At 40.1% G+C, this 72,089-nt stretch overlaps 1 protein-coding gene across 1 annotated transcript; it reads right to left on the minus strand.

The window, feature by feature from the left end:
- Positions 1-2,959: 2,959 nt before the first annotated feature.
- On the minus strand, positions 2,960-27,746 carry tle3a (TLE family member 3, transcriptional corepressor a). Its single transcript, XM_079446498.1, has 21 exons — positions 27,370-27,746; positions 26,772-26,930; positions 26,149-26,249; positions 25,273-25,336; positions 23,710-23,754; positions 18,059-18,121; positions 17,799-17,903; positions 12,562-12,763; positions 12,069-12,076; positions 9,703-9,825; positions 9,560-9,610; positions 9,267-9,419; positions 8,510-8,639; positions 8,030-8,193; positions 6,779-6,852; positions 6,290-6,539; positions 5,848-6,095; positions 5,598-5,745; positions 5,107-5,257; positions 4,811-4,887; positions 2,960-4,395 (listed from the first exon to the last, which is right to left on the minus strand). The coding sequence occupies exons 2-21, from the start codon at positions 26,793-26,795 to the stop codon at positions 4,288-4,290; spliced, it is 2,289 nt and encodes a 762-aa protein (XP_079302624.1). The 5' UTR covers positions 26,796-26,930; positions 27,370-27,746; the 3' UTR covers positions 2,960-4,287.
- Between the last annotated feature and the right edge of the window lie 44,343 nt (positions 27,747-72,089).

The following is a 72,089-nucleotide window of genomic DNA, read 5'->3' on the forward strand; positions in this document are numbered from 1 at the left end:
TTTAACCCCCAGCTGGGCCTAAAACCTCAACATTTGTGTGAGAATGTAATTACCGTGTAGGCTTAATATGCGCCATAAAAGCACTCTTGTGCGCGTTTTAATCTCGACATCAAAGTGAGTGAGTGCCGGTACCTTCTCACAGCAAACGTATCGTACAAATCTCATTAAAGACAACATCTAATTACTGCCTGGAATTCAATGCTTGCGTGGAAGGAATACAAAGCCCAAGTCTGACAGCCCGGCCTCAAAATACCTCATCTTTTATAGCCACACTGTGTGACTGATCAAGGCATATTAGCCCCATGTCAAGAGGATGGAAAGGACCATCATATGACTACAGTGACAGGCCAGCAGTTAGAGATAAACATTCAGGAATGCAGGCTATTCACTAGAACATCAAGGTGTCTGTGGAATGCCGCTTTTCTAGACCACACGATCCAGGAAAAGGAACGAGGAAAAGTTGGCTGATAACTACACTGCAAATTCTCGACTATGACATTTAGCTCATCCTTCCAGCCTTCCAAAAAAGGAAGCAACAGTGCCGTGCTTTCGGACATCAACATTCTGAACACAGGAGGAATAATCCAATTGAATCCACACTAATCCAAATGAACACAGCGTGCGTTGCTGTGGTTATCCAGGGCAGGGAGAAAGGGGAAGGGAGATGCCTGCACTGCAGCTTATCAACTGTCAGTGGTTTGCTGCTGTAACAGGCAGTGTTATCAGGGTCAGCCCTGCTCGGGGATTGGAGGGCCCTACTGTGTCGAGTAAACACAGAAACCTGTCCTCATGCTTATGTGTCCCAGGAGAGAAAGAGAGAGAGAGGGATGGAGAGGGGGGAAAGAGCGAGGAGGTGGCAGACGGGAGAGAAATGGAGGAAGGGAGATTGAAAAGCAGAGAAAAGGTATCTGTCTCCATGGCAACCACAGTCGTCGTCCCCCCACCCTTTTTCCCACTCTGCAGAGAACTCTGGTGGTCTTTGTGTAACGCGATTCCACTAGAATGCACTGTGTGGATTAGTGCAGAGCAGTGCCCGCAGGGCTCAGACAGGGCCACAGTAAAGACATTATTACCCAGATCAAACGCTGTAATCACAGCACCGAGGGGGCTTTCACATCCACGCCAGATAAAGCCAAAGCCTGGCAATGCTCAGGTGATTAGGCCATTATTACAGTCTTTCAGCCCCGTGCCAGAATCTTGCCAGTTGAAACATCGTCCCGTCTCCACTGGCTACAAGAGAAGGTAACTTCCAGCCAGTAGAAGCACGTTGCCGATGATCCATATCCATAAATGCTGTAAAAAACTGTAAAGGTCACTGCACACTGAGTCAGAAATTTTCGGCCGAAATTCACACGTTAAAAAATAAATACGACCTCACGTTGTGTCAATCACGTTTGCGCACTGCCTCTGAAACTTTGTCCGTCAAAAAAAAGTTTGGATCAGGTTTGATTTTCTGCGTTTTTACATCCGTAGCATGCATTTTGATAGGAAAGGATAGGGAACACGAAAAACGCATGCGAAAATTTCGGCCTCATTGTGTAATGACCTTAAGCTCAGAAACAATGTTTGAGGAGCAAAGGCTTCAAAACCACAAAACGGGCAGGAAAAATCCAGTTTGGCATTGGCAATCATGTAACTAGTGAGGCTGGAAAAGAAGAGGCCTACTTCATTTAAGAAGGGATTAATTCCAGAATAAGAGGTTTGTCGATTAGACACCGAAACTTTGTCCCAAAACCTAGCAAGGTAGCTTGCTGACTACACAAGCAGCATCTTATCTAGAGTGGAACCTGAAGTGACTGATTGGAAACACGCTACTGTTTAAAAGTTTGGGCCAGTAAGTCAAATTGTTTTTTTTAAAGATATTAATACTTTTATACAGTAAAATGCATTAAATTTATCAAAATTTAATGCCGTTCCTCAAAAAAATCAAACATGTTCCATTCAGGTAACATCAAAGATTCTTAAAAAAATAAAATTAAAAAAATTATCACGGTTCCCACAAACATAAGAAGCATAAGCACAAATTGTAAATATTTTAATATATATATAAACTGACCATTAAAAACATTGACAATTTAAATTGATATAAATAAAAAATATTGGCCACAATAAAGTATATTAGGTTTTTGAAACTGCAATTTCTGTACCTCACCTTGAAATTCTGCCAACAGAAGCAGCTCACTTGTTTTTGAAACAACTTGAGTTTAAACCAGGCAAAAGTATTGAAAACGGATGTTCTCTCTCATGCATCAATCAGATGAAAGCCCCTGCTACAAAGATCAAGCCTCTCTTGAAACCAAGATCACAGATCTCTGAAGCCTTACCTGATTTCATTGTCAATAAGAAATACAAGATGTAAATGAAAAGCCGTCTCAATCTCCAGCAGATCTGTTGAAAACACGAAAAGGGACGGAAACTACTGACAGCCCATCCACTCGTCCAGTGTCAGGCACTCACAGGGAGCAAAAGCTTTCATCCCTGTACGGCCCCTCAACCTCTTGATTGAGAGGAAGAAAGTTCCAGAAGAGCACGGGGGTTGCTATATAGATGCAGTCAGGAAATGCACACTTGTGCCTATGTGTGTGTGGGGCATTACAGAGAGGGAACAGAACAGAGGAAAGCGGAGCGAGCTTTTCAGAGCCAAAACCATCCATCTCTGCTTTTATAGTCTTACAAAAACATCACTAAAGAGGCGAGGGGATGGAATTCTCAAAGAGAGCCATTCGCTATACAGAGAAACAGACAGAAAATAAGGGCTGGAGAGGGCATTCATCTCAGCTGACCGCCTAATAAAAGTGCTCCACTACCAACAGAACATTCAGAGAGAGGCCAAAGAGCAGGGTTTGCATCATGCTTCCCTTCAAGTGCCTTGAAGTTCAGCTCTCCATTGATGCACCATTACAATAACCACTGAACAGGCCAAATGTCAGAGACTAGTATACAACACTGAGACATTCTTAAATATTTCATTTTTTACAAAAACAGTTTATTGAATTATCAACAACTGTACATATCTTCAGTGACAACACAGTTTGCTACATACTTTGGTGTGTGTTTTGAGACATGTCCATTTCTTGCAGCTCTTTTCTCATTTTTGGGGAGGGAAATACTAACAGTGTGATACTATAAACGAGCTGGACAGTAAGTAAATGCCTGTGCGTTAGGCTAGAGAGTTACAGTCCGGCAGACTCTGTCCTTCCTGTATATGGAACACTATGCACACAAAACACAGTGTATGTCACTTGGGACTCAGGACGGGGGGATAACCAATTGATCCAAATTCCAATTCTTCCACTACAAGACAAAATGTCATGTCCTGGTCATACAACAGCACAATGAAGTCACAGGTTCGAGTAGTCCTCTACTGATCGGTAAATATCAAAATCCAGGTCCTTGTGCCCGAATGAGGTCTCTGTTCTCGCAGGAAGGTGGAGTGGCCAGTCAGTGAGTTTGTTTGGGAACTGATCCGCCCCTCCCTGTGGAGCCTCGACTGCAGTCTCTGGTGCCTTGCATGGGGTTTAAGCCACTCAAAAAAAATCCACAGGACATTTTACAAAAACGCCTCTGTAATGCGATTTAGCGAAACAAAATTTTCGGGAGGGAGGGAAAAAAGTAAATTAGATTTCCATAAAAGTTCAGCTTGGAAAATGAACTTCTCAAAGGTGGTGGTGGTGGTGGTGGGGAATAGAATATCCTCATAGAAAAAAAGTCTTAATCTAATTTCCAAACCTCGAAGGGGAAACGAAGCATCAACGAGAGAATGAGAGCAAGAGAGAGAAAGAGAACCATCACAAGTGCAACAGGACACCAAAATATAAATCTATAAAAGGCATTTTAATACTCCATTATGTACACTTTTCACATACCCTCCACACAGATGAAGTTTCAGAACGAAGCGCTGCTTCACGATGCATTATGGAACGTTCTCACTGCATAGTGAGGAAAAAAAATAGAACCAAAATCCAACAAAGGAAGATTTGAAAAAAATAAAATAAAATTACAGCAAGGAAGGAAACATTGAGTGTTCTCTAGTGCCATATGAACTGGGCCGAGTGTGTGGGGTCTGTAGGGCTGCGCATTTGTGTCCTAGTCCAGGTCACCCCAGCGTCCACTCTTCCACGTCTGTGGTCAGTCAGTTAAAAGTCAGTGAGTGTGGGTCAGACAGTCAGACAGACAGACAAGGGCTGTTCCTGTCTGTTTGACTAGGAGAGTCACTGGAGTGAGAAATTTTGTGTCCCCACTTCCTCCTCCAGAGGCCTGAGCTGCTCCAGTCTGTTACCTCTCAGTCTAGTAGATCACTTCATACACCGTGGCCTTCTTGTCTCCAGAGCCTGTGACAATGTACTTGTCATCGGCTGATATGTCACAGCTCAGGACTGAGGACGATTCCTTTGACTGCAAGGAGAAAAAAAAGCCATAATAAATCTGGAGAAGTAAAAAGATTTGAATTTTAACTTCAAAAGGCCCTGCATAAAACTATTCCGACATCGTCTATTACTCAAAGAAAATGCTGACAGCTGTATACATAACCCCCCCCCACCCCCACCAAACGATGCATTAGCATCCATGCCAAGCCCCTTCAGTCATAAACACTTGAAGGGTTATCATTATTTACTCTTAAGCTGGTAGATGCGAGCTACACGCACGGACCCACATCCGCACTAAGTGGTCAGGACCCAGCGTTAATGACATACTCCAGCCCATTTCCGCTGATCGAGGCCCGGCCTGTCAGCCAGCGGTCACTGTGCCCTTTCTACTGACTCAGGCAGCCCACACATTTCCTGCAGACAGTCTGTATTGATCTCTGTACCTGGAATATGCTGGCGCCGTAGGGAGTCCTCCATGCATTCAACAGATTGTCCTTCCCAGTGCTCACGAACCATTTACCTTGTCAAGGGAAATCAAACGTAATTAGAGCTCCGTTCAGAGTACAGGAGATTTGCACAGAAAGCCAAATAAAAGACAGCCTAGCAGAAAAGGACAGTCAAGGTTCTGTCGATTGTTGTGCTGTATAGAAGCGCTGGCATATAACTTAAAGAAAAGCTCTAGTGGAGATATGTGTAGAGTGCCTACATTCAGTGCATGAAGCTTGAATCAGTCACTTACCACAATAGGCAAACTTGAGAGAGAGAACGCAGCTCTCGTGAAGGTGCAGCTGGTACTTGTCAGGTTTGGTGTGGTGGAGCACCTCCACATTGCTGCTTTCCATGCCGACAGCCAGCCACTCGCCCGTAGGACAGTAGCCCAGAGAGAAGATCTGCGTTTGGGGGAACAGACACAAGTTGAGCACCACTGCTTTTCACTCAAGTCAGTATGAAATGAAAATTCACCATTTGTTTTCTTAATACATGTTATATATCTTATCGTGAACGATTCATCCATGTATATATGTTGTGAAACTGACAGGCTGATCTATGGTGCTCCATTTTGGAATGCAATGGTCAAATCTTAAACTCCAGTCAACAACTGATGCATCTAACCCAAGTCCCTACATTTTTTTTTTTTCAATAATCTGATAACGCAGAAGAAGAGGAGATCTGTCGCTACTTCCATTTCCTAAAGCTCCATCATGGAAAGTCCTTGTGCTGTGGCCTAACCTGAGATGTGAAGTCATGCTGTTGGAGTTGCCGCCCCTCTCTCAGGTCCCAAGAGCGGACAGTGTTGTCAAGGCCACCTGTCCAGAGCTTGGTGCCATCATGAGAGATGTCAATGCAGCTGGCACCATCTGTGTGGCCTTGGAATTGCCTGCAAATCACAAAAAACGGGTTTATACAATGGCCCTGTTTTAAATCTTAAAGATATACAAGAAAATGCAGTTCATAAGAGAAAATCTTTAAAAAGGCCCACCTGACGAGGGTCTGGTTGTGGAGGTCCCAAACGGCGATGTTTCCATCGCTACAGCAGGAGAAGCACACCTTGGCATCAGGGCTGATGGCTAGCGCATAGCAGGCCGGTGCGGAGGAGGTCAGCTCGGCTTTGATGCGGGGTGTCTGGGAGGCAAGATCCCAAATGGTCAGAGTGCTGGCCTCCCCTCCGACGATAAGAGTGCGGCCATCAGGCAACAGCTTACAGGACCGAATATAGTTGTCCCTGTTCTGTAGATGGATAAAAAAAAAAACAATTAGAGAAAATATTCCAAAAATCTGGACTTCCAACATTATACTAACAAATTGTTACTTTTTAGAAGCAACTAAAAAGGGGCTAGTTGTATGTAGAGTATTATTACTACAATAAAAACAATAGTTATAGTATGATGATTATAGTATTATAGTATGATTTTAGCCCTTACCAGGCAGTCTAGTTGAGACACTGGACTCTTGCTTCCAGGCTGACTGATGTCCCAGATCTTAACACAGCCCTTGCCACCGGTGTATACATGGCGGGTGGGATTGCTTATAGTCACAGCACACACCACCTCTCCATGACTGAGTGTGTTAATCTGACGGGCGTGGCGTGGGATCCCCGGACCAATGAGAGCGTCTGGAGGGAAGGGTACAGGCTGCATCTGTCCATCAGCACTGACGTGAAAAGAGTAGGCTCTGAGAGAGAGAGAGACCTCTTTAGTAATCTAGTAGTCAACAGCGCACTGATTGAAGTGGGTTAATTAAATCAATTACAGCAATATGAGTAAGTAGTCTGAAATGAGGTATTAAGAGGTGGAAAAGGTTGTGCTCTTAAGCACTCTCGCGGAACTGTAAGATAAATAGTGTGGGGAAAGAGACCGGTCTAGTGCGGCTATGAGTTAGTCACGATCATTTAATCTTTGTTGGACACTTACGGTTTTCCTCCAGAGATTGAGGTGAGGCTGGCAGGGAGTCCGGGAGCTCTCATATGAGGATGCTCGAAACCTGCCTACAGAAACAAACAAAACATGCAGCATTAGAGCAGTGATCTGTATTAAAACACACATTACAAACACCACAAGCATAAATTACACATTATAACCTGTGCATAGATTAACCCTATGTAAACCATACAACAGTTGTGTGGAAAAAATTATCATTGTTTTTCAAATAATTTGATTAAGTTCATAGGGCCAGTGAGAGTGATACACTTTTGAATCTAGTTCAAAGAGCTACTTCTGGCTTCAGAAGCCGAATGTGCCATTTTGATCATTTTTTATTAACTTACATTTTTTGAAGCTTAAAAGCCTCAGTCCCCACTCATTGTTTATGCAAAAAAAACAAACATCCAATACAATTTTCACCTAGGCCTTTCACAGGTTTGGAACAACATAAGGGTAAGTAAATGAGGACAGATTTAGATTTTTGTAGGGTGAACTATTCCTTTAACTTGACTAGAACAATGTAGGTTATACCGCAAAACTGAACATGCAACCACAGAGGAATGATTCGTGCCCTGCTCCTTCATTTAACCGAAAGGATGAAGCAATCAGACGGCAGGCAGTCAGGTAGCCTGAGAGCCCAGTCAATTTAACGCTCATTTCACACCCAGTCACACACACTACACATCATCCCACGCTCTCCCTCCACTCTCAGGTTGGGGGCTTTGGGTGAAAGAGAGAGATTAAAATCAAGCACAAAAATAAAAAGAAATGAGGGGAAGAAATTGGGAGAGAAAGGTAAGGTGAGGCCTGCTTTGGAGTAGAGGTTAGGAATCTTTAGGCAGCTCAGTATTTGATTCCATTTTGTTTCAGGGAGTCACAATCTGATTTTAAAAAAGAATTCTCAATACATCTCAGTTTTTCAACTACAGCACAGCAGCACAAATCTTTGGGGAGTTAAGGTGGCCCATTGCCAAATATCATGTATAAAAAATATGCCTGCTCTGACCCGCCAATCAAGTAGAATAAGCAGATAAAATAACTAGTTCTGCTTTTGTTTTGTGCAGTACTTCCATATTAAAGTAACCATAAATGTTGTTTTTGAAAACCATATTGATGATCAATTCAAAAATCCAATTATGAATGCTTCCAGAATGATCCAGGATCATGATGTATCCATAAATGTTTTTTTCTGCACCCCCACTTTGAAGGTGCCTATTCACATATATACACACAAATTCTCACCATGGGTGAGCGTCCGTAGGCAGCAGCAGCGGCCACACTCATCTGAGGAGAGATGTGAAGGCCGGCATAGACTCCAGGGCTGGTCAGAGAACCATTCATCTCATGGTGGCTCATCATGGCAAAGGGAGTTGGGTAAGAGAGGGGGGTGCGCAGAGCAGGAGCGGCTGCAGACACAGACACACAGCCAATCATAAATCAGCATCAGTCAATCACAGGGAAAGGAGCTGAACTTGGGAGCAGGGAGATAAATCTCAATCAAAGACCTGCCTACACTGAGCTGCTTCAAAGATGAATTTTATGAAAGCTGCTTTAAGCTCTGTTAAAAAGGCAAGCCTGCAAATGTGCTGAAGCTTTGGATTATTTCCATATGCAAAGTACTCTCTTTTGCTTACAATATTGGCTGTATTTGCAGTTTATGCTTGCAGGAGGTGATGGTATAGAGTGAAACAACATCTCTGCGGACGCTGATTATGAACTCACCAAGAGCTTCCATTGGAGGCTTGCCTAGGATGGGCCGCAGCCCAGGGGTGGTGCTGGTACCCGGGGTGGGGGCATCGTTACGAGGCGTGGGGGTGTTGGACTTGAGACCAGGCGTGGAGGATTTGTCATTCTGCAGATGGGAGAGAAGAGAGGGAGGAGGAGAAAGAGAGATGGAGAAAACAGAGTTAAAATCCCCCAAACAAGGCAGCATCCAGGCAGAAGATTTAAGTGCCGGCAGAACCTAATCCAATCCAATTCTGACAAACTCACTACTCCTACGAAACCATAAACCCTGCTATTTATCCCCAAACCCATTACTGCTACAATGGAGATGAGGCTCGTTTTATTCTTCCCTCGCTTCTCCCTCTAATCTTTTTTTTGATGCAGAGGCCCAGAATGGTTAAACGCATTGAGTTATTAGCAGGGAAGACACGACTGATCCAGCTATGGGAATACATTTACAGATGTATTTAAAGCCGAGGCTGGGAAACAGACATTCACTCCTGAGCCATTAAAGAGAGTGGAAGATCACAGGGCGTTCAAGCTTCCCAAGCTGCCCCCTCCCATCAAAACCTTTTCCTCAAACATATCCTATAATTCTGCTTCAGTGGCACAGACCCAGATTCTATCAAATCTTAAATGCAGCTCCGCCGATTACAGTAGCAAAATCCGGATATATAGAGCTGATACACGTAAATGCAGCATTCGGTATTAAACGTAGCCTGTGTGTGTGTGAGAGTGAGAGAGAGAGCCATACATGGCCGTGCTCCTTGTTTTTAGAGGAGGGGGTGCTGCCGGACGAGGCCACAGAGGCGGGGCTGTTGGGCGTATCCTTCTTTGCTGGGCGGGGCTTATCTATGCCATTCTCAGGAGGGGAGTGGGCAGGGCTGCCTCTGGGTGTGGCAGGGTCCTAGAGCACAAAAATATAACAGAAAGGAGTTAAATATCGCAAAATAACATATGTAAGCTATAACTGAATACATTTTAGTTGAAATTAATTTTACATTCAATTTCTAATAATTTAGTTGCGACATAAAAAGCGTTTCTTACTTCATTGGAAACATCAACCACCAGATCATCACTTTTGTCTCCATCACTGTCCTGAAAACACAACGAGCCCACTAGTTAGTATCCCTTTTTGGGATTGTGTTACAGAAGAATCCTATATTACAAGTTCATGTCACATTACTCACATATCGGCTCATGCTGTCCTTGTCTTCCACTTTGCGTTTCTTGGAGTCCAAGCTATAATCAGAGGAGCCGCGGTGTTTCTCGCTGGTTGTGCGCAGGCTGTCTGATGGAGAAATCGAGTTGTTCTGAGGAGGAGAAAGAAGGGAAATATTAAAGTGTGCCAACAGACTGCAGGTTTTACCCCAACTCATTCATCAATACAAGCAGATCTATGGGTAGTTTTAACTGTGTTTTGTTCCACAAGACCTCAAATTGCTTTGAAAATATCCTGTAAGCCCCATCAACTCCTTTCAACACAAGATATTTATATCCAAACCTGATTACAGTTTATTTCTGGTGACAAATGAATTATTTGAGTTCAGAGTCAAAAACAATTACCATTACAATGACAGGTACTTCACAGCTGTCGGATCTGAAGGAGATCCAAGCTGAGAAGTCAACCGCAAGAAAAAAAAAAAAAAAAAAAACTTATCACTCCAAACCCACACTCTTAAAAAGCCAAAAACAATTGATCCATTCCAGCTATCCAACTCAAAAACCCAAAACTGGCCTAACATAATACAGTGAGACTTGCCAAGCCGTATCTAACAACCCACAGTAGACTAAACACAGAAAAATGTGCTGGCTGCACTACAGAGTAGACACAGTTAACCAGACCAAAGAGGGACTTGTTTTCACTGCCCCACCACTCTCCCTTCCTTCCCCCGCCTCACTCTCTCCATCCTCTAAAAGAGGCAACAAACAGCTTCAGGAAGACATGAGCAACACGTTAGCGTCAAACAACAGCCTATTATCTGTGAGAAGTCCGACTCGGTCTGTGTATGTGGAAGCATGTAATAGTCATTGATTCCTGTTTGGACATCACCCAGTCCCTTCCCTCAGCACTTTGCGGGTCTGAGGTCCCGGTAGACGATGACTACAGGGCGGATGAACGTAAAAAGGGACTTATATCCGCAGGAAATGGTGGGCGACTCGGTCTGCGGCCACTGTCGATACTCACAATAAAGCATTGTAAAAGTATTTCATGAATTCATAGTATTTAGCAAGCATACTCCATATGCAACAGGACTTTGAGTGCTCTCTGGGCACTTTCTCAAAACAATCCCACTCCTAGAGCTTTACTCATCGCGTCCCAAGAGCCTTCACTCAGTGTGAGGCAACAAGATTCACAGAGGGAAAATGCGGCCAGATCACTGGAAGCGTAAAAAGAAACTAAGCTGAGAAGATGAAGTAGCAGACTGGGCCGAACGCCCAATAGTCTCTGTCTCTCTCGCTCTCGTTGCATGATGTCTGACCTTCTAAAGAGATGCTTAGCGTGACTCATTAAGGAGAGTCACCAGCGTGCTATCAGATGACCTTAGACGACGGGCAGCAGCGAATACACAACAGCGACTGGACAGCTAACCGCCAGAGGAGCTCCCCTTCTTTCAGACATGACTGCACCCATTCAGGCCTCGCCGGGCCAGCAGAAACCCAATCTCACGGCCACAATCAGCCATCAGAGAGATTTAAGCCCCGTCGAATAAATGCCTTTTACAAGGGCATGGAGATGAGAGGGAGGAAAACAATTCCTGCGCTTGTGCTCATACATATTTATTGCGCTAGCAAAAGAGAGCGTAGAGGGGCGGTAAACAAGTGGAGATAGCGGAGGGGTGGGTAGGACGGCAGAGGGATAAAATAAATCCCACAAAGGAGGGAGGGAGTCGACGTCGTCTTTAATTGTGATGAAATTATAGAGCCGCGCTAATCTGTGCGCTGTAATACGAGTCATTTCCCATCTGCGGAGAGATGTGAGTGCTTATTTCATAAAAAGCTTGTTTCTCTATTAGTCATTTTAATGAACGCAGATTACCATTTCGTGCACGAGTTGCGTGTGCTTCAGGATGAAGGATCTTACTTGACATTTACATTAATGGAAATTTTCTTAGGCATGAAATGGGCCAAGAGGTGCTTTTCACCCAGTAAAACCAAGACATGTTTGCTCCGTTTCAAAACCTAGTGAGCCGCCTACGGAGGCAATATTAAGGCATCATTTAAGGTGCGCTCCTGACATGAAGGCTGTTCAAAACACTATGCAATTTAATTACGTTGCTTCATAAGGCACTCAATTCTAAGCCAAATACTAAATAAAACCAAAATGGTGGACAAACTGAGAAAAACGTGTATTAAATGTAGAGTCATATCTCGTTCAATACAGAAAAGTATTATCATTACATTACCCAATGTTTAGCAACATGCTTACTCCAAACAACTGTATCAAATCTCCCATGCAGAGTTGCTGTCTATGTAGGCAGCTAACTAGGTTTTGGAACAGAACTATTAAGAGGAAGAGGACAACAACTGAGACAACAGGAAACATGATACTCACCGTGCTCTCTGTAGTCAGCAGACCCCGGTTGGTGTTGAAAGACAGGCAGAACGGCAAGACAAAAGAGACATGAACAAAACTCAGTTACCCTGACCGGCTGACAATCAGAGTTAAGTGTAGATTTCATCAGCAGGTAGAATATGTTATGTACACAATACAGCTAGCAAACCATTAGCATGCGTCCTTTATTAACCTTGCCGATTCATTCAAGCCACAGAAAGCGTCATGTGTATGTTCCATCACTTTATACACTCTCAGTTCTTTTCTGAAAATAGGCTACATCCTTAAATGGCAAGCCACGAGAGTAGCGTACTCTCATAAAGCAAACCTAAGGTCAATAATGTCAACAGTCTATAAGAGCTGTAGTAATAAAGAACAGCGGGGGGTGTTATGATGCAAGCGTTTGATTCACACAAAAGGTCTATATGGCTGAGCGACTAATGGTCCACTCTCTTGGCTTTAAATGGGAGCAGTGTGTGTGTGTGCTCCTTACCTCGGTGCTCTAGGTCATGGTGGTTTTTTTCATCCTTCACTGGCAAGTGTGGCTGACTTCCCAGGGCTCCCAGAGCCAGCAGGCCCGAGCCAGTGCCGGTGACCGGCGGGATTCCTGGTGGCTGAAGGCCAGAAGGGTGGGGAGGTAAAGCCACGGGGCCGTGGGCAGCGTGAGAGAGGTGCTGGGCCTGGAGCTGCTGCTGCTGTGGAGAGACATACAACGAGTGGGCCAGAGGGAAAAAAGTAGAGAAATCCATGCCACAAACTAAACACACAGCTTCTGGGCGTCTAATTCAGAAGCACAGGTGGGGGTACAGAGATATTTATACCCTCACGTACATGCAAGTCATATTTGAGGATCCTGCAAACAAAACAGTCTTTGTTGCTTGGATCTTAACCAGAAAATATAAAATCTTGGAGTGTTGTGGATCTAGTCGGTTTAAATTACAGGTTTCCTGCTCAACTGTAACAAACTCTGTGGAATATCATACAAAAAGCATGCAAATTCACTCATTAAGTAATAAAACTCTCACACTCACACACTCTCCAAAGGAGAGTCGTCAAGCCCTATTTAAGATACAGTTTAAAGACAGCAGGCATTGGAATGCTGTCAGCTCATTGGCTTAACACCACCTACTCCTTAGCCCCATCAAAACGCTGGACAGCTATATTTACTCCCCTCACATTTGGGTCTGGTTATTACACAAAGTATGAGTCACTTGAGAAAACCAAATCTTAAACACCACTCCAACAGCAGCTGGGCTCAGCTTTTGTGTGTGCGTGAGCGTGTTGAGCGGCGGCGGCCAAAAGCAAGGGGTCCTGTTTTGGCATGCGTTCAAGCCTCCAATACCTCCATCAATATTTGAAAAGCTTGGAGGAAACTGATGAGAGTTAAAAACCACTCAGCATGGGAAGCGAGCAGCTTAAAGCAAGGTTAAATAATACTTAGCAGAGCCACCAGTAAAGAGGGAAAAAAAACAAAAAACAAATCCCAGCCTCCACAATTTATTAGCATCCACAGTAGGGCTGCTCGATTATGGCAAAAACCATAATCACGATTATTTTGGTCAATATTGTAATCACGATTATTTAACATGATTATGAGTGGTCCATATGACCAAAACTTCATATGATTTATTTAAAGAGTGATACATATCAAATATATATATCCTGTATAAGGTTGCTATAACATCTACATTATAGAGACCAGCAAAATTTCACAATTCTCAATACCACAGCAGAGTATTAGGGTAATTAATATTAGTAACAAACAAACAAAAAGTACTCAAAATTACTGAAAATAATTGAACTGTCAGTAATAAAAAAGCAAAGGACAAATAGGTTACAATAGAATAAAAAGATACAAATGGAACAATCTGTGCTTTTTTTAAATGCAAGTCTCAAGTAGTTAACAGCCAATGAATAATCAAAAATAAAATAAAAAAAGCATAGTCTTCGCTGTAAGAATTAAACTTTCTTTGTTTCTTATTAAAGCTACAAAAGTCCTTCACTCAAGAGCAGTGTGATTTTGAATTTGTCTTTTGTTGTTTGATTTATATTAAGGACAACAGTCGCAGCAGGAATATAGCCCGCTGTCACTTTTAGAGCCGCGCGGATCCAATTTACTGTTGCACGTGTATTTTCATTCTCAACTCTTTATGTTCATTACATGACCGACAAAGGTTTAAATGAATAATCACTAAGCGCCGCATTTTAACAAATTTTTGCGTGTATCTGACCATTTATGCGTGCAGCTTGACCTAAAGTTGACATTACATGTTCTGTTCGTCTCTGAGCGCATGACAGAAATCCTCCTGAGGAACAGCGCAAGTTCTCTTTCACGCTTTTAAAAACGAATAAATCTAATATAATCAAGCAAATCCCATTTAGCAAAAGCAACGTAACATGATTTTACTGATTTGCACGTGAAATTGGTCTTTTATGGAGGAATGAAAGCACACCGCTGGAAAGGGAGGCGGAATGGGGCGCAATAATCGTTTTATCTTGAATATTGTAATTTTCATAATCGTTGGGAGGCCGAAATCGAAACCGTTTTTCGATTAATTGCACAGCCCTAGTCCACAGGAAGAATGAATTATTCAAATGCAAATGGCTGTTAGAGCACACACCGCCCAACTTTTCAGACCTCACAAGTCAATCAGTTACCCTTTACGATCACTCTTCCAGAATCCTGACATGTTTTCTTCCCGCTTGACGTGGAAAGGGTAGGTGTTATTGGCTCTGTACGGCGATCACGGTGGTACAACCTTTCAGAATTATCAGCAGGTCATTAATGCCATGCCATAAGTAAATATCAATACTAAAGGCTTATTTATAAGTCTGGAATGCTCCAAAAGCTTGTCCTTTCCAATGGGTAAATCATTATTAAGATGTCCATCACAGGCCCTTATTCGGGGTGAGTATAATTGCTAACAGCTTTGTGGATTATTTGCACAGCTGGCTGTATATTGAGACTCGGGGCCTTTGAGATTGGCAGGAGAGCGAATGGTATATAGAAGAGCTCCGCTCGGGATTTGAACCTGCAACCTTACCCTCCCCAACACAACAGAGCTGCCAAGCCAATTATGAGCTGTGCCTCAGAGTGTGGATCTGTGAGGAGATGTGATAAGGGAGTGTGTGTACTGAGGCACTGAGCGTGGGTGGTGGGCGCATGTTCTTGAAGAGAGAGTGAAAGGGCAAGAGAAAAGGAGAGAGATAGTGAGACAAGAGTGGAAGTGAGTGATTGTAAGACAGAAACAGTGTTGGTGCTAGGGTGTTCGTGTGGATTTGTCAGGAAGTGAAATGAACTGCTAGTAAAAAAAAATAAAAATAAAAAAAAAATAAAAGAGAGGATGGTATTAGTGTGTGTGGCTTCAGAGATGACGACTGACCACATGGGAAATTAAAGAAGCCGTTGATTCATGGGGGAGAACCCTCCCTGCTCATTCCAGCTAATGAGCCACTGATGTGTAATATGCATGGACAATAAGAGAACCCTCATTAGAGACCTGGCCATGAAGACAAGAAAATAAAGAAATAAAATGTCTCCAGTAATTTAATATTCCTGCATAAAGACCGTCTCAACTGGTGCTAATCTCTCCCTCTTACAGCAAAACACTGAACGCAGGCCTTGTGTGAACAATTAACAATGGACATATAAAAAAAGATAAGTGGCTAAATCAGACAAGCGCCTGCTTCTAGTCTCAGGTGTGTATGTTAAGCAACCCCATCCTGAGTTTATTGCTGTAACCATGCAACATGCAGGCATGAGGGAATTCAAAAACATAAAGCCCCATGATTCGCCCTCTTGGCCACAAACACACTTAATTGGGCCCACAGCACAAGCAGGGGCAGTCTTAATAGAGATCTATCAATACATCCACAGCAGACGACATGCAGTAAAACAGGCTTCCCACTGGACTAGGTTGGGCAATATAAAATCATATCTCCATGTTTGTTTGTTTTTCAATTTTTAGAAATTAAACAAACATACCACCAAAGATAATATCATGTATATTAAACAGTCAATCAAAGACGCTATTAAAAGTCACAAGACAAAAAGGGACCACAAATTAGTCTAATGACATGCTCTATAGGAAACTTAATGAAGAAATAAAACGCACATTAAAATCAACAAGATATTCACTGAGGCTTAGTTTTATATTGCCAGCAAATAAATATTCTATACCACTAAAAGCTCCAAACCCAACCACAGCCTATAAACTTGTCATAACCAGAACAGTCCAAACAGAACTGGGAGTTAAGTATGTGGAGAAAGAAATGCTGAAATGCTGAGCTGCCGGAGGAGGCCATCTTAAGACCTCTGATCAAAGTCATAGCACAGCATAAAAAAAGCCGCTGCCCTAGATGCATCCTATTACCGGCCCTGAGGTTCATCAATAAGAGATGCTGGTGGTTTCTGCTCTGAGAGTGTATGTGTGTGTGTGTGTGTGTGTGTAGCTCACATCTCACCTATGCCTTATACTATTTATGAGGACTCTGGCACCTGCGTGAGTGCACACACTGCCTACTGTGTGAATTACAAATGTCCACCTACTCAAAGAAAAACAAAAAACAAACAAAAAAAACTCAGACAAGCAAGTATCTTTTCTGCTTTTCAACTTGTAAATGGCTCCTAAAAGAATAAGAGCCATTAAAGTTGGTCTGCTGTAACATAACATCAAATCTATCAGACGGTGATCCTTCCTGAAGATAACGTGGCATTTAAGAGTGACCGCATGACTGCCCCATTCAGACCTGATTCCAGGAATTATCTCTGAGTGAGTGTCAATGCTCAGGATCTAATTGAATTCCGATATCAGACAACACAAACTCAACCTTAAACCTTCACCTCACCATTATCAGATTCTTCAGCAATTCTTAAGAAGATGAATCAAAGCAGGCTCAACATCTGTAATCAGATCAGAGCTAGTCTTACTACTGGATACACAGAGGTCAGATTTCTTTTTCCCTACATATTGATAGGGATCCAGGTCAATTGCCACTGATCAATAAGTGACTGTTAGAAGGCAGATGTGGGTGTTTTTTTGGAAAGGAATAGCTGTAGTAGCTCAGGGATGTGTGTGCAAGATCCTATTTGTCTTTAATTCCCAGCACAATCCAGGTCAGCGAAAGAGCAATGAGCCTCTCCTGTAAAACCTGATCTAATTAAAGGTATCCAGGCTCTAAAGAGAGCACTGAACAGCTTCTAGATGCAGACTCAGGGGACTGAGGATGCGAAGCACACTCATGCCACATATAGAGGAGACTAAATAAAGCTTGGTCAACAGCATCCGGCTGCACATTAGATAAACACTAATGTGGCTATGGGCCAAGAGGTAAATGAAAGCAATGAAATACTAATCAGAGAGTCTGTCACCAATAATCATTATCCATCACTTTAATGGACTAGGTTGTTAGCCGTTCTCTTTTTGAATTGGTTTGTGAAATATTGCAAATTTGGTAAATGACAATGTTTATGGCCACCTCTGACCTTAAAACACATACACGTCCTCACTCAAGCCACAAATACATTTAATAAGCTCACATGATAAATGCACATAGCTTTAAAACATTTAAAAAGGTATTCACTGTAGGGGCAAACCTGCACATGATTGAAATAAGCTACTAATTTCAAACTGAATCGTTAAATCAGTTATAGGATTATTTTGAATCTACAACAATGCCGGTTTGCCCCGTTATTAGGGTCAAATAAAGTAATTAAAGGGGTATACACACGGTGAGAGGCAGATTGGGAAGTCCACGTACCCCGATGATAGCATTCAGTTCAGTCATTGTCACTTGCTTTGCACGTTCAACAGCTTGTGCTACTTGCTGTTGGTGCTGCAACAGGGAGAGAAAATGTGGTTAGATTTCAGAGTCAATGCAAATTCAAAAACCCAAAAGTTCTTAAATGATGAGAATAAATAGTACAATTTTGGACAATAATACTGCATCTAAAACTAAAATGAAGCTTTGAAAATTCACATAAAGCTCACCTCTTGTGACAGAAAAGGCATAATCTGGGCTAGAATCGCATTGAGCCTTTTGGCAATCTCGGTCTGGAAGAGGAAAAGAAAGAGGGAAACGTTAAAAAAGGGTTAATTTGCTCCTGTTAAAGTGCACCACTAAGCATTTTTTAGCGTTTCCCAACGATTAAGCCAATTACCACGGCAATCAGAACCGCTTGACTCGGCACACTCCAAACTGCGTGATATTGACATGTGAAATATTTAAAACATTATGAGAGCCCAGGGGAGAGAGAGAGCACAGCTGCGATGAGTGTATACTCCAAACCACACGAAGAACGAGCCAGATAAACTGGAGCTGTGTTAAGAGCAGCGCTGCACTTCAGCTGCCATCAGCCCGCAGGTACAGTCTACTAGCACACAAGACTTTCTTTTGCACTCTCAGCTTCACATTCACACCTTAACCATTATCGCCGCTGATATGTAATTGCAGTAAAAAGAAAAGGCTGCAGAAGTAGATTTTTTCACATGTCTCCACAACAAAATGACTGCCAACTCCTGTTGTTTAGCAGATGTTAAATAATGCAGACAGTCCCTGAGGACATGTTGGAAGCAGACGAATGTGATAAAAGACTTTAGGGCTGACCACAAAAAAGCTGTATATAAATCCCAAATTTATGAATTTCCACCATCCAAAAATTGTACACACATGGTCTAAATAGCAGTCAGAGCCAAATGATTTTCAGCATCTTTGAGCTTCAGTGCTTTTATAATAATTAAAAAAAAAAGGGTAGGGGGGAAAAAACACATTTAATCACATCAAATTCTATTAAAGTTAAACAATGCACAAATGATAAAAAAATTGGGCCCAAACGTCTGTAGGAATAATGACACCTTAACATTTGCGTATATTACAATCACAATAATGTGTCACTTCTGACTAATGAACAAAGGTGGATTACGTCCAGACCTGTCAGGAACCGAGGCCTATTTTGCCTTCTCCAGACCCCACCTTTTTCATTTTCTCAGCAACCCATCCCCAAGTCCCCCCTTCATCTAGCCCACCGCAGGGACCCGACCTTCATTCTCTCTCCACCCGCCTGACCGTTGCCATGGCAACTGTAGCAGAGCAGGCCCCATCTCCTATCGCGCGCCGATCATTATGCAAATGGTACCTCAGCTTGACCGTAACAGCCTGTAAAATCATATTACGTGCACACAGGCAGGTCATTAAATTGAATTTTCGGCCTGTCGATCGGATGAGTACCGCACACGAATGGTGGATAAAAAGACGAGCAATAGCAGAGGATGATGTGGGGTCCTTGTGAGAACACATGACAGTAAAAGGAGGAGTGGGGGCAAAGCCAGGGCTCTCCACCCAAAGGCTACACGCAGCTAGTGTAGGATGTACTCCATCCCTCTTCCTTTCCATCATCAGATGCCAGCAGGAACACAGCACGGCCGACATCACAGCCTCTTCCAGTGATGAAAGGAGCTCACATCACAGGTCTGGCACTGGCTTTGACTGAGACCAAAGGAGAGGGGGGAGGAAAGCCTCTGAAAAATAACTCTGCTACAGATACATCATCTATAGAATTTATGAGGCTCAATTCAACCCAGGGCCAGAACGGAGCGCAAACACATCACAGGGATTTTGGCTCTATTTTTCATTTCAACGGCAAACACGCAGCGCTGCACCGACCAGGAAATTATTTATAACATTGTCGAAAATGCCAAGCGGTTGCAGGAGCCAGACACAATATTTTTTTTACAAGATACTCTGTAACACCCGAGAAAGTTTCGCTCCTTCCCATCAAAGGAATACAGACGCGTGTCGGGTCAAGCTATAGTTGAGTAAAGCCTGGCAGACCATAAAATACTATAGCAGATCATATAACAATAACAACAAATAAAACAAAAATATGAGGTCACACTTTATTTTAAGGTCCAATTCTCGCTATTAACAAGCCATTAACTATGACTTTTACCTCAAACTCCTAATTTGCTGCTGCTTAATAGTTAGTAAGGAAGTTGTTAAGTTTAGTATTGGGTAGGATTAGGGATGTAGAATATGGTCATGCAGAACACGTGCTTTAATAATAAACAGCCAATATGTTAATAATACGCATGCTAGTAAGCAACTAGTTCATAGTGAGAATAGAATTGTTCCCTATACTAAAAAGTGTTAACAAATATTAATAAAATGTAAGAAAATGAAAAAAGTCACTGTAATCAAAAAAAATATATCTATACCGTTGCATCCCAAATCAACTTTACACATTCTTGAAAGCTATAGTCAAACTTGGTGTGACAAGACTGGGTGTTGCATTTCACCAAAGGAACCGGGTCAAAGCAGGGTACCAGTTTAGCTTTCAGAAACCAATCTACACTCCGGAAAAAACTACTAGAAGAATGCATCAACAAAAATGCTGGTTGAAAAGCCAGCTCAGTGTATAATCCTTATTTGCCGAGATAAACCGCGTCAATAGCAGCCTAACATTTGACAGGATTTGCTGAGAGGCCTGGAGAGCATCGAACACATTCCTTAAGGGCTTAACGCGACGTTGACAGCTGGCCGAGTGAGGTCAAGGGTTGCCTTATCTGACACTCACTCTAAAGCTTCATGCTTTATCTTGCAAAAACAATCCCGCTGTCGGGGGAAAACATGTCCGGCGGCAGTGACGTACACAAAAAGCCGGCATACGCCGCACATAATGTATGAATCTATGATGAAAATCGTGCTGTGCATTGAGCTGGACAAGCAGAGCTTTTAGCTACAACTGCGGATAAAAATAGGATGTCACTTTAAGCAGATGAAAGCCTGCCTCTTAAGTGGCGAGCTTCACGCTCTGGTACACAATTACAGGTACTCGGACCTATCTAGCACCATTTCAAGAGCACTCCAGGGCCAGGCTGTCAATGGCATGCTGAAAGCTATTTGTCTGTTGCCATCAGCGCCAGCGGAATAGAGTGAGACGCTGATGAGCATTGAATATAGAGGAAAACAACTGGCCCTTCCAGGCATGTGTCTCCATCACAAACAATACTTGACCTAGCCGGGTTGATGGGCCCCTGTATTCTGCCGGGGTGAGAGGGTGGTAATGCTCTCTGACAGCCTCGCGCTCTGTAGTAAAGGTAAAACAAGGTCTATATATGTGCGTGCCGGAGGTAAGCTCACAAGCTTAACGGGGTTGTTAACTTGCAGCGCTGTTGAGAACTGGCATTAAAATTTACCTGAATTGATCGGCGTTAGTAGAGCTGCACGGGCGGCTAGTCTGCGTTTTCTATTGTTTTTTTCTTCTCTCTCAAATACTCAGCCTCTCCAAATAGTCCTGTTACAACAGCCCTGCTCTATTATGCATATGTTTGGAGTGTCATTGTACAGGTTCACCTGGTTTCATGACCTAACCACCATAAACAGTGTGACGGAGCGTGCCTGTTTCCCCCAATCCTCCCTCCTCTTTAACAGAGGCTTTGTGTACTCACCTCACTGAGCCAGTCAGTTTGCTTTGGCTCACATAGAGAAGGACAATCCAGCAGTTAGCAAACACTTCCTAGGGCACCCCTTATAAATCATTTATCAGCGTCCCTGTGTCAAGCCGGGCCTGACTGGCTCAATCTGGGTCTGACAGCGAGGAGAGGGGAGGAGATTCCCTCGGAGTCTCACAACAGGTGAGAAAAACTCATAAAATAAGCCAAGCTGTGAGTGCGCCTCAGTCATCACAGCGGCTCATTGACGTGGAGCAGCTGCCATTACAGCTGCATTTCCTCCCTCACTATGGCTGTCTGCAGGTATCAGACGCAAGCGTGCATCCTGAAATCCGCATTACGCCACGACTGTTTAAAATATAAAGCGCCCAGAGACGACCGAACGGAAGAAGGAACGGATTGCCTGTCGGTCGGAATTAAACCCACAGTGCTGAGAATAATGGGGTGTGGATCCGGCAATCTTCACTAACTCGGTTGGTTAACCACTCCCCGCCTGGCATCCGCTCCTGGGTTCAGTTTAACCCGGATCAGCAGACCTGGATAAAAGGGTGGGATCTGCATGTTTGCTTACAAACACCATTACCTCCCTCATCTTTAGCAGGTTAGAGGCAATGTCGGATGAATTATTCAACAGTGCATCCATGGCTCTGTGGCGGTTCCTGATAGAAGTCAAGGCGCTAAAATGGATCAGTCGATTAACCTGTTTACACTAGGCCAGCCCTCCCGCCCTATACCCTCTTACTCCTTTTCTCTCACTCATCTGTCCCTCAGCTGCCAGTTGGGAGATAAGTGGTTAACAGGAGGCATCGCAGGGGCAAGGGACCTGACAGAGGAGTGCAGAGACTCACACTGTGGACACTGATGGATCGCCATCCACCAGCTCCTGCCTGATGCCATTAACCTTCATAAGGTGGAGAAGAGGAGCAGGCTGAGGGAGCTGGGTTGTCTCTGAGGTGGCCTAACTACATCTGGTGCACAGCACAATCTCATTATTATCTGGGGGACAGGAAATGTGTTATGCGTCACAATATTGTCAGGATATATCAGATTAGTCTTAGTAAATACGGTGGAAGAGAACCCTAAATTTTAAGGACAATTTCAAAAACGTAAGGTGGACAAAAATTAGAATGGAAAAAATAAATCAATAAAATCAATAACACAGAAGCTTATTTACAAGATACCATTTGCCTAAATATTACCTAAAACGGATTTCAAAAAGATCGATAAAAACTTTCCATCATGTACAGTTTTTCACAAATAAGAATGGAGATTTTTCATTGCACTTAAACAACAGTCAACAGTCAAATAAGCTGGAAGTATTTAAATGTATAATTTAACTTACAATCAGCAAAGATGTGGAAAAATATGTTCAAATAGTCTTTAATTTAATGCTCAAGAAAGTTATAGAAACCTTAGTTTATAAATAGATAATCTGTAAAATACGTAATTTTTGGATGTAGTAAAACACCCACAGATGTAGAAGAAAACATTGTCATGTCATGTTTGCATTTTCTTCTGTCACTGACCATATTTCTAACCTTGGATTCAAGATCAAGCATAAAACAATGTCTTCAGAGTCATTCATACATGTAAAAATGGGCTGAGAATTAAACAAATGGTTCTATCTAATGTTGCTGGCTTTAGGCACTTATTGGAAAAGACATGGAATATTCGATTAAATCAAAGAGATAAACCACCAATTAATCGATTATCAAAAATGTAAATTAGTAGCAGCCCTAGAAAAAATGTAGGGTAGAAATTGATTGGAAGGGATGAATTTATAGTGGCCTATTTTTCCTTTAGTGTTAATTTATAAAGGGTGTCTTAAATGTGCTGACATAATAGGGACTCCTCAGACTCTGCTCCTTTTAGTCATTAAATCACACGGGCCCTCCTGCCAAAGTCCTGACTTTAATCTTATCAAAGCTGTCTGACCACACTCTACTCAGCACAAGCAGGAAAAGAGACTTGACTCTGTGTGTGTGTACTTGTAATGTCCTGACTTCTAGGCTGATTCTAACTGCTGCTCAAAAGAACACAGTCCACAGTCTCTCTCTCATCATCTCTACAGAGTGCACTTCACTTGTCTCCTAACACACCAGTGTGACTGCATTGACTGACATCTACACACACAGCGCACAGATCCTCTGTGACTCAGAGATTGTGTGAACAGGGATCAAAGGGCTACATACCTGTTTGTGCATTTCAATGTTCAGCCCATAGGACATCTCATAGTACTGAAAGAAATGAAAAATACTTTTTTTATTCAATCCGAGCCACATCAAACATTTTCACCTCACATCACAGAGTAGGGAAAAGAAAGTCAGAAATCTAGTGAAACTTGAGGGGAAAAGAGGAGAACAGGCTTTTGATGCGTACTTCAAAATCGTGTCCCATAACAGTGTATCATATCTGCACAGCATCTCCTTCTTTGTATGATACCGATGAAAGCACACAATGGAAATCCCACTTGGATTTTAGGTCAGAGATCCCACATGTTTTGACCAATAAAATTTGATAAATCTTAGTCGTTTAAAATAATAATGATGATGATTTCTACAATGATGATGATCTCTAGCCAAAAAAAATTCTGCATCCAGAAAAAGCAGGGAAAAAAAACAAAAACATACGGAGAACAGAAATGTGTATAAGTTTTCCCACTAACATTTTATCAAACTCCATGATTTGTTCCAGGACTAAAAGGCACTTTTTCAGAATTTTCAATGACTCTGGGAATCCTGTTTGCATAAATCAAAGCTTAAACCATTTCACAAAAATATATATAAATAAATAAATAATAATAATAATAAAGAAAACATTTTCATGCTTAAGACATTTTTTCTAAATAAACCTAATAAATGTTTTAACAATAGTAATAATAATAAAAAGGAAGATTAAAAACACCCTGATCTCAGTGCAGTCCTGCAAGTCTAGATTCTGACACTAACTCAAACAGTCAGCGTGGGGATTGTACATGGTGTTTACCTAACCTCTCCTCCTCCTTTCTGACTAACATGCTTTCTCCTGTGAATGGAATGTTTAACTAGCGTCCCTGGGTATTGGTTAAAGTCATTGCTCAAGTGTTTACACGCGAGCAATGAGATAAGAGTATACACTTGCACAGTTTAACCTTGTTTAGTTACACCACGAAAAGCTTTGTTTTTCCTCTCCCTATCATAAATCCTAACATGAGGCTGTTTTGATCTCTTGAACGGCTACGATTGAATTTAGGGCTTTGGTGTTGTGTAAATGATTAAGCCCGTGATTAAAATTAACACTGAATTTATGTAGTCGTTTGTTTGTGCGCAAAATCTGGTCATCAAAGACAGAACGCTGCAGAGACTTTGGATTTCTGCTGCGATCGAGTATTTTCCCACAGACGCCTCTGGCACTCCTCCATCACCCCTCACCCAATTTACGGCCATGCATTTGTCTGAGAGCAGCGTCTCCTTGGAGAATAATCAGATCCACACACAGAGGGAGGTAGAGAAAAGGGGGAGAACAGAGGGGGAGAGAGAAGAGGGGACAATGCTGTGGTCATTGACCCCTACGGCTAAGGGTTGGTGTATGAAAGGGCCCGAGGCTAAGAGCAGTCAGTCAGAGCCCTTTAATAAAGCAGGAGGCTGAACTAAAAGCACCAGAGGGGGTTTCACAAACACATTCTAAAACACACACATACAGAGAGACACGCAACAAGGCATCTATCTTCACCCCAGCTACTAGCTAATGGCAGCTTACATATTGGCTAATCTTACCATGACATAATGGCGCTGCATCTCTGTCTTCTCATTGGCCAGTTTGTCGTACTCCACTTTAAGACTGGGAGGAAAACAAAACACATCAGTTACTGAACAGACATGTGTTTTCACTGCTTAAACACACAAAAATAATCCACACAGCAAACATGAAGCTAAATAAATACAGTCACATTTTACAAGGGGTTGTTATAAATAGTAAAATAAGTTTTAACACTTTATATTAGGGATGCACCAATATTAAAATTATGGACAGTAAAAATAATTATTTTCATATTAATCAAATACAATTACTGTTTTCATACTTGAGCCAATACAATAATTTTCATATTATGGCCGATATTAAAAATGTAACTGTTTTCTAAAGCAATAATTTTAATACATCATATACACATCAAATAACAATTTAGTCAAATGTCAAATTACTAAACATTCAGATTTTGTCATGCAAAAGTTAATTCAGGCATAATAAAAGGCAACATTCACTGAAATTTACTTAAAGAAAAACACCAGAATGAAATAAAAACTTAAATTTAAGTCCTTGTAACAGGAAAACAAAAATATATGTTTTAAAGGTTAAATATTCACTGTAATCAAGCATTATCAATTTAAAATGAACATTAGGTGGTTGCTAAAATAATGTAAAAACAAGCAGAAAAAACATCTACAATTAGATATCCATGACATTACCGATATGGTGCCAATGCATCATGCATCTCTACCTCATATGATCAAAACTTTTTTTTTTTTTTTTTTTAACCACACACATTTTTTAAACATGAATTAGATTTAGTTCTCCTCCCTTCGCCTGTGAAACACAATTAGGTGCGGTAATTGTACAAGCTACTTTACGGGCATATAACTCTAAATTATTACCTGTGATACTGGGCTTGCAGGAACTGAAATTCGTCTTTGATCCTGTCACAGGACTCCGCCACTGTGAATTTGAAGCCTGGCTGACCAGGCTGGTGGGGCGCCTGAAAGACAGCCATCACATCAATCAAACTCAATTACATCCTCAGAGAACCAAATTTGTTTTCCACCGACTGCAGAGCGAGGCTCTAATGCATTCTGGGCCCTGGGAGAGCAGCTCTAATATTTCAGCCTGAATGAGGGCTGGGGTGACATCCACGCTACAGTGACATCTGGGAGATGTGCCTGTAAAAAATGCTGTTGTTTTCAGCCTCGCTTTCTCTAAAACCAGGTGCTTGTGAAAAACACGAAAACGTACTACAGAACAAAGACAATTTCTTTACCATTCAACATCAACTAATTTATTGACAAGAGGCGTTAGGGGGTTTTTACCCCACTTGATTGTGCTTCCAACCGCCCTGTTTTTTCACTTCAAAGCATTATCACAGGCACCAGGGCTTAGCAAATCAAATGAAGGTGCACATCAGGATGTCGTTTGTCATGGACAGGCGGCTCTGCCCTTGCTCTCCAGCTAAACTGATGCAGATGTAGCAATTATGTTCGATATCAGTTCAAGATGCACTTACCGGATGCCGGCCCTGTGGATACATCTTGAAATGTATCCTTTATTTATTGAAGGTCTATTTGGTGGGGGGTGTCCACTGGTACGCCACTGTACTGTAAAAATCAGCCGGACACGAAGCCCACTGGACGCTGGGGGCAAAAATCCTCTCAGATCTCTGCCGCTGGAACCCAAACAATGAAAAATAAACAAACACAGACGAGGAGGAGACCGTAACATTCAAACTGACTGTTGGAAATTTAAACTTGCGGTTGAGGAGAACTCTATAAAAGCGTTAATAACGCATTTTCACCTGCACTCTTAAAAACAACTCGGTTCATTGTCAGAGAAACGACATTGTGCGCTCGAGCGAAACGACAGCTTCTCTACTATTAAAGAAAAACATGAAAATTAGGGGAAATTTGGCGTTTTTCATTGTTTGGCAACTGATACTTTGTCAGGACCTCATCTAGCACGTCACATTACTTGAAAGAAGCCGAATAAGAAGACCGTAAAGGAGTCGACAAAGTGATAAGTGAGGAGCTCAGTGACTGTGAGAAGCGTTTCAAGTCTTGGTTGCTTGGATAACAAGCTATTGTCGTTAGCTAACATGCTAACTGTACCTGTCTTTGTGCGTCCCAACCGCCGAATCACTTCCACTGTTCCAGTAACTTCTTAAATGTTAATCACCGCTTCAGTATCTGAGGGAAAGATACGGTTCCTGGTGTACGCGAACGGTGGCGAACATCTCTGGAGCGCTCGCTCAATCACAAGAAGCGACTCGGTGATAATCAGCTTCTCCGAGGCAAAGAAATTAAAAGACGCTAAACTCCACGGCGCGAAAAAAATGTTCGTGTAATCCCCAGAAAACACTGGCAAAAATGTACTTCCGATTTTGAAGAGGTTTGGAACGCTTAAAAGTGTAACATTGTACTTCGCCTCTCGAGCATTTCCCCTTCGTCCAGCAATGCAACCCTGTGCCACACACAGACAGTCTACTGACACGAGGGCTGAGCCACTGAGAGAGCACCTTCTGCTAGCCAATCAGATGAGAGAACCGACAGTTTTGGTCTACCGGCCAATCGCCGGGTCGTGTCCCCACGTGGGGACTGCATCCTGATGCATGACATCATACTCGCCATTTTAGATCAGAACAGGTAGCTCGTAATGCAGCCGTTGAACATTTCTAGGTATTTTTGAACAAATACAGTGAATGTATTTGTTTGGAGATCTAATGCAATCACAGTATAGACACAGACGTCGTTCTGAGCAGAAAAACTACGACATATTGTATTAAAATGAAGATTATTTAGTATGTATGTCAGTTAAAACGTTAAATGTTTGCATAAAGTAAGTTAGCATTCTGCCTAAAAGTTTTTAAGAAGACAACAGTCTATGAAATGATTAAGCTGCGACTACACACACATATTAAACTAACCCTTTTCTCGCAGTGTTATTTCTGTATTAAAAAAATAATTAAAAGCTGACATAAAACACGTCATAATTTCCCTTGATCTGTTTTGGAATTAGTCTTAAAATTTTATAATTTTCCTATTTAAATAATGCGGTTTTAATCGGTTTTTACAAAAGGACATTTTTTCAGATTTCACAAGCTTATTGTCCCGTTCATAACATAATTTTTCACCTAATCGTGAACATCTATACGAATATGGCCTATCATCAAGATGGACAGATAGCTAGCGTTGGGAATACGATGATTGTTCAGGTTTGATCTGCGTGAACACACGGCCATGTCTGAACTCAGAAGAAGCGCCCAATCCTGTGCAGTTTCTTCTGTTGCACCCACGTGGGATCCCTTTGCGGCTTTACAGCTTCTCAGCCAATCACAGAGGAGCATTCTTATTCTCTCGACTGCAATTGGACAGTAAAGGTTAAAGCTGTCATTCAAGAAGGTTTGTTGTCAATCAATACCACGCGGGGTCAAGCGCTGACAAATGCCTGTGCTTCTCGCTCTTCTGCCCGTGAATAGTGCCTGGAATGGCTGCTTAATTAGCTTCGAATGGCTTTTCTTTCCAGTTCAAACAATCTGTTACTACCACGTGATAATGAGAGCCTTACATAAAACAAAGGAGCATGCAAACACTTAATAACATTTTAAAAAATCTCTTCACTCATAATCACGTTACCCACATACCAATAAAGTCATATTAATGTCATCTACATTTCCATAAACTAAGAGATCCTAATAATTATTAAAGGTGCATCTACTTCTGATGTTTTCATCACAAACATATACCTTTTAAACGCATCTTCAAGACAATATAGCATCATTATAATAGAATACGTTCATTTTATTTATTGAAAAAAGGAATAAAGCAAGAAAAAGTCAAATGCTTTCTGAACATGTTTGTTTACAAACAAGCTAGTAAGTATTCAGTCAGTAATTACTAGTTTATGATTAGGACATTTAATATTGTATGTTAATACTGTTATTTATTTGTTTTTATAAATATGTAAAATCATCGAATTTGTATTTTTTTTCTATTCCTATTTTTTTATGTTTACTTGTTCCTGGATTTACATATAATTTTTTAATATGCATACCGAAATACCACAATCTACAACATATAAACACCAGGGTGGTCTTTTTAGGATTTTTTCAAAGAAAAAAATTCAAAGAAAATTTATTTTCTTAATGTTTATTCCAGGTCTGGGACTACTTACAGCTCAGTGATGTGAAGTCTTTAGTATTTATGGCCTGTGGTTTTGGTTTTGAATTGGGGGTGTCATGCATAGAGACACACGCCATGTTCTGTGGTTGGCCTGTGACTGATACTCTTGATTCTGTCCATCCTTTTGATAAAAAAAAAAAAAGAATCAGGAGGTGCTTATCAGTGCTGTTCTTTTGGCATAAAAAGAAGCAAAATGTATGTGTCTGTGGGTGTCAGAACTGGCAGACTAATCTCTCCCAGGCAACCCTCATCCCGCTCAATAGAAAGTGCATGGATTTCGAGCAAGAAAAGACTAGGCCTAACCCCAGGGAGAAGGCCAGGGCCCCTCCACCCACGCAGACCTCCTCACTGTTTATTTACACGGAAACCCCAGCCACTGTGAAACTCCCACCCCCCAGAATTTACACATGCCACTATTTGCAGAGGTGCTTTTAATTCTTCACAGAACAAGGATCGCCTGCCCTGCTCTCAACCTGAACTGCTGCCCAGTTCCCACACGTACACACACAACCTAAACACATGACTGAAAACAAGGCTGCCGCACTCAGACGTTTGAGTAACAATGTGTGCACAGATTCCAGTTATTCAGGTCGTCTTGTGTGTTTTGATGTTTCTCCCTCTTGCCATTATAGATGGCTCTGTCCTGTTCTGGCTCAGCCGTTGTTAAACATACAGTATAATGCCAGTTCATAAGGAGGCTATACATCTTGTGAGCCCCATTAATGTTTGTACGCTGAAAACGAGGCACAGATAAATTGTTGAAACTGCACCAGTATCCATCACCATCCGATTGGTGCCTTATGCAGATTGCTCAGTATGTGGTCATTAATGTGACGCACATAAAAAGAAAGGGTGAAATGTAAACTCTCAACCCATAAATGAGTAATGCGCCACACTCTCCACCATGTTCAGGAGGGTTCCTGCTCATGGAGCATAAAATGGGGGGCTTATTTCTGTGATGAGTGAGTATTGTGCCGCAGCGCTGTCTCCAGGGCACTGACATGCTTGTGCTTTGGTACCTAAAAAGCCAGGAGAACAGAGAGTGCAATCACACACACGCACGCGCACACGCACACACACACACACACACACACACACACACACACACACACACACACACACACACACACACAAGCATTCCAAGCTCACAATGGGCCCAGTGTGTGGTGAAGGGAATTGAATGGCCCACAGTGTATCAGGGTGACTCGTCAGGCAGTAATCAATGCAAACAGGATGAAAGGCCTTATCAAAAGGGACAAATGCAGACATGAACAGTGTCGCCAAACAAAAAGGGATGGAGCCGTTGGCAGAGGCTCCAGTCCAGGCTGAATGCAGCCAGCAGCGGGGAAACAGAGCCAATTACTACTCTGAAATTCTAATTCTCTGACATCAACAGCCACTCATTGATATCTTAAAACCTCAAGTACAGGCATTAGCACTACGCGCTGTAAGCAAACGGAAATGCATTGTCTCTGCGTTGCACTGTACACAAATGAGAATGACACAATTTTACAGTCACATTAACGAAATTTCAGCAAAATTTTGTGTGCAAATAAAGCCATGTATACACTGTCAATAGTGTAGAGATGTATGAAACACCGCTCACACGTCATTTTCAAACCACATGGGATTTCGCCTTCACACGAAACTCACTATCATGCAGATTCCTACCGAAACGTCTAGATTTTGCTTGAGAAACGGCAAATATGACCGCACCTTTGCATTCAGATTATTTTATACTATTATTAAAGTAATAATATAAAATGATTTAAAATGATTTTATACTTATAAATAATGTGACTTTTAAATGAGTCATAATCTTATTTTTGTATCAGCATCATCTCTGTTGTCACTAATAAATGCAATCCGTCTCAATCCTCAGCGTTTTGATATCACTTTAAGCCAATATCTTGTTACACACAAGTATCTGAAAGGTACAGCTGCCTCTGCAATTTTCTGGAACTGCCAAGGGTAAAACGCTAGCAGAATGAACAGTAAAGATCCCCCCAAAACCTCTCAACCACAATGACCTTCTCACTGTGTTGTCGTAAAAAATCAATAGCCCTGTCTACACTGGCTTTAGAAGAGGCCTAACGGCCAAAGAAACGCCTCACGCACACACTCCCTCCGGCCTGCTAATATTTCACTACCAGTCAGATGGTAATTTTTTCCTCATTTGGAGGATCTGTTGAGAGTATATTCATATCCTCAGAGCAAGGGTTAATGCTATTCAGCCTGTGACAATAAAATGCTACAATGAGTCCCGTTTTGAGAACACAGCCGCATTAATGACTATTGTGCACAGCGACTGACTCATCTGTCAAGAGGCTTGTATGCTCCCATTTCCAAAGCCTCTCCTCCTCCATAATGGTAACGGCCATCATTTATTCCGCTCAGGCTGGCAGACTGTGTGATATCAAACCCTTGAAGTCTGACCTCCTGTCAGGCATTCTTAGCTACAAAAAGCTACTGAAAGCCTCTCTTGTTCCATTGTTGATTAGCAATCCATTAATAAACAGCATCACGTAGCTTTAGGTTAACCGCAAACCAGCGAGATGATGACACTTGAGAATGCATTTTTTTTCTCCTACGAAGTGATTTCGCTGTTGTTGTAAACATGGCATAACCCCCTCCACTTTCTCGTTAGTGTCAAACCCGTGGCTGAAACGGCAAAAGGGCCCTCTGTTATCCTCGCTCTAGTCACATCTCACTCCAGGCCAGAGCAATGCCGTTAGATAATTGCTAGCGACACTTACTTCGGGAATTTACATCAATTTCACAATGAGCTGCTAAAGTTCCCAGAGCCTTTCCTTTGAACTCCCAGAGCACGAACCGCTCTGTGTCTCTGCTGGATTCGTTCACTCTCATTAAAGCGGAGAGGGATTAGTCACTGGGAGGGAGATTTTAATGGGGTATTGTGCCATTATTATTCCACACTGATCAACAAGGCCCTCTCGCTCGCCACTGTCCCCCCAAAGCCACCCCACCGCAGATTCTCGCTATTTTTCTATGGGGTCGTAAAGCCTAGCTCAAATTGTCCCCAAAGGATGACGAGCACAATGGGCCATAATCAAGGTGTAAACCCACTACACCTCGCAAGATGATGCCATCAGCATCTTAAAGATAGCGGAAGCTGTTTTTCACACGCCTCCCCTGCTCAGTTGGAAACATCAATGTCAGTTTATGCCCATGCAAGAGTGGGGGGGGGGGGGGGGGGGGGGCAAACCCCCCTAAAAGATTAATCCGATTCTAATTAGATTCTGTCTCTCCTGCATTTTCACACAAATCAACACTATCTGTTGTACATCTGTGAAGGTCTCGTTTCTTGCGGTAGCAGTTAGATAAAATCAATGGAGTGTGATTGATGTAAGCTTCGTGCCTGACAGTTCTGTGATGAATCTAAGCAAAACTAATTGTCTGACAGATTTCCAGCATGTGTGCGCACGTCTGCGAGCGCCGAGCTGCTGGAAAGAGAGACAGCGGAGCATATTACAGGAACGTTGATGTGCATTATTTTGTAGATCACTTCAAGACTGCATGGAGATCTGTTGCCATGGGAACTGAAAGCCCAGTGGATTGTGGGTCAATCACAGGGAGACTTGTCTGAGCAGATAGAAAGGGGGGGGGGGGGGGGGGTCGTCTGTCTGAAGCTGAGAACGCCACCCTTGAGGCGGCTGCAGGTGGTTGACTGGGTCATCATGTCATCAATGTGCCAGAAACCATAGCAGGGAGCTTCAATATGTAAGCATGGAACAGCGGGGCTGTTATATTCTCGTGCCAGCCTGGTGGACTCTAGACTTTAGGGGGCGGCATGAAGGCTCCAGACCCCATGTCCGTCAAATGCTTTCTAATGCTGAACGAAGATGCAGGCGCAGCTTGTTTGCTCCCCCCGTGCAACAAACAGCTTTAGAGTGCTGTCTGCTCTCATAACCGCTCTGTCGCTGGATGCTTTTCCATGCCAGGAGACTCACCCCAGGTTTCGAGCGCTGTCTCCATGCCAAGTTGTGATCTCCTGCGTGCTTGTTACTCACTTCCAGAATGTCATATGCACTGAACGCCGCCATGCTTGCGAGCTCACACTGAGCTGCTACTGTTCAATCAAAATCGATTATTATTTCATCTGTGCATAAAGACTTAATAAAAAACAAATTATATTCATTTTCAAAACTTGAATTTGGAGTGCTTTAATCAAAACATAATCTCTTTGTAAAGGTGCAGTACATCGTTGCCATGGGAACAAGTATGAAAAGTGCAATCCACGACAAAAGAAACACAACAACGTACGATGGTATGATAAACGATGACTCATATTTTACAAAATGCGGTCGCTATTTCAAGATAAGCAGTCTGGCAGTTCATTCTTCTAATTGACTTGAAATGAAATTAAAGTATGGCTGTCCAGTCAACCTGACCCTGGATGCAACAAGTTGCCAACTGCAGGCAGATGACTACAAATGAAAACCGATTATGCAAAGTAATGCATTAAAATAATATTTAGGAATTCGGTCATTGGTTTAAAAAAAAAAAAGGCTTTCAGCGCAAGGGAATGCTTTGAGAAGGATTAGAAGGCAGATTAAGTTATCCCTTGTCTGGCCAATAGTGGTGTTTGATTAGAGTTGGAGCTGAACTTTGCAGGACAGTCGATCGCCAGGAACAGGGTTGGGCACCCCTACTGTAGAGGATCTGCCAAACCACACTTGTGGGCGGAACAGAAGAATGCTTTGACAGATCTTGGGGTGAGAATTTAACGACTTTGGTTTCTTAACGATTCTATCGGCGGTTCTTTAGAATTTAAGAAAGAAATTATTAGATATTAGAAATGCAATTCTGTTGTAAAATTCTGAGATTACTTCATAATAAATAAAAACAACAAAGATAAAATCTAAAATATTTCAATGATTCCTATATTTTTTAACAGAGAGTCAATAACTTGAGAAATTTGAGAAACAAACTTCACTGGTTGCTCTGTATGTTTCTCACTGAATAGTAATGAAGGAAACAGAGTATTTTAGTGCAGCGATGGAGGCAGAACCGACATGCCAAAACTGTTACTGAGGCCGGACATCAAAAATAATTTGGTGCTGATATTCTTTTTATAATCGTTATTCAGAAATGGTTCTTGGTTGCCAACCCTAGATCTCACAAATATTATAATTAATCAACAAGACAAGAAGCTGTGCTATCATGTCAATATATAGTCAAAACTAAAAGGGGCAGTAACTTTTTGCATTTCATAACCGCACAAATCTTTTTTTTTCTTTTAATCTAATTTTCACTCTTTAGGTGTAAAAACTGAATTCAGCATTTGTTCCTGTCCCACACCTGATCTCCATCAGGGGTGGCCATGTACTTGGTTTGATAGGAAGGAAAAAACGGTGATGTTCGGACAGGCTCGGGCAGCCAGTGCATGCTGCTTTCACAGAACAAAGGCTGGCGCTTACTTCACACGGCCCCTATTCATTTTCTTCCGAGATACTGTAATTTCATGACTTCCACACCATGGAGAGTCTCTTTTCTTATTTCCTGCCACAAAAGCAATAAAGCCCTGCTCCTCCAGGCAAAATTGCCTGTGCACAAGCACTCCTATAGCTGCTGACTGACACATGCTCCCTAAAAAAATTACTCCTCCATCTGTGGTGCCGTGCCGCCTCCGAGGGGGACTCCATTCCATTATTAAGTTGAAAACGAGAGAGAAAGATAGGGAGGGAATGTAATAGAGTGATACGGTGAGAGAGGAGGAGAAAAATGAGAAGGACGACTAGAGTCAAAGAATAATAGAGAAGCGAGAGAGCGAGAAAAGAGGCAGGGTAAGGGAGAGATATGTCTTTTACGTGGAACAACAGATCGATGGATAGAGTGGGATTTCTGACAGAAGATGAGGCCCGGTGTTAAGAGAGAGCCTCTAGCTGGAACTCTGGCCTCTCTGCGAGAGATCGCTCACCGGGACAAGAAGATCCGTGAAGCGAAGGACTTCTGATCTCAGCGGTGGGCCTGCAAAACAATCAGCTGGAAATGATACTGATCACTGGTCTGAGACCTATACGTTCATGCAATGGCCCCCCGTGCCAGGCTGCCATTTAACAAACAAAAACAGCCATGTGATAAAGAACGATTCCTCACAGCAGCGTTGATATCTCTGGAATGAGGTCATTACGTTTGCTAATTTAAGATTTTCTATATCATACGGCACTAGGAATCTTATAAGAGCGAACAGAAGCCATGCAAATTAATGTGGTGCTACAGTGTGAAACTAAGCCTCTTATTTTTCCTTCAAATGAGGATTTAAATTGACTTCCTTTTTGAAATCTAATTATTAGCCTGTGCCCTCCAAAAGTCTCTCTGAAAGCGCCTGCAGCATGCCGCTTATTAACATACACACAACCAACGGCAAACTTAAAACAAATTGTATATTTAGCATGTGGTAATGGGATTAAATTCAGCAGAATTCAGGAGTGTGTCTCGCGTTTAAACGGCCCCAATATCACAGCTTCATTACGGTAGCTACTCCACTTCTCTCGGCTCTGTTTACACTCAATTTTACTCCTCCGCCTTCCCCGTTCACTCGCGCCTCTCAGCTATTCAACAGATTGTGCTCAAATACTGATCCAGAAATCTAAGACAATCATAAATAATAAAAGATTACACCAATCTCAGAGCACGCTGGTAGTTTGCCATCAGCAATGAGCACACAGAGAAATAATTGTTAGCCATCTATGCACCAGATTGGTAAGAGAAGAGGGTAAACAAAGAGCACAGTGTACCTGCTACAGTGTGCATGCCTAAGCCAGCCAACATTAAAGGCTTTGATGACGTGTGGCTGGCAAGATTCGGAGCCGTGGTCCAAAACATTTTCATGCAGCTCCAAAAACGTGGGCTGACATTCCAGGCCTGTGATATTACAGCCACTTTTGCTTAATGACTGTGCCGCCGTGTGAACACTGGTGCAATATATCACTCTGCCAGTGAGATGGAGAAGGAGATTGGTTAGAGAGTAATTAGAATGGCAAATGATTGCATTTACATCTGACACATTTCATGTTCCAGAGGGGAAAATGATGTCATAAACGTTCCCTCTTTGTGGCCACATTAATCATTGATCCCAGAGCCAAGACTGATTTTACTGGAGCGCTGCTATCACGCAAGGCCATATATCCCATAAGGCTTATCGCTGAGATTTCTTAAATCAGTTTACCTACAAATCTGGACTGTGAAAGATGCCAAGATAATCAATACAAGCATTACGTGTTTCCAAATGTTATGCAAGCTAAATATTTTCACTTTTTTCCTAACCTTATTGTAATGTATTACAAAGCAATATACTTGTACATTCCACATACAAATAGTAAAAAAGACAATCATCTATATAAAGGTAAAAACACACTTAAAAGGAGCAAAAATGGTTTAATTGACCTGATAGATCTGTCTCTGAATGTGAGCATAATTCACGTGAACCCAAATGGCAGATCATAGTCTAAAAGACTTTAATTTTGAAAAAAATTAGTAGCTACTGCATTTTGTCTTCATAGTACAACGTTATATTTATTTATTACATATTTTACATATTTGCACATCTTCATATATTTCTGCTACTTTGTTTTTGTATTGTTCTGTGGACCACAGGAGGACTAGCAACCACTTTTGAAAATGTATGTCTTGAACAAAATAATGTCATTAGTAAGTTGTTATTGTCAAACAGTTAACACATACATATACATTATATATTGACTATATAAATATTATATATTATGTACTTATAGATATAATATATAGTAGTAATATATTATAGTATACACACACACACACACACATATGTATATACAGTATTTATACATATACATAAAATATAAATAGTGTGTGCATGTGTATATATGTTGTGCCATTTTTTCTTCATATGTCATATGTAGGTCATTAGTATGTTGTTGTTACTGTCATTGTCACGCAGTTCTAAAACTAACTTCCTGGGAGAGAATACAAAGGAAATTGTGATGTTTAGCAGCTACCCACTCAGTGTGGGGTGTCCATCAGACTGGTAAAGTGTTAAGGCATTGTGTGTGAGTTGTGTACACAGATAAAGAGGAAGATGGAAGAAAGTAAAACACAATTCTTGTGTGCTTCTTGTATCCGAGAGGTCTGCCCAAGCACTCTCCCTCCCTCTCTGTATGGCTGAGATGTGAAAATACATTTTCAGGTCCAATGAACAGTCCAGAGCGAGGAGAGAGGGAGAGCGGGACCGGCCTACTCATGCTGTTGCTGTATCTAGAGTGTGAAAGGCAGATTAATCCATATTATCTGACGTGCCACAGGGACTCGCTGGGTGCTCTCTGCTCACTTGCTTCTCAAACTGCTCTGTGACATTTCATAAGATAATTCAGCAACAACGACAGCCAGCATTTCTATATCAAGGTGAATCTCTCCTGTGGAGATTATACAGTCATGTGACCTCTATGGGGACAAATATTGACCTACCCCGAGAACTCCCTGAAATAGTCCTTGCACAAACACAAAACATCACTTTCTCAGCGCTCTGAATCTTAATCTAAGTGAGGGCTGACCTGGACTGTGACCTCTCATCCCACAGGAATGCCACTGAGAACGAGAGGAAAGCGAGAGAGAGGGAGGGAGAACGTGTGAGAGAGAGAAAGAGAAAAATGAGACGAGTTGAGCGGGAGGATAGGCAGCATTAATGAGCTGTGTTTATGTTCAGCACTCTCCTGTTGATGGCGGTTAATGAAGCCGAGTACAGTTAGCGGAGGGATAGGGACACGCTATCAGTAATTAGAATCCCCCTCATTAGCAGAGCTTAGGAGGGGAGAGGAGACAAACACAGGCAGGTGCACCAGCTGCACTTCTCTCTCTATTTCAGAGGCCGCTGGGGGAATGGTGTGTGTAAGCGTACGGATGTTTGTGTGTGCTTGTCTAATGGAAGGGCTGTATTTGCTGTAATCTTCTTCATTCAATTTGTCCTGTGTTTTCATTTTCATTTTTGTCTACTCGAAACTAACATCAAACATTTTCCAAAGGTGTTGTGAAAAGGCCTATTTAAGCCGTCATTAAGCCACTCAAAAAAAGTTGAGAGGCCTTAAAATGACATATTCTTTACTTGTACATTGGATTATAACCATAAATAAGCTGCTTTCCTGCCTTCCTTAAGATTGGATAGAACATGAACAAATATAATTTGAACCACTGTTCAAAAGTTTGGGGTCAGTAAGATTGTAATACTTTCATTCACCAAAGATGCATTAAATTGTTCCAAAGTGACAGTGAAGGTTACAAAAAATTATATTTCAAGCGAATGCTCTTTTTCTGAACTTTTAATTCATCAAAAGAATGTTGACAAAAAAGCTTAGCTTCCACAGAAATATTAGGCAGCATAACTGTTTTCAGCAACACTAAAGATTTAGCTGCTAAATATTCTGCCATCACAGGAATAAATTAAATTTTAAAATGTATAAAAAAAACAACAGTTATTTGAAATTGTTATAATATTACTCCTTTAATGTATTTATGATACATTATGCAGGCTCTTTAAGTATTTAATAGTTGACTAACGTTTAGCTATACAAGGAACACCAAACGACAACTTGGACTTTGGGCGCTTGTACCTTGTAAACTTTCTTTTGTAAAAATTCTTGCTTTTACTTTCTTTTTGGGTGGTTCAAGGTTTAACGATGGCTTAAATGTAAAGTATAATTTGGCTTGGGCTTTTATATATTACTGTTCATTGTCAATGTTTCACTAAGATTAAGAGAAACGTATTGTGTATATGGAGTTCAAATTCCACCTAATTCTGCAGCTTTAAAGGCAGGTTTGAAGGCTTAGTTTGTGCTGAATATGTAAAGGATAAGTTAAGTTCAGCAGGATAATTCACAACTCTTGGGTATGATGTTCTTGGCACTGAAGATATTGTATATTGGTATCATTTTTCAAACGATGGTAACACAGTCATTCCTCCATGGACTTTATCAGCATAACGACAGTCATTCCTTCAGGGACCATATCTGCATAACAAATGTACAACACACATCCTAAACCAGAAGATAGTTGATTTGAATCTGCGGAAAGCCTAAAGGCTCTTCCAAAATACTATGATATAGACTTAGATGGCAGCAAAGAGAGAAAGAGAAACATCATGCAAAACCAGTTTTCTGAAGAAAATATGAGTGGTGTTTGCGTTGCAAAATTGGCCTCTATGCTAGAGCATTGCTATATGATTGTTTACTAGCCTCAAAGTAAAAAAAAAAACATCCGAACTTCAACCAGATATTCTCATTAAAATTAATTTATTTAAAAAAATTACAAAAAGAATACCACAATTCTTCTCAGTATAATCTGAGCATAAACCATGCAGGACAACTAATGTGCACAAATTTAATACTTAGGAGTTTTTATTTTTATTATTTTTGAGTAACTATAATCACGTTTACATGCACTAATTTCAGTTAGAATGAATCTAATATGATTTCAAATTTTGAAAGTTCTGTTTATATGAGCCCACACAATCATTTAGATGTTTATTACATGTTTTCTCAACAAAAATTCAGTGCATGCACAATGCCTAGTTGGCACGTTTTCGAATCCGATTGAGAATCACGTTTTCAAATCCTGTTGATCGTATTATTTAAGCCCACCTCTTTCAATCAGATCGACTGGGACATTTACATGAAGGCTTTTCAATTCGACTGAGCCATCAATGCGATTATAAACTGATTATTTGAGTGAGTGTAAATACAGCAAGTGATGTTTCCCTTAGCAAGAACCACTGATCATAAAAGACAAAGAAATAGGAAGTGAGAGAAAGTGAGAGACTGAGGGTCAGGGAGAAACAGAGACAGATAGACAGCACTTTACAATGTGACGGAAGCCCAAAGTGGACTGAACTGTGTGCCATCTCAGCCACAGCCCATGCTGCATCCTGTAATCGGCCCCCACCGCTGAAACCACTGCCGCTGCTGCTGGAAGCCAGTACAGACGCGGCCGGGCCTCGGCTTGCCTGTTTGTTTACGCAGCATGCAGACCCGGCCATTAACAACGGGAGCCCTGTCAGGGAATAAAAAGAGACACTTTTCATGTTTGAGGGCTGTAATTGTGGCTCTTGTGTGATGTTTTTTCCCTGCTTCTGACCCCTAGTGCTGAGGTCGGGAAGCCGCTTAACATGGGGTTTAGCGTGGAGCCAACTACCCTGTATTTGGGACTGCGGTAGTGCTGAGTGGTGCCTGGGCCCCTGTGGTTGTGTGCAATGTCTACGGCTATGCGATTGATTCGGCTGTAACACATAGACTATTATAATGATTCCACAGGAATTATAATCACAGGATATATTCATATGAGCATGTTGTTGCTACTTAAACTTTGATGTCTTATTTTCATTCCTGCTCAGACTCTGTTTTGATATTTCATATGGTAGCAAGCTGTAAAAAGTAGCTCTTGCAAACCCAGAGGCAGACAGACATTCTCGTCTCTCATCTGCGCTCATTGCAAACACATAGAAACACATTTAACACTGCGCAGACAATCCTACATGTGGGAATGTGCAGTGCGCAGTAAACTTGTGACAGCTGTTAATATTTATATCAAGTTCTTCTTTCCTTTTTCCTTGTTTTTATACAAAATCTGCATTTATGGTTAGACAAAACAGCAGGCCTGGTGGGACAAAGGGGGAAGATAAGTTAGCTCGACTCCTGCTTTTTCCCCTTTGATACCTCCAGATAAGTCAGACCCTCAAGGAATCTTATCTCAGCCTTAGATCCTGTGCAAATGTACAGTTTAGTCTGAGAGATTCTATCAACAGAATATGACAGGGACAAAGGGCAGCACCCGTAGGGAGAGGGAAGAGAGAGAGTGGTGAGTCATGCCTAGGTGACACACAGTTTCTGCCCCCAGCGCCTTGAGACGGCTCGATGAGAGATCTGGGTCTGCGCTACCTAGGAGAGAAACGCTCTTCCAATCCATCACCCCCCAGCCAATGGGTATAAGAGCGGGGTGTCGACTCCTGTTATACACAGAGCCTTCATCCCACAGCACTGTGCTGCTGTTACAGTGAGAGCAGAGCCCTCGGAGGTGACATGAATTACAGTGGACAGAAATCACCACATTTGCTCAAACCCTTTACCTTTGATGCACAGCCATGTACCAAGCCGCTGCAGTGGCGCTGCCAGGTGCTGGGCGGGTAATTAGGTTACTGGTGTTCAGGAGCTCCTGGGTGGGCCGACCTGGTATGTGGCATTGGTATAACAGGGTCATTGGTGGAACAACCACATGCCCTTGTGCTACGGACACACACACATATGCACATTGTGGTGTCTGAGCTCGCTGCCCGTTTTGGTAAAACTGCGGCCTGGCAGCGCTCGCCATCCCACCCAGCCTGGGAAGAGCTGAGGTCAGGGCCGCCAGCCAATGCTGGATCACTCTCTTACCACAGATCCATGTGTGTGAGTTTGTGTGAAGGAGGGAGACCCACAAGCCTTATTACAGACTGAGAACTGGACAAATTTGAGGCCTCCATAAAAACAAACACATCCCGCACACCAACCTTAAACACAAACTCCCCTAGTCAAAGAGAGAGAGAAAAAAAACGGGATTGAAACATCCACCTCAAAGTTTCCAAAATAAATATTTACAATCTACACAGACTTCTGTATGTACTGTATAGCTATAGATAGATAGATAGATAGATAGATAGATAGATAGATAGATAGATAGATAGATAGATAGATAGATAGATAGATAGATAGATAGATAGATAGATAGATAGATAGATAGATAGATAGATAGATAGATAGATAAAAAAATATTCATTGAATTTACATTTTATTAAGGAAAGTGGTTGCAATCAATTTATTTTAGCAACATTTAAATAAACAAATTTAGTTTATTTAACTTACATTCAACTAATTTAACTAATTATTTAACTAACTTTCAACTAAATTTGTTTATTTAAATATAGCTAAAATAAATTGTTTGCGACCACTTACCTTAAAAAAAATTTATATAATTTTTGGATGGATGGATGGATGGATGGATGGATGGATGGATGGATGGATAGATACAACTATAGAACAATAGATAGATAGATATCGTTCTATTGCTCTTAGTCCATAAGGCCTATAAACCTTGTAATATCAAGGCATTTCAAGGCACTTCCTGTTATTCTGAGTGTGCAGTGAGCTAGGTTGTGTGGAGCAGTCGCCTGTCTCTAAATGATGATGTCACAGCCTCTCGTAGGTCCCACGGGCTGTGATTTATGAGCTAATCCAGGCTTGTCTCCTTGTCCTCCAGGTCTGTCCCTCCCCAGGGGTGTGCTAATGGGACAGCATGCTGAAGCCACAACACCGCAGCTGCCCTCTCCGCTCCTGCAGCCTGCTATCCATCTACTGTACTAACAGAACTAAAATAAGCTGCTGCCCTGCACACTAGCGTACTCGCAGATAATCACACAAACAAACAGACAATGTATAAGCCTCACTACTTGTATATGATCTATACGGGAAACACACACACAATTTCCACCCTCCGTCCAGGCCTTTATAAGAGAAATTACCTTCAGACTGATCATGAAGACACCTATTGACCCATTTTCTCCTGGATGTACTCAGAAAAGCAATTTGTCCCCGCAAAAGTCAAACTGATAGGTGGCAAGATAAATGGATTAAGGCAGGCAGGAGAGGGTGCACTATGCCACAAGGCACTAAATCAGCAGATTATTAGTTTCATGGGCGTAGCCCGCGAGAAAATAATTGCTAATGTTCCCAGAGTAACCAAGGGAAATGAAGGTAATGGAGCAATTTATAAACTCTGATTGGTATACATGGAAAACTTCCAGCCCATCTCCTTTGTTATTTTACTGCTCTCGATAAAAAGCACCCTGGGGTGGCTGGGAGGCTGCGGCCGGCCATTAAAATCAATACCGCTGCCGTGTCACTGTTGCTGTTTTCCTTCTCTGCTATTTTTAGTGGCTGGGACAATGAGCCTGCCTCGCTGCTGTAAATCAATGAAATACGAAAAGGATAAAAACCACACAGACATCAAGCTCCCATAATTCATCTCTCTGCCGTCTTCAACCCACTTTGGGTTGAACTTTGGCCATTCATCCAATACAGTGAACACTGTGGTATGACCACTCAAGAATAAGAATAGGAGAGGTCTCAGCATGTCAACAGAGACGCTCTTAACCACTATAATCATGGCTGTGTATTGATTGCCCATGACAAGAGAGTTTTAGGAAAACCTAGCAGATAGTCTTTGTCCTCACAAAAAGGAGAAAGCAAGAAAGAAAAGTACAATGGAAACAATCCTTTTAAAAATGTTCTCCTGTATTAATACAACAAAAACATTCCCAGAATGGCTTTTTGATGCTATCATTTGAGAATGCCAACTAGGCCGAATACTTTTGTTTGGGGTGGGACTTAGTGTTTGCCCAAACACTGGCAGACGGTGTTCAGGAAACCTGTTTGGAAACAGTTATTAGCAGTGCAGAAATTACACAGTTCATCTCAAAACTAAGTTGGCACCTGCATTTTTGTACAAGATGTTCTCCATATGTGTCCCTCATATACATGAAACAGCGTTTGTCCAACCAATGAAAGATTGTTTTCAGAAAAGCTGTATGAAAAAAGTTATTAGTGGTACAGAAATTATTAGTGTCTTTTTGTACTACCCTTGCCCCTGTGGTTTCTTGAAAAGAAAGCACACATTTTGATCAAATCAAAATATATGGAAATAAGAGTTAACATTGTTAATTTCTGTATGCTGCCATTTAAGATTTTGATTTTTTTGAACCCAATTGCTGAAATTTTTCCATTACTTGTCTGACAGAATACTTAAAATCTTACAGAAATGTACCAAACCATATCAAAAATACACTGTTTCATAGAATGTCCCATATGATCTTCAGTTGAGATGAATGAATTAAATAAATTAAAATGCTTATCTGACTTAAAACTCTTATACACCCGGAAAACATCAGCCGGGTTCATTTGGGCATTAAACTAAATGTGCTCATTTTCCTATCACCATCAGTAAAATCATTAATTTCCAACTCTGTGATGTCTAAATGGAGAGTTTTGTTGAGTTGTATGAAGGCGGAAATGTTCTGCAGATGTAGGTTCCTCTAATGTGGTTGATGAAAGCACAGACTTATCTGGTTAGAGGCTTCATTTCACCCAGACCACACTCTGCCCGATTTATACTTCCGTCACAAGGTGGGTGGTCTGAGCTGCCTCCGCTGCCTTTTTCCAGCCACAACCTACTTTTTCATCCTTAGAAAAGAATCTAAATGGAGACGTCTATAACATTTTTGACCTACGCTGGCATGCAGGTTCTCAAGTTTAAATATGCTGGAGATACTTGGCGAAGGCTCAAGAATGTCACATTGTACATACTGCAACATACTCAATCCACTAAAAAGATGCATCTCCAAATAACTGAAGTGTTCTTGAAAGCTTATGTCTTAACCATACTATCAAAGGCCGAGGTGAAGGTAAAGCTACACTTGTCTCTGCGGTGTGATTTTTCTCTTTTGTTGTGTGATGGAAAAACATAAATAGATCAGAATCATATTAGAGGAACCAAAAACACACTCAGATCTTGACCTTATTCTGTAACAAAAACAGACGGCATTTACGTCTCAACCATACTTTCCATGCCACTTCCTTTAGTGTGGTGTGGTTAAAATAGTGTGTTCTCGCTTACATTTTTCACACTTGCTTCGTAGGCCTACTGCGTCGCAGGCATCTCAGATGGCGCATGAGTCGATGTCCCACCAGCAAAGCCTCAACTTTGCTCAGACATGTGCGAGTAATTATCGCATTAGGCCCTGCTGTCTGTTTAGCTGCTTTGGTTTTTATGTGGGTGCAGATGAGAGCAAGCTCTTACGTGCATGATTGCGATGTGTGTGTGCATGGAGACGTTTGGATCCCATTGGCTCCGACTTCCTGTTATCACATCAGAGAAACCGTGCGAGTGGAAGAGGTGTGGAGAGAGAGAAATGAGAGTGAGCTTAAGGAACAGACAGTCATAGATAAAAGGAGATAAAGAGATAGAAATCTGTGAAGCGTGGTAAACGGTACACTCTGGCAAGAAATGCTGGGAGGTCAGTTGTGAAAATTTTTGGCTGTTGCCATGACAACAGACGGCCCTGCCAGTTAGGATAAGTGGAATTTAGTGTGGAGCCTATAGCACTCTGCCCCATGCTGTCACAGAACTAGCTGCGCCCCAGCCACAGAGAGTTGACACATCCAGTACCCCCTTCGGCATAATTTACCTCCCTGTCAGCATATTCAGAAAGAGTCAGACGCGCCTAGCTCTTTCTCTCTCGTCGGATGCGCCGGTAAAACGCGCCTTTATGTTTTTGCGCGCAGCTCGAAATGAAAGCGTTCACCTTCTCCCAAGAGGACCGGCCTAATATAGAGCAAACAAAAAAGATGCAGGGAAATGGAAGTGAAAAACTAAGGGTCTGCGTCGAGCAATCAGGAACTCCACCAGCGACACCCCTCGCCCCTAACCCCAGCTATTTATGCAATGCGGTTTTTGCTTGCATCTGAGGTCTACAAGCCATGAAATAAATCTGGCTTCTTTCAAATCAGCTTGCCACCACCGCCAGCAGAAGCCTCCCCAAGCAAAATGTTATTCCAACTTGTTAGCGTTTGAAGTTGAGGCGCGCTGCAGTACAGAAGCTGCTCGCATGTGGTTTATGGTCTGTGGGCTTGTTTTCTCTCTCTCTCTCTCTCTCAAGATATGGTGTCTCACTTTCCCAGTCAGGATATAGCGCCACCGTTCAAGCCACAACTGTCACTCAGAGATAACAGCCGCACATTGCGATAGAAGGGGAAAAGGGGGGGACTTTAAAAACAGTTGCGGTCGCAACTTATTCAGCGACAACACGAGCTTGTGTACTTGTGCGAGCTAGCGCTTTTTCCGCCTCCTGTTTTGAGTTATAGTGCAAGACTGCAAACTCGCGCTCTGGAGATTTAACTTCCTCCCACACTATGCCTTCAAGAAAGGGAACTTGTTCTTTTAACCTGGTTAGTTCTGCTAAACTCATGACTTTGACACACCGCAACATGACTTGATACAAGTGCTGGCCTTTTTGACTCACTTTTTTCCATCCGGCCCATGTAAAACAAGCAGCGGGGTGAGCACTGCTGTGCCACATATAACATCCTCTTTGAATACGCATGCTAAAACATCAAGTCGATTAAATGAGACAAATAATTTTCCACAGACTCAGCGAGGCCACTAAAGTTCATCTTTGGTTTGAAATCGCTTGCTACTTTGACTGTACAATGTTTGAGCATGCCTGATTAAATTGTGAAAACCACCCAAACGACCTTTTTAAACATATGTAGAAATATCTAATTATAAACTCTGTTGTTTACCAGCAGTTCAGAAAGTTCAGAACATCTCTATATAAAAAACAATGCCTTGAATGAATTTGTTTTTTAAACTAGTGCCCACATAGATTGACATGGAATACACAATTGGCTATTTTGAGGAAATGCAGCATGACCTTCATGACTTCTGTAAACAAATCAATAAATTTCACACATCTATGGATGTTAAGCAGAGGATTTCATCTTTAAAATTTGTCTTTAATTGAAACACTCAAAGTATAGAGCTGAACAATAAGTCCAGTTTGAGACTGAATTAATAAAAAAATACAAACCACTAAGTTTAATGTTTTGCATTGTGCATGCCTTTTTGTGCCATGTGTTTATGACTTTATGGAATTACATTCTATTTGTATATTTGTCAAGAATCAAAATAAATAAGTATATACTATATAATTATACAGTAGTATATTTAAAATACATTTATTTCATACTAAGTATCTATTAACATATTTACTGACATATCACTCGAGGCTTACTGATTTATAATTATAAACTTTATTGGGAGTACTACTTGTGCACAATGCACATTTCTTAATATTAAGCCTAAAATGTGTTTTAATGTCACTTTTGATGCGGATAGTATGATCTTTGAATAATATCGGTCTTTAAATACACTGAAATATACTTCTTTAGTTGGATCTCAGCACTACTTCTGCATAAATAAAGTATACCAATTTAATACACTTTAAGTATACCAGTTTTAGTCAAGTCAAGTAACCTTTATTATAGCGCTTTTAACAATGCAAATTGTGTCAAAGCAGCTGCACAATATCATAGGAAAATAGTGTATCAATAATGTAAAATGACAAGATTAATCACTCAATTTTCAGGTCAAGGCATTTCATTATTGAATTCAGTGATGGCATCGTCCAGCTCAGTTCAGTTTAAATAGTGTCTTTGCAGTCAGGTTGACAATATCGCTGGAAATGAAGTGTCCCCAACTAAGCAAGCCAGAGGCAACAGCGGCAAGGAACCAAAACTCCATCGGTGACAGAATGGAGAAAAAAACCCCAAAACATAGTAGTATTCTAAGTACAATTGCAGGGTATTTTTATTAAGTACATAAATAAGGAAATGTATTTGTAATATACTTAGCATGAAATAAATGTATTTCGAATACATTTTAGTATATTTATTTTTCGCTAGGGTAAATAAATAAATAATACAACCCGAATTCCGGAAATGTTGGGACGTTATTTAAATTTGAATAAAATGAAAACTAAAAGAATTTCAAATCACATGAGCCAATATTTTATTCACAATAGAACATAGATAGTATAACAAATGTTCAAACTAAGACATTTTTCAATTTTATGCACAAAATGTGCTCATTTCAAATTTGATGCCTCCTACAGGTCTCAAAATAGTTGGAACGGGGGCATGTTTACCATGGTGTAGCATCTCCTCTTCTTTTCAAAACAGTTTGAAGACATCTGGGCATCGAGGTTATAAGTTTCTGGAGTTTTGGTGTTGTAATTTGGTCCCATTCTTGCCTGATATAGGTTTCCAGCTGCTGAAGAGTTTGTGGTCGTCGTTGATGTATTTTTCGTATAATGATGCACCAAATGTTCTCTATAGGTGAAAGATCTGGACTGCAGGCAGGCCAATTCCCTTCTACTACGAAGCCATGCAGTTGTAATAGCTGCAGTATGTGGTTTTGCATTGTCCTGCTGAAATACACAAGGCCTTCCCTGAAATAGACGTCGTCTGTTGCTCTAAAACCTTTATATACCTTTCAGCATAGAGCTTTAGTTGGCATCTGCAGATGGCACGGTGGATTGTTTACCGACAGTGGTTTCTGGAAGTATTCCTGAGCCCATTTAGTAATCATGCCGATGAGTGATGCGGTGTCGTCTGAGGGCCCGAAGACCACGGGCATCCAACAAAGGTCTTTGGCCTTGTCCCTTACGCACAAAGATTTCTCCAGTTTTTCTTAATCTTTTGCAGATGTTATGCACTGTAGATGATGAGATTTGCAAAGCCTTTGCAATTTGATGTTGAGGAACGTTGTTTTTAAAATATTACACAATCTTTTTAGGCACTCTGTTTTTCCATGCACTATATTTCAAGTGTTCTGAAGCCATTACATAAATGTGAGGTACAGATGAATATTTAAGTCAAGTTCATGTGAACTCTTCTCTCCGCTGCAGCTGTGTGTCATCCTCCATTCAGCGTTCAAACTGCGTGCCGCGTACGGTTACAGAGTCAAGACGATGAAACTCTCTCTACAAGATTATTAAATGTTCCTAATATTATACTTGGTCTGTAAATAAAGATAAATGGTTTTGTATAAAAGGACTTTATCTTGCAGAACTTTTTCTTCATGCTGTTTTCAAAATCGTGTTGGTGTCTGTTAGATTACAACACTGGACTAGAGAGCTGTATGTTCTTAACGAGCACAGTAACTGAAATGTAAAACTGTTAAAAGAAAATGCTCAATAAACTATCGCACAGATTTAATACACTACGCATTAATAATCTCTCCATTTTGTGCTTTGAACCTTTCTATGCGGAGCGCTGAGCACTGTGACTCCGTGCTGCTTCAAGTGCATCATTCTGTGCACGGGATACGCATAAGCGTTTTGTGCCGCTCTGTATTTGGAGCCTTTTGTATCATAATACTTTTGCACAATGAAAGATTATGAATAGCCTTTCTTGTTCGTCTTATCTATCATATGTTTCTGCCTCATTACTGTACTATACATTTAAAAGAAATGCCTTTTAATTTGACAGTGTATATATTTATATATAAATATATTACTTGTTTTTCATGAATGTATTTTACAACAATACAAAGAGCAAATGTATATCAATTTACATTATCATTTTAGATTTAGTCCTACATTTATTCACTTTTATTTGTTCCCCACTAAATAATGTTTTTTTCCCACTAATTTTAAATTTGATAAAATTGTGATTTTTCTAGAGTGGCTTTTGCTACTGAATTATCCACTAACCTAATTTATAATAGTATTTTTGTCATAGATTATAATTATATATGCATTCATTTGTTGTTTTTCTTTACAATAAAGTTGTCTATATTTAGTAGATTGTGTGTAACACACACACAAAAAAGTAATGATCAGGTCAACACACATTGATGTATAAAAATTCAACATTGATAAAAAAAAAAAACTGCCCAGGTATCGGATCAGGCAGATACTCAGACGTTTTGGTATCGGATCAGGATTGGTTCTGAAAAGTGGTATCGAGCCACCCCTATAACAGACCTGATGTCAATTAACTTAATTAGTTGCTAGATATTCTCCCAGCTGAATCTTTTCAAAATTTCTTGCTTTTTCAGCTCTTTGTTGCCCCCGTGCCAACTTTTTTGAGACCTGTAGCAGGCATCAAATTTGAAATGAGCTCATTTCACAAAAACGTGCCAGCATTTCGGCAATACGGGTTATAAATAGATAATAGGAAAAATAAAAACAAAAACGTTAGAAAATGTTACATTTAATATAATATATATTATATATATATATATATATATATATAATCCCAAAATGGACTGCTAAATACAAATAATTTTTTTTTTCTATTGTGGTGGGGCTACTGAAAATGTTTGCAGGACAAGTAAACTATACTTGTAGTAATACTGCATGCCCTTTTTAATAAAATTACCATTTAGCCCTGATATGATACATTTGTATCTTCTTCATACACAATACCACTGACAATTTGATTAAAAATTTGCATAAAATTAAATACTTTGTTTAATTGGATGTACTCCATGCCACATTAAACGGTCTAAATGTGGATTAAATATAAACTTTGTGAATTTTGGCTCGGGTGGATAGCGATAGAACACAACAAACCAACAACTGTGCTGGAAATAAACTAAATGGATGGAGTGACTCAGGAGCTGAGAACATCCATCAATATCCTGCGCCATAGATCCACATCGGCAAAATGAAAACCATTAGATCAGTGGAGCCACGATGACTCTTCTTCTTCCTCTAGAAAACTCTTCATCACATGATCAATAAGCTGAAAGGGGCGAAGCAATAATAACAAGGACAGATGATTGTGCGGAGGGAAAAGGATATGGGAGAGACGCAGAGACATGTGATCAGAGCTGTGGTGTGATGAGAAACAGGCCTGGAGCGATGTTTATGACTGACTCCTCCCTCTCACCTCCACTCCTTAAGCATCCACGACCTCTGACCCCAGGGTCATCAGCCAACCCTGCCCCTCACCCATGCCTCCCCCCAAGGAACAGAGAGGGAGGACAGGCTATTGATCAGACAGACTATTATCAGGGCCCAGGCTGTTTATCAGGTTGTCTGCTAGTGAGCCACAAGAGTCTCCAGTCTCTAATGGAGCATGGCATTAGAACAACCCCCCACACCTGTCCTTGCCATCCCAGCACTTCCTCCCACCCCCTCCAGCTCTATTGATCCCTGCAACATCCGTCCTTGCCCCCGCTGTCACCCGCTCCCCATGAGGTGTGATAGAGGGGGCAACGTCTCTTGTCCCTGTAAGAATTGCTCCATGATGACTAGTCTCTCCGTGCTCTCCAGAGAAAGAGAAAAAGGGGGCTTCTTGATCATCAGGTGCTAAACTCCCCCCCCCCCCCCCCCCCCCCCCCCCCAGGTATACAGTCAGGGGAGTGCAGGAGAGCAAAACATCCATTAACAGCCAGAGAAACCATTACACGGGGGCTGTTAGTAACAGGAGACAATCTCACCATGTCTCACACATGACTTCCTTTTGATCTTTCTCTGAATGCATTATGCAATAGGAATGTGTCTATCTACTTCAAATTATGGAATATTCTGCATTTTAATAACTCGTTATTAGTTACTCATGCAGTCTAGACTAATAAATTGGAGGAAAAAATTTAACAATTATGCTGCTAGCAAGAGCAAAAGATTTCCATTCGTCATATTCACTATTGTAAAGAAAGGCTAGATTTATTTATTTATCTATTTATTTTTAAGAAAATTGGTGCTTGTCCTAAAAACTTATTTTTTTTTTTATTAAATTAATATTTTTAAAAACTATTTAAAAGTATATTTTATACTGCTTTCATATAAAATTAAAAAAATATATTGATGTTATTGCATTGAGTACTATCATCTAAAAATGAACAGTACTTTTTATAGAATTTAATTATTAAAAATATATTATTGTTCATAGTAAGTTCATATTATCTAAAATACATTAACTAATGTTAACATATTCAAATTTAAATAAATAAATAATAAACAACAATAAATAATAACATTAAATATGATTAATCAATCCTTTAAAAGCATTTAAAAGTCAGAGTTATAAAATAAAAGGCCAGTGTTTTTTTTATATATATTTGTTTGTTTATTATTATTTGTTTGTTGCCAATTTTTATACTGTAAAGATAAAGAAATAATGTGAAAAAAATGGAAAACCTAACATTTAATGAAAAAATACACAAAATATACGTATACTATTAAAAATGAATATGAAATACAAATGTACAAATCTAGAAAATATACATACATACATACATACACACATATATATATATATATATATATATAATCACTGTAAAACTGTTTGTCTTAAATCTGACTTCAAATTTTTAGTTTAGTCAACTTGAAATGTTAAGATACTCAATGTTAATTTAAGGGACAACTGGAAAATTTTAGTTGACTAAACTAAAAATTTTAAGTCAGTGGGGTAACAAATTATTTTAAGATGAAACAACATTTTTTTTGTTTAGTTTTTTTTACAGTGATTACAGCAGTTAGCTACAGCCCCAAATTAGCCATTGAAGGAGTGCAGATATTTGCCTCAAACACAATGAAATATTTTACTTTTGTGAAACTTTGCTTGTTTTACTCTGGTTGAGTCTGCGTGCTGCTTGATGACTCACAATATTTCATAAATAGGCTTCTTATCGCTGTAAAAAGTGATAAGTTGACTTAACTTAAAAAATGGAAGAAAACCATTGCCTTAAAATTATTAAGTAATAATCATAAAAAAGTATAAGTTAAGTGAATTGTCAATTGTCACTTAACTTTTTTTTTTTAATTATTATTTCCTTTTTTTATTTAATTTTAAGGCAATTTTTGTAATAAGGTAATTTTTTTTTAAGTTAAGTCAGCATCACGTTTTACAGTGATATATATATATATATATATATATATATATATATATATACATAATCCTTTTCTAGAGTAAACAGTAACATGTTTTTAAAGAAAATCCAAAATATTGGTCCTACTGTGCCAGCAAAAAAAAAAAATCTATATATATCATCCTGAGAGCCCTGATTGTTCATGTTAACTACTGCATTAACTAATGTTCATAACATATGGAATCTTATTGAAAAAATGTTACCAATTTATGTGCAAAGTCTTGAAAACTTATCGCTGAAACATACTGCCATGATTACCATGTCAGAAGAGACTGCTTTAATAGAGGTGCGACCGGCTTGCCCTCTGTGCCAGGCGGTGTCGACCCGTGCAACGTGCAGCTTCATTTGGAGGTCACCAGAGGCAGTCAGTGGTGTGTAGAGGATAAAAACACAATGATGAGGATTTAATGATATCCAGCTCCGCGGCTATTGATAGCCAGAGTCAATGGGCTGCGCTGTCAGTGTGTCTCTCAGATACACGGCAGCTTAGCAGGGCCTTTGTGAGATGAAAACATCAGAGATCAATAGGACACAGGGGAGAATCAATAACCCGCCCAGCGCCCTGTGGCTTTCCTAGGGAAGCGTCTCTCTCTCACACACACACTTTCCCTTCGTTTTTATTGCGCTGTCAATGTACCATTAACCGTGCTCATAAAACATGCATCAGGCTTCGTCACAGGCATCGTATGCTAATGACTGACTGCTAATGAATATGAATGTTCCTCTCATAAACAGAGGCTCTGTTTCATTACATCTCTTCACACCTCACTGGGCTCACAAAGGCTGCTTAGGATGCAATGAAAATCAGGGCTTTAGATGGGTAAAGTACACCGCCGTTTACATTCAAATGTTGTATAGTTTGCACATAAACTGCCCTCCCTGCAGTGCTCGACAGCCAATAATGCATAATCTTGAATTCGACGCAATTTTCAAACAAATGGCCCTTGATTTAAATTCCTTAAAGTGGTACTCCACTCAAAAATGAAAATTCTGTCATCATGGCATTCCAAAAAATTCTTATAAAAGAACACAAAAAAAGATATTTTGAAAAATGTTTGCCCATACAATGAAAATCAGTGGGGTCCAAAACAACACTGAAAAGTCAATTGGGTCCAAAACAGCATTGGATACTAATGACTTTCATCGTATGAACTATTAAAATGAGACATTTTATATCTTCTTTTGTGTTTCACAGATGAAAATAATAAATGTGACCCTGGACCACAAAACCAGTCATAAGTAGCATGGGTATATTTGTAGCAAAAGCCAAAAATACATTGTATGGGTCAAATTTATCGATTTTTCTTTTATGCCAAAAATCAGGCTATTCAGTAAAGATCATGTTCCATGAATATATTTTGTAAATTTCCTACAGTAAATATATCAAAATTTAATTTTCGATTAGTAATATGCATTTCTAAGAATTTCATTTGGACAAATTTAAAGGCGATTTTCTCAATATTTAGATTTGTTTTGCACCCTCAGATTCCAGATTTTCAAATAGTTGTATCTCGGCCAAATATTGCCCTATCATAACAAACCATACATCAATAGAAAGCGTATTTATTCAGTTTTCGATTCAGCATTGATTTCTATTTCGATGTATAAATCTCGATAGAAAAAAATATATGACTGGTTATGAATATGGTTTTGTGGTCCTGGGTCACAAATAATGACAGAATTTTCATTTTTGGACGAACTATCCCTTTAAAACTACAGCGCCAAAAATCTTAAACAGCAACTCTCGATACAGCAAGACACTGAGTGAAGGCAACCTGAAAAGGCAAAGTAATTCAGCATTCTTACACACTACTTTGGCAGTTCAGTCTGAAGATGTGCAAGATTAATTAGCATCGTTGTAGGACGTGAAAGAGAGAATTGGGCTTTAATTATCTTCACCTCTAGACCGGCACCTTGCCTTTTAAAAGCGTAGCTCGACAGTAAAAGAAAGATTGCTATTAAGATGCTTTCTCAGTATCCTTGACAGTCTCTGCCAGGCACACTGATCCAATTATCCATTTAAAATTAATTATAATAAAGTAAATGCCTCTGTACAAACACTATTTTTGATCATAGTGAGCACAGATCTTCTTGGACATGACAGACATTATTATACACATCAATCGAAGTGCATATTCACCTGGAATACTCAACCTTGAGTTGTCTATTCGATTATGACAGAATACAAGTACAAGGTTGAGGTCAAAGGTCACAGTGGGCCTGATCTGTCTGCCTTCACCTGACCTGCAATGAAGAGATATATAGAAAATCATCCTGAGAATAGAACACATGCATTTATGTGATAAATAAAAAGGCTTGATGCCTTTGATGGAGTACCGCTCAATGCAGGCATTTAGTTCAGCCTGTCTTCGATCCCACAGCTGCTGCCAGAGGAGCTGTTAGCCTTGAGAAACATTAATGATTCAACAGAAATGAAATGCACAAATACCAAAGTGCACCAGCCATTTTGCAGACAGGCCCCAAGGCCACTCTGCAGTTATTAAAAAATCTAACATTATACATTCACATCACAGATAAGTCGGATCGCTTGTTCGCTCATATTAAGCCTGTTTGGTCCGGTGGGGATTGATCAGAGGACAGAGCCATCGAACAAACTTCTCTTTTGTCACGCCGTTGAAATATTCATAACATTTTTCATTATCTCCGCATTCGAATGCAACGGCGCAATCGCCTTGTTAGGGAGGAATCAGATGCAAAATGAGAAATGTTACTCTTCAGTGGGAACGGCTTATGAATCGGCTGTCTGTCAGCGACGGAAGGCACAAGTGCCGGAGAATGAGAAGAGAGCAATTCTATGGCTCAGTGGCAGAGGCAGGCAGACAGAGAGACAATCAGTATTCAACAGAGTCAGAGTGCAAGAGGGGCCCCTGACTCTCTCTGTCTCTCCATTGATTGGTACATTAACCTGTGCTGAAATCATTCTTAATGTAACGGTGATTGAGATCACACCAGAGCTCAATCTAGGTGTTTAAACTGACCCATAACGCTTTATCACTATCATCCAATTATAAACTTTTACATTGTATCTGGCTATTTTGTTGACATGCATACAATCACCCCAAAAATATTTGGATGCTTTTAAAGGTATAGTTCACTCAAAAATAAAAATTCTGTCATCACTGACACGCTCATATGGTTTCAAACCAACATGCATTTGGATAAAAATAACACTAACACTAAAACATTTCTCAAAATATATTCAAAATATTTGATCTACATTTACATCACATTTACTTTAATTTAAAGTGAAATTATATCATCTCTGGATCTGCACAGAATAAATTAATCACGGCTGACTGCATATAGCTCATTTTTATATTGTCACCTGTAGCCTAAATGAAAACTATTGTTTTTTGTTTGTTTTCGTGTATTTAAAGATCTGAAGATATTGTGAGTGCATTTTTCACACATTTGTTTTTGTGTCATTAGGCCAAGTGTTTGTTCCATATGTAATCAGCTTTATTTTCAACTGAATTAAAAAGTTATAATGTCCTATTTACGCTTGACTCATAAGAGTACTCTTCACCCATACTGTGACAAAATAATCTTAATTATCATAATTTAATACTAAAATATATTAGCTTTTCACCACACAGAGTAATGGAGCTGAGCATCAAATATGTTTTGAAATCAAAATACACATTTCATAGAACATTTAATGAAGAGAAGTAGTATAAATGTATTTACATAGGAATTACAATCTCAAACTGTTTTTTTTTTTTTTGTTTGTTTGTTTTACAGTTCCTGCTACATAAAAAGAACAGTTTGACCCGTTATTTTGACCTATTTTAACCCCAGATAACCTAAATAATGTGTTTTATGTGGGAACATCTGGTTTCATGCGAGACAAAAGTGGTACAAATAGATCCTTGAAATAACCTCTTTTGTCCAGTGTATGTTTTAGTGTGCCATGCTAGGATTTTAACAGTGCCCCTCTGGCTACTGGCTCCTGGAGATGTTACTGATTTTGATCAGATACATCTCATCTTATTCTGTCTGTCCTTACCAAATTTCAGAATATATCTAGATAAGTTAAGACTATACCTTACCCAATTCATCATCCAGTTTCATACAAAGAGAAAGAAGAAATATCATCCGTGTCTCTCAGCCCGTCAGCAGTCATTTGTCAAAATACAGTATCAGGAGTCTTTTGTCTGGCATTGCTAGTTCTGCTCCTGATTATTGTCTGTTCAACAAGCCTCCCATCTTTCGCAAGGCCGCTGTGGTCCACAAGGTTAGGCCCACTTTATCCAGCAGCACTCACTCCCTCACAGCAGATATAATGACATCACCATCAGTTTGATTGACAGCACAGGGATGTTTCCTTCAAGTACTGTAAACAAGTTGGGAAGAACTAGCTGCGTTTGAGTGCTAACTGACAGACACTGTTATGATTGGGGCAGAATTTTGCTAGCCACATCTGTACATCCTCAGCCAATACTTTCAATAGGTTAATATTATTTTATCATTCAGATTTATCAAATTATAAAATTTAAGAATTCTGAGATAAGTGAAGGATAGGAGTAAACTGAAGAGGGAATAAGGTTGTTTTTTTTCAATTCATAACTTTGCCATTTCCTTTCATCTTTCATTTCTTTTCATTTTATCAGTTGCCAATTTTTATTTGTTTATGCTCCATCACTTAAAAAAAAGTGCTTTATAATCACATTCCATAATGCTCGATATGATGTACTTGTGAAAACCACATGGTGAGCAAAGTGCTTATTGATTTATAGTATTGACAACATCACATAAACACTCACGAACCAATAAACACATTAAACACCTTTGACTTGCTACACACAGACCTGAAGATCACAGTCTAATACTTGATGGCTGCTCTGTAAATCCTTTGTCATCAGTTAGGAACCTATGCGTACTTTTTGATAGCAATCTTTGCTTCGAAAAACATGTTTCTAGCATTTGTAAAACTGCATTTTTCCATTTTAAAAATATATCTAAATTACGATCTATGCTCAAAATGTCAAATGCAGAAACATTAATTCATGCATTCATGACCTCGAGGCTAGATTATTGTAATGCTTTATTGGGTGGTTGCTCTGCACGTTTAATAAACAAACTCCAGCTGGTTCAAAATGCAGCAGCTAGAGTTCTTACTAGAACCAGGAAGTATGACCACATTAGTCCGCTTCTGTCAACACTGCACTGGCTCCCTATTAAACATCGTATACATTTTAAGATCTGGCTAATTACCTATAAGGCCCTGAATGGTTTGGCACCTCAGTATTTGAGTGAGCTCTTATCACACTATAATCCTTCACGTCCGCTGCGATCTCAAAACTCTGGCCATTTGATAATACCTAGAATATCACAATCAACTGCGGGCGGGAGATCGTTTTCCTATTTAGTAAAACAGCATCAAAACCGTGTAACGTTATGGAATACAATGTCGACCAATGAAGAGGTAATAATAACTGTCAAGCTTTGGGGAGTTGATCGACTCCATCTATGTTTTATTTATATTATTCTGAATCCAATTCATAGTCTTTTTTTTCCCCTCAGCTTTTTGTTCAAAATGTTGTTTATTTCTTTATTTTTTTATTTATGAAACTTAGCCACATTCTAGTGTTTTAAAAAGAATGCATGAAGCTAGAATAAAATGTTTTTGTTTACAGGCAGATACCCTGTTCTTTCTTTTGATGTTTTGTATGTTCAGATATTCATATAACAAAATAGACACAAATTAATACCTAAATAGGGACATAGTAGTATAATTAAAGTATGATGTAAAGTTCACTTAAAGAAAACTTATGAGTGTATTTGCAGTATAAAAGACTACGAGACTACTTCAAAGTGTACTAAAAATGCTACTACACGTATTTAATTAGTAAACTATTAGTATGCCTATAGGTTCACTTTTAGTATAGTTGCAGTACAAGCTAAAAACTTTGATGTAAACTAGATGTGTACTCAAAGTTTACTACTGTTATCCTTAAAGTATACTTAAAAGTATACTTTTTATATACTAGAAAGTTGGCCAATTTAGTCCCAAGAAATATTGAAATGGTATACTTACAAGTATACTACTAGTACACTGATATTTGTATACTTACTACATAAAGTATACTTAAAAATATATTTGAACTTTACTTAAGGATACTTAATAAAATAAACTTGAAGTATACATTTTGGTAAGGAAAGTTACAGCAAGTGTGACAGCAAAATTAACAAAAACGGACTTAATAAAACTAGCCAACAGTCAAACAATCCAATAATACTTGAATGGGACAAAACAACAACAACAAAAAAACACTTTTTTCAGTGTAAGCCTATTTAGACACAAAAAGGCATAAATGTGGCTCACCAGATTAAAATAACAGCAACAGAAAATATTATATTATTGTAGAAATGCTGCATTGCTTGTGTTCCTCAAGTTTTTAGGAAAAACTAAACCAACTATAATCTAAAATAAGTAAAATGCTTAAGAATAAAGCTCATTACTAGCATTATTTATTAAATCAAAAAATCATTAATCAGAAGGGCAAGTTCTGAACTACTCTTTCAGAGTCATATGGTTCGAAGACAGACCTGCTCCCACAAACCCTTTAAAAGAGAATGGGGGAAAACTGTGTTTCCTCAAACACAACAGTGCATAATCAATGTTGACAAGCTGGGAAATCAGATCTTACAAAGCTGGACCTTCCCCAAAGGCAGTACATGCTCAAGCACTAACGAAAGCGGCGCTTTAATTCTCGGGTACTTTCAGCGTGGCTTAAAACCCAGGCAAGCGTTAAACGTGCACTGATCGTATAGCCACAAAGTGAAGGTTAGAAGGGCAGTGTGTGAGCAGGCAACTCAAGTGTACACGAATCTCCACAGAGCTGCCTCAGACACGCATCCTGAGCTATGCTAATTCACTTGTCCCAAAGCCTCTCATCAACTTGCCCTTATTTTGAGGTCACTATCGCATGCGTCACCACAAGAGCTCATCCAGAAAGGCAGAGAGTTTATAATGTGCGATTTTGGATGCACCCTGTGACAGCTGTCACTCAAGTACTCTCCACAACCCAACACTAAACTGATTTGATTGCTGATCTTTTGACCCGCAGCCCCATTCTGTCCCGGCTCTAGACATGAAGCAGCTCCGCTGAACAAGAGCTCGGCTGCACTACGCTATGCTTAAGGGAAACTCACAAATACACTTGGGGAGATGCAAATAGCTTATTATGTAATCTTTTATATTATAGCAATTTTTCATTGCCACTTGAGACGAGAGGCTGTGCAAATGAGACGCGGTCAGGATGACAAGTGAAGGTAAGAGTCGCACCATACGTTATGTGATTTCTCCATAATTGCTATGCTTCAAGCCCCTTCTTGACGTGAACACAGGGAGCACTGGGCTCCCAGAAGCCTGTAATCTGATGGCAGACACGCCGAACACTGCTAAGGGCCCCTCAACCTGCTGCCATCCATCTTTCTGGAGACAGCAACACTGTGAAACGAGAAGCCAAATAAATCTACATTACTCTCTTTTTAACTTCTATATCAAATGGCTGAATTACATCTACACTGATGAAAAATATGCTTAGACAATTTGAATATTTCTTGTGACTCATTAGGGCTTTTCACACTTATTCTAAACCTCAGGTAAACAAAATCCTGGGTTATCTTGTTTCAAGTTTCACACTGCTCTTAATAATTTACCTGGGTTTAACAGTTAATCCTGGGTATACATATGCTAACATTTCACACTGTATATTCCTAAACCCTGGGTTAATGTTCTTATTTGCATATTTGTGGTTTCAGTCCCATTGATTGGACGAATCCAGTTTACATATATAAATATTACATATATTGCCTCCTATACTATTACGTTTTTACTGAATGGACTTTCCGGACTATCAAGGTAGGAATGAAACTTCTATCACCATTTGACATTTTTCCGATTCAAATGCTAAAACTACTGTTTATAGGCTACAACATGTGGTGGTTTCATGACCGTGTATTCCATTAGGCACATGACATGACTGCCCAAAGCATGTGATTTGGTGTCTGCTGATAAGCATCTAGACGTAACATTTTATAACCACATCATTTCACATTGTACACATTTCACAATACAGTGTTAATACCACAAAAAAAGTTCTCCCAAAATGATAATTACCCCATGATTTACTCACCGTCAAGCCATCCAAGGTGTATGTGACTTTCTTCTTTCAGACAAATACAATCAGAGTTTTATTTAAAAATGTCCTGGCTCTTCCAAGCTTCATAATGGCAATGAATAGTGGATGAGATTTTCAAGCCCAAAAAAGCGCATCTATCCATCATTAAAATTGCTCCATACGGCTCCTAGGGGTTAATAAAGGCCTTCTTAAGTGAAGCGATGCGTAATCTCTAGCTTCCGCTAACAGTCATATACTTGTTCACGAGAGAGTGACGTTCCAGCGGATAATGTAGGATGTAGGCACAGCATAAACTCCGGTGTGAATATGCTAATCTCGCGAGAACCAAGTTTTGTTTATAGCAAAGGAAAACCAGTGTCCTCTTTGTGGGGCAGTCGTGGCCTAATGGTTAGAGAGTCGGACATGTAATCCGAAGATTGTGGGTTCGAGTCTCATTTAACCTTAGTAAAAAGTCACCCTAACCCTCTATATTACAAGTGTCAAATGTTTCTCTACCCGGGGTTAAAAGTTGGGTTTAGAACGACAATAAGCTGTGTTAAGCACAGTGTATCATTGTCCCTATTTTGGACAATGAAAGTACCAATCCTCATTCATTCACAATATAATGAAATCAGCAAAAAGGACATTCTTTAAAAAATTCACCTTTTGTTTGCCAAAGAACAAAAAACAACATGGGGTGCATTAACTATTTATTTGAGGAATAATTCATCTCTTTATAACAGCACAAATACTAATATTTAGAAATGACCCAAGAGTCAATACTGAATGTAACTGCTTTTGGCAGAAAGAATCGGTCAATGCTTAATCCAGGCTTACCAACAGAAAGATTAAGTATGAGTTTAGCTGCTGTGTCATTATGTGATGTTATTTGATAACTTCAAATTTTCATGTTTGGCAAAATGTATCTGTAATACAAAGTGGAGGTTATAAATGAGAATTGTGAATTGTTTAAACAGTCTCAAGAAGCCAGGGAATGAGAGAACAGAGACTAAAGAGGTTCCCCAGTTTGTCTTTGTGGTAGAATCTAATCTAATGCAGTCAAAAACACATCATGAATTCAAGTAGATTTAAGTGGAAATACTTAATGATTGTTGAAAAGTAGGTTAAGAAACTCTTGTGTCTGAGCCCAGTTTCTCTAGCTCCTTTAGAGACACACAAAACCGCACATAGCTGTGGCTTGTTTCTTATTTTCCATAAAGGCTTTAAGGTTCGAACGACCATCTTCTGGCGATGATGCGGTCAGAGCACACAAGTCACTGCGGCGAAATGATCCGCAGAGACAAAGTGATATAACTCCCTTTTTAGCTGAGTTCCTAGAGGATTTGCTGAATTTAATATTTCATAAGGGACATTTTGTAGACTCCGGCCAAATCTAGAAACTAACGAGTTGAAACACAAATCTAAAAGACACCCTGCTCTCAGCAGCCAGTGAGGGGCCCATTAGTTTCAGTCGGTTTTAGCTGCACAGTTCAGCCTATGTGGGCCTGTTCAAGGCCTATGAAAAGGCAGCAGTGGTGTGCGAGCATGGCATGTAAACAGGCCTTTAATCAGCGAATGGTTTGGAGAGAGCTCTTTTTAATCTGTGATTATAACAGCAGATCAATGCGATTCCTGCTTCAAGCTGTGTCCAAGACAAAAAGGAGGATTTGCATCAAATATTCATAAGCAACGCTTTCTAATGGTTCTCCAGCTAGAGCCGATTTGGGGGTTTTATTATAGGATATTGTGCAGAGGCAATGGACTTACTGGACTTGTTTAATTACAGTGCACCTCTGCAGTCCTAGATGATTTCACTAGGGATTTCTCTTGATCTGCTTATATCTAAGGCCTGTTAATATGCAGAATGCAGTTGGGTACTGTTACAGGGACGTAATTGAAGAGTTCATCCAAACATTAACTGTATAATCACATTGATATAATGTCTGAATCAGGAGTGTAACTGCATCGTTTTGGGTTACAATATCTAAAACTCACTCACTGAACTGGATTTTATCATTATTTTCAGTGATGTTCATATCGAATTAAGTTAATTTTGGGTCAGTATCATTACTGATTATTACAACATTGTTAAAGATACACATATGCATTATTACTACTTTGTTTTTGATAAATGAAAGAGTTTATTTATGTGAGTGTGTGTGTGTGTGTGTGTGAGCATAGTATAGAGCAACATTCCTCAAAATTCTGACAAGACATTGGAAAAAAAACCATCTTCTTAAAAACCTTTCTGCGCAAATAAATTCCCTGAAATTGAATTAGAAATGGAAACAGATGTTTTCATTGAATTATATGCCAGACGGTCTCATTTGCCTAATTAAGTCTCAAACTGTCAGTCAAACTGAGTTGCGTGCTACAATTTGTCAATATTCCCTAAGATTCAAGCGCTGAAAGCTTGTGCATGTCTATTTTTGGTTCACAAATCTACCTTGCCCAGAAATCATCACTCATTTTTCAAGTAGTAACTTAAAGCAGCAACAAAAAGCTATGATTTTCTTGCCGGGGTCGTTAAGTGCTAGAGCTAACACTTGCTCTCACTAATACAATCCACTTTAATCTTTTCAATGTTTGATTGTATTTGCTTGAAAGCAAACGCAACAAGTACATAATTATCAGACTAATTAAGCTGCCAAAACACAAACACACTGCAAGAGCACCTTCAGAACAGTGAGTGCATGATTCATTAGCATCTGCTGTAAGCCTATTAATCATCTAACAGCCAATTAGCGCACTGTTACCGTTTGCAGTGGATATGTAAATAAATTCCTGGGTTAATTTCTTCCTCTGATAATAAAGGGAACATTATGAAAATTAGCTGTGTGACTATGTAAATGATCTATGTCGTTAATTGCGTGGTGGCTGATAGATGTTTTTTTTTTTTTTTTTTTGCCATGGACCAGAGTACTGATGCAAAGAAACATTTTCTCAGGCTGTTAGAGAAATTAAACGGGCAGCCTCAGATTCCCGAGAGGCACTTGCAGCATGCAATAATGACATTTAGCCGCCCCTCTCTCTGACTGATGATCATAATAATGCTTCTGCCTGGCAGCGAGCCAGTGGTGTTGGGGGGGGGGTGGGGGGTCTGTGGAGGTTGGTGAATAGCAGGTTGGACACACACATAAAGACACATAAATGGTACCCTTGCACAGTTGCCAAATTAACCGTGCCTCGTGTAACTAGCAGTGATTAATATTCATTAGCGACTAGTAAAAAGAGGCCCTTCCATTAGCAAATTAGCTCAATGTACAAAATACCATCACAGTATCACACGGTCACCTCTGGCTGAAAGAGAATACAGCATTAGCAACAGTAAGGTAATAGACTTTGACCAGACAATGCCATATTTAATTTGACAGTACCAAAAATGTTCTGTTTGGGGTCTTAACATCTAAATGACACACTTAAAATTGATATCAGCTTCATAATTCATCCCCCGAATCCTATGAGATTATAAACTCTCAATAATGAAGAAATAGCATAACATTGCTGATGTTTAGGGTCTTTTAGACAGAGGACATGAATAAAAAAATAGAAAACGAATAATTCTCACATGCAAACTGTAGAGATAGCTACAGGTCAATTGACCCCAGACACAAACAATGTCACTAAAATGGAAACCAATCACATTTCTGAGAAAAGTTGATCATTTGTGGAGGGACAAAAACACAAAACAGAGAGATATTGGCATATATAGTCCATTATGACATATGCTTGCTGGGCTTTGATTTACTTCAGGGGAACTATTAAAACAATTTAAAGGCAAAATAAGATTGATTAATCAAATGACTTATTATATTGCACATACTGTATATCAATTAGGTCTCAGGGACATCAAACAGCAAAACATTAAAGTCAACGTCAACAGAATATAAGGAAAAACTTTTGGATTAAATAGGATGAGAAAATTTGAATGTGCTGTATTTCTGTCCTTCACAGACTCATTTTCTTTCATGTCATATTAAATAAACCATCTATTCTATTCTACTCTAAATAAGTCTATAAAAGAGTAATTTCTGTTATACAAAGTACAGTATCATACTCATTTTACATTCTCTATATTCCTTAAAATCCATCATGGCTCTTTAGGTGTGGAGATCAAATGGTTTAGGATGATATTCTCTTACTTCACCATAGATTTGGTGGCTTTTCAGCCTCAAACTGTCCTATTCTCCTCCTCTCAGCCCATGATAAATGCTGCAGGCTGCTCCTAATCATCCATGGGACAAGAAAGGAAATGAGGCCTAAGACAGAGCAGGAAAGAGAGGAGGAGGGAAGAAGAAAAAGAGAACGACAAGGAGAACTACGGAGGATGAATGGGGCGTTTACTGCGGGTGACTTGGGTTATATTTTTTTAGCACGATGTATATGTCACGCGTCGGTTTCCTGACGATGATGATTCTGCCCGCGGCGAAGATGGTTCCGCTGCCCGCGGCGATGATGATTCCGCCCGCGGTGAAGATGGTGCCGCCGTCCGCAGTGATGATTGTGCCACCACCGCCTACAGAGAGTATGGCAAGCCCGCCAGCAAAGAGTATGGCAGGCCCACCGACACTTGTTCCAGCGCTCCTGGATATGGCACTACCGCTGGAGTTTGCTGCGCCCATTCTAACCCCAGAATCTCCCTCGTCTCCGCTGGTCCCGTCCAGCCCTTCGTCTCCTGAGTTCCCCAAGTCGGCCAGCTCCACTCCTCGCAAGTGCCCTCCAATGCCTGCTCCTCGCAAGTGCCCTCCTTTGTCTCTGCTGGTCCCGTTCAGCTCTCCTGCGTGTCCGCTGGTTCTGTCCAGCTCCGCGCCTCCAGTGCCCGCTCCTCAATGGCTCCCAGAGGGGAACTTCCCCAAGAATTTTTTTTTGGGGGGCCATATAGTCACGGCCTGTGAGGCCAGGCCAAGGCCACGGAGCTCCCGGATCCGCCATGGCCTCCCGAGTCCCCAGATCGCCCTGGAGGCTTCCTGTGTTTCCAGCCTCCAGGGCGCCTGCCCCCCCTCCCCTGTGTGTATGTTACGGTGCGGGACGCACCTTCCGGGAGGGGGGCGATATCTGTCACGTGTCGGTTTCCTTTCAGTTCTGTTTTGACCATATTTGGTGTTTCCTGTTCTTGTTTCCTGTAATTAGTTCATTATTAGTCTATCATCGTTAAGTATTCTCACCTGTGTTCTCCTTTTTGGCTCATTAGTCTCTGTCTTTATAAGCCTTTAGTTTCTTGAGTTTCATGGTCCAGTCTTAAAGTAACCTTTGTTGGAAACGTTTGCTATTCCTCATTAAAGTTCCTTTTCATCATATTTCTGGATCCTGTGTTCCCTGGTGCACGTTACCATTACAGTATATGGCCACAAAAACATTACTAACAAGGAGTAGCACTGGCGAGCCTCTCAGATATGCAGAAGAGTAATATCTGACTTTAGCAGTTCCCTACGCACACCCTGAAAACACCTTCAACTGAGTGCAGCCAATTGGATTATGTCTGGGATTATGCAGTGACAGGCCAGATGTTTTTTTGGCATTTAACCACCTAAACTGCAAACATTTCCTCTGGCTGTTTTGGCTCATTGAGCTGCGATCTGAAGCCTGTCGATTGCCCCCTTGTGTCATTTCTCCCATCTGCAGGGTGATGACAAATAAGACATGATGGGAATGAGGTGTTCAGAAAAATTAAGGCTTTTCAGTTGACATATTTGACCCTAAATTCACTCGAGACCTTAAATTTAAATAATTATATTGCCAAGACTTAAAATATGTCATCATTGTAATAATTAACATAGGTCTATGTAGGTCTGGATTAAGTTGAATCAGCATAAAAAAGTTTTGTGTAAATATTACCATTATTTACATGGTTTTAAATGGTTCAAAATCATAAATCATTGTTTTAAAGTGTTTTCTATGAGAAAAGCTCACATCATGGTGAGAAAAGCGCTGACAGATCTTAATTAGGTTTAATTAGATCTTAATTAGATGCCACATTGAATTTAACATTGATGAAAACAAGACTGAGGGAGAGACTTTATTCACTGTATAAATGTCCAAGATCACGTAATTATTACAACTCACAACTTTCAAAAGTGTTTTATAGACTTTCGTCAACTGAACAATCATTATGTTGTTAAATAACTGTACAGTCTACTGAACGCATGTACTTCAATCCCTCACAACCTCATTTTCATTCCTATCAGAAATTAAATATGGCGATACTAAAGGTCTATTGTCTTGTTCTGTAGACGAACATCACATGAACACTCATGAGACAGACTAAAAAATCTCAACGTTTAAAAAAAACAGATTTTAAGTAGACGAACAAACTGATGTTACAAAATATAAGTTACTACATGTATAAAATAACCACAATTAGTTGACATAATACAATAATACATAATTAGTTGTTCATAATACAACAATATCATAATAGTAAAGCTACAATGAGGTGGATGTCTTCTGTTCCTGCGAGTAGTAAAAGCTTTGTAATAGTAAACTAGAAAGCAACAATAATCAAGTAAATCTTGAGTCATTTTTCAATCTTACTTGATCTAAGAATTATTTTCTACAGTGCTCTGAGATGTAAATGTCACAGAGGGGCCAGTCTTGAAATAGTAGCGGGAGGCAGGTAGTCCATTATGATGCTTCAGTTATTCAGATCAATTTAATCATCAAAGTAATTTTCCCTCTATCTGTGCAGTTGATTGACCTTATTATCACTCGGCTTGGTAACTTATTTCTCTGAAAGGTCTGCATCAGACTTCTGTGCTGAGCAGAGTCATTTCCACGTTGCTGCCATCTTCCTCCTCCACCGCCCAATCAATTAACATATGAGTAATACTAGAGCCATTAGAAGGCAGCCAGGATCTAAGGAGTGCTGTCATCCGCTGTTGGAACGATGGCTTAATTTAGCAGCAAGGCTCAAAGGAGCACTTATCCAGGGCACAATCCGGTAGAATCAATAACAACAGTCCCGGCTATATTGTTTCAAACAAGGAAACGGTGGGGAGACTATAAAAGCGTTCAATAGGAATGGCGAGGCCTCGGAGAGACAGTGAGAGAGCGACATGCTGGCTCAGCCGTAAATAACAGAGGCTGTAAAAGCTAGCAGGCCACCTCTGATGGGGAGATAAGCGGTGTGACTCACACAGAGGACCAGGTGAGAAGCATTAAACACTATGGCAAAGGACACATCATATCACTAATATCACCTCTGCAGTATCTGCCAAAATAACTTCAAAGTGGGCCGAAGTATGAGCAAGGATGCAACCCAATATTCAAGACTGGTGGGAGGAAATGTAAATGATTCAGAATCTTTATTGAAAAAGTCACTGTAAGTGTGTTTACAACAAAACGCAAAAATTCTGGCCAATATGATAGGCAGATAATTACTTTCATGTCACAGAAAGCCAATAAATCAAGTGTCCTAACTGATAATTCTCAATAACTGCACTACTGGTCAAAAGATTGGAATAATTAAGTTTTTTAAGTATCTTATGCTCATCAAGGCTACATTCATTTGATGAAAAATACAGTGAAAGTAATATTTTGACATATTGCTACAATTTAAAAGATCTGTTTTGTATTTTAATATATTTTAAAATGTAATTTATTTCTGTGATGGCAAATCTGAATTTTCAGCAGCCATTACATCAGTCTTCAGTGTCACGTTATCCTTTATAAAACAATTTTTGCTGCTTAATATTTTTGTGGAAACCATGATACTTTTTCAGGATTATTTGATGGATAGAAAGTTCAAAAGTACAGCATTTATTTGAAATAGAATTATTTTGTAACATTATAAATGTCTTTACAGTCACTTTTGATCAGCTTGCTTCATTAAAGTATTCTTCCAAACTTTTGTATGGCAATATATCACAGTTTCCACAAAAATATTAAGCAGCAAAACCGTTTTCAACATTGATAATAATAAGGAATGTTTCTTGAGCACCAAATAAGCAAATTAGAATGATTTCTGAAGGATCATGTGACACTGCAGTAATGGCTGCTGAAAATTTAGCTTTGTAATCACAGAAATAAATTACATTTTAAAATATATTAAAACAGAAAACATTACTTTTAAACTGTAATATGTCATAATTTTATTATTTTTTACTATATAAAGAGACTTATTTAAAAAAACAAAAAAACAAACATTAAAAAATCTAAATTATTCCAAACGTTTGGGTAGCGTAGTATAGGTCAGTATAAAAATAGACTATTTAAAATCAAATTGACATGACATTTTGAAATTTGTCAGTTTTTTACTTTGATGCTCATGTCAAAATGTAAACCGACATGCGCACACTAAATAAGCTGCTTGAAAAAAAAAAATGTTTGCAATGGTGCCTACTGGGTTTTGCAACAATTAATGACCTTTATCTAACAAACGAACACAGTTCAGGGTGTTTACATGACCTTACACGTCGAACGAAAAAGCATGCATGTAAATGCACTCATTGAACGCCAATCTGAATATTGGAGAGAAATGCGCCCCTTTCAACATTTTTAGTGGTTACGGGTTCAAAGAGTTTTTCAGAGAGACAGCACCCTAATAGAGACACAAGAAGGGGAACATAGACACTGACAAAGAACACTTTTAACGACAATAATAGCAGAAGAGCCAGTTTGCTATATCAAAACATAGCTGGAGAAAACTGTATTGACAGAACCTTAGAGAGCATAGCAAGAGCGCCGGGGTGAACGGATGGATTTCATTTCCACAGCAATCATTCTGACAATGGCACGCCTTAAAAAAAAACAAAAAAGACTAATTTCATCGATTAAAATCGAAGAGTGCAATTATGATGGCATTTGTCAGGCGTTTAATACAAGCCGCTCTTCCTTGTCTGCGTTTAACAATGACACAGCAGAGGAGGCCAGCTGAGTTAATAGCAGGAGCATTTCTCTGAGACCAATACTCAGGCACCCCCTCCAGGGCCCAGTCAATGTCACAGCTTCTCTTGTCGCATCATTTCCCTTGCCAGGAGGGGGAGAGAGGCCAAGTATTGATCAGCCTGTAATCAGACAAGCTGTTTGGAGCAGCAGGAAAAACTCCTTGCAGAAGTGCCTCTTGGCTTCACCGGAGATGGAGTGCAGTTTTTGTAGGCTTGTTGGAGGGATGAGTGGGGAGGGAGATGGCAGTGATCCCCTCTGCTGACACCATCCATTAAGTCCGGCCTTGTCTGACAGCGCACATCTGATCCGCAGGCTTCCACGGCAACGGAGGGAGCGAGACGAATGTGGACTTCAATAAGGTGCATCAATGACAGCATACGTCAAATCTACATCGCTCATCAATCACAGCTATCCTGAAATAGCAAATTGAGGCCTTTGCAACAAGAAATGTGTCACTGCATGTAAGTATTCAATATGGATTTGTTATTAAAATGCATGTCAAATATGCAGTAGAGCATGCATTTGTCCTGTCATTATTTCATGCTTAGTCATTCAGTCGCGATACGGATCTGTTCGCTACCTGGTGTGAAAGGTCATGATCTTGACCTCAGGATAACAGAAAGGTTCAGGGGCCAACAAATGTTAATGTTGTCAAATACTGACAAAAATGTTTGTCGATTGGGTTTATTGATTAAGAAAGACTAGACAATACGAGAAAAAAATGATACATCAGAACTGTCATCAGCCAATTAATATATATGCAGAGCTGGGTAGTAACTGATTACATGTAATCTGTATTACATAATCTGATTCCTAAATTAAGTACTTGTAATTGGATTAAATTACATTTTAAAATACTTGTAATCAGACTACAGTTTTTATGGATTACATTATTGCACATTATTTACACAATAGCAATAATTCACAAATTCAGCATTTTTTGTCATCTTGATCCTCTTTCACCTAAAATATTTTTATTTGAAGTACCCCTGGGATTTTAAAATAAATATTTTAATAATGAAGTGCCACATTTGCATGTTCATTGTTCTCTGAAAAGGTTATGGTCACATGACATGCGGGTAAACAAATTAAATATTTCATATTTTTTTCAGTAAGTGTTTTATTTTGATTCATTTTAAAAATTACATGTTTAATTAATTATTCCCTTTTTATTCAACTCATAAACCCCCTGCAATTCCTTCACAAACCTAGTCTAGGAAACCTTGACGTAACAACAAATGGAATATATTTTCTTTCTCTTACTTTATTTTTATATCAATATGGTACACGATTATCCTATTTAAATCAATGTGAAAAACAAGAAAAGTAATCTACAAGTAGTCTGATTAAATTACCTAAAATGTATATGTATCTTTTATTTGGAATCAGTAACAGATTACAATTTGCAAGTAATCTACTCAGCTATGTATATATGTGTTATTAAAATAAATTATATCACAATAAAAATGGATGCTATAAAATACCGCAATATGTATATATAGAAAATTAATGACTGGAGCTGAAGGTTTCACACAAGAACATGTGTTTATATTTATATCAATATATTTATGATGTTTCAATTAACAAATTTGTACATTTTTACAAATATTTAAACCTCTGTTGACACACACAAACACACAGTTTAACATTTTACTTCATCATTAACTAAATAGTCCATTTGTGGCCTGTTTCAGTCAGAGTAAAATGAACTAAAGTGAAGGAATATGGTGAAATGTTGAGTGAATTTAAAGGACATTTTTGTCAACAAATGGTGTATAAAATTGAACATTAGGTGGTGCAGGGGCAAACACAAGCAATGTGGGACTTTCAAAACAGCAGCATCATCACAGGAAGGCATTGACTTCCGAGTTACTGAGCCAGATCAATAGACAGAGAGAAAGAGTGTGAATGCGTGTTTTGCCGCATGAATGCACCAGTATATGTGTTTTAGTGATATATGACAGCCTCCTATGCTCCATTTGAAGAAGCGGAACAGCGTGATGTGTGTGTGTTCCTATTTAAGCACATCTGCTTTCTCGACCAGCGTTCGGCCATCTGGAACTGCCTTTCTGCTAGAGTGCTTCAGTCAAGCCTCTCACGAGTTCC

The sequence above is a fragment of the Barbus barbus genome (genome assembly GCF_936440315.1).
Source record: "Barbus barbus genome assembly, chromosome: 22".
Taxonomy (NCBI): Eukaryota; Metazoa; Chordata; class Actinopteri; order Cypriniformes; family Cyprinidae; genus Barbus; species Barbus barbus.

Bases quoted from the DNA above. Each gene is read 5' to 3' on its own strand.
- tle3a (XM_079446498.1), bottom strand. From the start codon at position 26,795: ATGTATCCACAGGGCCGGCATCCG. The intron at 25,337-26,148 runs GTAATAATTTAG...TTTTCCTCCCAG, and splicing joins CTGCAAGCCCAGTATCACAG to TCTTAAAGTGGAGTACGACA. The intron at 8,640-9,266 runs GTATGGCTCTCT...TCCCATCTGCAG, and splicing joins AAAACAAGGAGCACGGCCAT to AATGACAAATCCTCCACGCC.